The following is a 62,436-nucleotide window of genomic DNA, read 5'->3' as shown; positions in this document are numbered from 1 at the left end:
AATGAGTTCTAACAAAAAGAATGTGAAAATTATTTACTTCCATTTCAAACCAGAATCCTATATCTGAATAAAATAGTAAATGCATACAAGGCACAAAGTGGCTTTGGTTGGAAGACTAAAAACAGAAAGACATTGCAGTAAAGGCAAACATTCTTAAAAAAAATACAATTTGAACCCTTTACAGCTTAATTAAAATAATAAAGAAATGTTGTCCATCTTAAGCAATCAGGGGAAATTAAAAGATAATATTAGATGAAAAAATCTAGTATTGCCTGAAAAATATCAATACAAATATCAAAATGCCAGCAGCACACGGAATAAGGTAAAGTAGAATTTATAACTTTAAGCACAAGAACAATGTAAAAACAGCAAAGCTTTGATTTGATATAACCAAAAAGATTAGCAAATGTTAAGAAATCACTTACAGAAAGGCAAGAGAAATTATGCAGTGGAATAAATGATAATCTGTCTCCTTGCTTGATGATCGAAGACCAAAAACAGTAACAAGTACACACAATTGCCACTTTATTAGGTACAGGAGTGGAAGCCGATGTGGCTTTCTGTTGCAATAGTCCATCCACTTAGTTTTGAAGTGCTGTGTAGAGATGCTCTTCTGCACACTGCTCTTGTAACCACCAACCTCCTGTCAGCTTCAAACAATGTGGGCACTCTCCTCTGACGCATCTCATTTTCAAGGCATTTTCGCCTACAGAACTACCACTCACTGGATGTTCTGTTGTTTTTTTGCACCATTCTCTACAAATGTGAGACTTAAATCCCAGATCAGCAATTTCTGAAATACTCAAACCATTCCATCTAGCACCAACAGTCAAAGTCATTTAATTAACATTTCTTCCCCATTCTGATGTTTGGTCTGAACAACAAATGAACCTCTTGATCACGTACGTGCGCAATTGAGACAACCATGTGATTTAAGTCACACACATCAAAGTTGCTGGTGAACGCAGCAGGCCAGGCAGCATCTCTAGGAAGAGGTACGGTCGACGTTTCGGGCCGAGACACTTCGTCAGCACTAGGACCAGGTAAACTTGAGGGCAGGGTGAAAGTTGGAGGCAAAGTTAATGAAGTCAACGAGCTTTAGTCCTGACGAAGGGTCTCAGCCCGAAACGTCGACTGTACCTCTTCCTAGAGAGGCTGCCTGGCCTGCTGCGTTCACCAGCAACTTTGATGTGTGTTGCTTGAATCTCCAGCATCTGCAGATTTCCTCGTGTATGTGATTTAGTTCCCTGAGGTTGACGTGAGAGCATCCTTCAGGAGAGTGAAACAGCATCCAGCCCAGACAGGGCATCTCGCCTAATACTGAAGACGTATGCTAATCAACTGGTTGGAGTGTTCACTGATATCCTTAACCTCTTGCTTTAGCAGTCTGAGGTTCTCACCTGCTTCAAGCAGGCTTTAATCATATCAGTGCCCAAGAACATGGTAACCTGCATCAATGACTTATTGTCCATGAACACTTACATCCACTGTGATGAAGTTCTCTGAGAGGTTGGCGATAAAACATATCAACCCCTGTCTGAGGAGAGACTTTTGGATCCATGTCTACCATCACAAGTCAACAACAGATGCCATTTCATTGGTTCTTCACTCAAACCTGGACAGTGAAGATGTACAAAGCAGGATACTTTTCATTGACTACAGCTCTGCATTGAACACTATCATCTCCTCAAAACTAATCCAGAAGCTCCAAGGTCAAATCCTCTGTACCTCCTTGTGCAAGTGGATCCTCAATTTCCTTACCTTCAGACCCCAGTCAGTTTGAATTGGCAACATCTCCTCTACAATCACCATCAGTACAGGGGCATCACAAGGCAGTGTGCACAGCCCCTGCTAAACTCATTTTATGACTGAGGCCCAAGTATAGCTCTAATGCCATATTTAAGTTTGTTGTCAACACCACTGATGTGGGTCAAATCAAAGGTGAATTCACATAGAGGAGGGAGATTGAAAATCTGGCTGAATGGTTGTACAACATCAGCAAAATCAAAGAGCAACATATTGACTACAGGAGAAGGAAACCAGAAGTCTATGAGCCAGCTCTCAACCAGGGATTAAAGGCGGAAAGGGTCAGCAACTTACAACGGGTTACCTGTTACCAGCGGGTCCGGCACGTACGTGCCTCTACAAAGAAGGCACAGCAGCATATTATCTAAAACTCTGACAAACTTCTGTAGAGGGATAGTGGAGAGTATGCTGACTGGTTGTATCACAGTCTGGCATGGAAATACCAATGCCCTTGAACAGAAAAAGACTACAAAAAGTAGTGGACACCGACCAGTCCAACAAAAGTAAAGACCTCACCACCACTAAGCACATCAATATAGAGTGCTGTTGCAGGAAAGCAGCATCCAAAGACACTCACCATCCAGGCCCCACACCACCAGTTTCAGGAATAGTTATTAACCACCCCCACCCCCATCTATCAGGTTCTTGATCCAGGATGGATAACATTGACAACTTCACTCACTAAACGCTGAACTGATTTCACAACCAATGGACTCCACAACTGGTGATCTCAATATTTATTACTTGCATAGTGTGACATCCATCGTACGTGCAATTTATCATTGATTGTATTGTGTTCATTTGTATTTACTGTGAATGCCCACAAGAAAATGAGGCTCAGGCTAGTATATGGCATATGGTGACATGTATTTTGATAATAAAGTTACTTCGAACTTATAGTTGCTACCACATGATTAGCATTAACAAAGTATACAGGCGTATTTAATAAAGAGACCACTGAGTGCACATCTAAAGTGAATGCAAAGTTCAGAAATTAACTCAAGTAAAAATCTGGTATTTGGATAATTAAAAAGAAACATAAGCAATAAATCTCCAGGAACCGATGATGACCTACACCAGTGTTTTCAATGAAGTGGCTGTGGAGATAACCATTCCATGGCATGGCATCGTCCAAAATTTTATACATTTTGAAATAGATACCACAAATGGGGAGATAGCCCTACAGTTTAATAAAGGAAATAAAAGAAATTTTGGAGCACATAATATATCAGCATTTGGAGAACTAATAATTGGGTAGAGAAACAGATTTTAGGAAAGGCAAATTAAATTTTACAAACTTATTGAGCTTGTACCTAGCAGAACAGGCAATAATAACAGTTGATAATTTAGTGAGGAAAGCAGCCTCGAGGAATCCTGCTAGCACCCACACTGTCATCTTATTGTACAAAATCAGGGAGTAGGGTATTAGTGCTAATATACCAAATGAACTGACGTCTAATCAAGGCTAAAAAAAAGAGTACACGAGTCATTTACAGGTGGAGTGCTGCATTAATCAGTGCAAAAGGCTTCAGTTACCAGATAACAACCATCTATATTTGATGGTAAAGGGGAACTTGTACTTAACGGGGGTCAGTTACAAATTACGAAACAAAAAAAACTTAACAGCAGAGAAATCAAATTTAATCAAGAACAAGCATCTCTGAATCTCCGAAATAAACATATGTAACGGAGTTTATAAGGTTAGGAAATGACTCATTTTGATTAATCCACGAATTGGCAAGCACCAAAAATTTCCCTTTTACTGCAATGTCATATCACATTGGGAAGTGAGAACTAGATTTCAAGTCAGAGGATCAAATGTGAACACGTTTAAGAAACAAATTCTGTTTAAAAACAGAGCCATAAATGGGTGATGGGAAAAGCAGAATTCCTGCAAAGTTGTTTTTCCTCACTAAATCACAAAGCTACACTGGAAACATCAATGAATAGCAGGTAATAAAACAAAACTTCCTACAGCATATGATCAATAATCAAAAGGAGCCAAGGACATCAGCCATGTTCTGTGTAATTAAGGAAAATGGAACATGTTGCTCAATGAAAAAACAAGTACAATTAGCAACTAGATTGGACTTTTTCAACACTGTCACAATTTGAGAGAAGATCAGTAAAACCAGGTCAGACTTATTTAAGCAAAAAGAATAGAAAGGATTCAAATTTTGCTTGAGCCCTTGCACAGCAGAACTACTTTGCAAGTCACCTAAAGGGCCACTTCTTACTTTCCCAAACTGTTGCCTAAATTATCAGAAATAGCTATAAATGTCAGCATTCCCTGAACAGTGGCCTTTTGAACTCAAAAGTATCTAAAATAAGTACACAGTGTTCACCTTCTTTGACCTCTGGTCACTGCTCACAAATCAGCTGTCAGCCCACCCAGCTTTTGTTTTGCTGCTGTGAAAGTCACCTTGGAGATGAATTGGCCTAGACTTGTACCCATTACCCCCTGAAGGACTTAGCCCATCTGAAATATTGGAGTTGAGGCATAATAATGGTGAATCATAAACATCATTGCACTCAAACTATTAACATAATTCAGATTTCAGTAACACATTCTTGTTCAACATTCAAGCACAAGAACATGCGATCTGAAAAATTAAAAGAAATCAGAAAAATTAAAAGACTTGTGTGAACCACATGTGAAAGAATGAACTTGTGGAACCAAATGCATATTTTTAAATAGTGGCAAAATATTCATAGTTGCCATTCAATAGAATCAAATCTAAAAGGAACATTTAAGGACAAGTCTCTGGTCGCTTGACATACAAATACCCATCAGAGAATCAGGTTTATTAACACTGGCATATGTTGTGAAATTTATCAATCCAGATGAAACTGGAGTTAAGGTAGGAATATTTTACTTTCAGTACCGTGGATCTTTTATGGAACACTTACTTTCAATTCACTAATTGTATGAATACAATTATAATCTTAAACCATCTTCACTTTTAAGTTTTCAATTCTAACCACTGTGTTTCAATAGGTCAATTCCAATAACTGGCAAGATAAAAATCATACATAAAATGATCTTTATGAACTACTCTGGAAATTTACACTGTCAATTTCTACCCTATACTTGCTTTCAAATGATTCCTTCTAACTGTCCCTTCCTGCAACTTCTGTCCCAAGTTGAATAAAGACCAATGAACAAATGCCATGAAAAGGATGTCAACTAAACCCCTCTTTTATACACTATAAAGGTTTTATTCCATTATTAGTTTTTTCAGTCTTATTAGCCTCTGATCTAACAGTACTTTCAATGTCTTCCCTCCTCAACTGAAAATTATTCTCCACCAGTTAACAAGACCCAAAACAATGCTAGTTTGATTCCTTGCATTCACCAGACTCCACCCAAAAATCATTAAAAAAAAAATTCACTCATCTGCACGTATTGGCCTATTAACCTCCACCTTCAACAAAATGAATCACTGCCCACCATTTCCATCACTATTTAAGATGAAGCCAGGCACATAGTTTAAGCTGTGAGTACCTACCACTATTTATATTAGGATCCTGTATGATTCCAATTCATGGACATGAAGTTCTCAATACCACCCTAAATCATCTTTCCATGACTGCTCCAAGTGGAGAAAAGATTCCCACAAATCTGAGGGGAAATTGCATTTCTATCCCCCATTCCCCATAAAAGATAAATGCACCTTTGAATTGATCCTTCTAACTAACTCAATTTCTTCCTAGAGGAGCTTAGAATAGTGTGAGGTTTCAGGAGTCTGGTGCTGAAATCTGTACCATTTCATGCACTGTACTACCCAATATTCCACTGCAGATACAGTACTGTGCAAAGGTCTTAAGCACATATATATTTAAGTTTCCTATTGCTTTTGTACAGTACCAAAGTAAATTTTATGCATTGCACTGTACTTCAATACACTCATGACACTCAGCTGAATGAACCAATAAATTCTGTGACTACAAGAAAGAACAGATCAAAGTTTGGGTATCCTACAGGAAATAACTAACCTCCTGGAACCTCACATCAAAAAGACAAGTCAAAAGAAAGTTTGACAGAACACTCACCACTTATCAGAAATGAGTGTAACTCCAAGTCAGACAGTTCCACACCAAAAATACCTACTCAGCTGACCTCCAGCAATCACCCTTAACATTTATTCCTTCCACCACTCTGCCAGTATCTGTGAAACAAGACTTGAAAACGCATGTGAACACCACCAGATTCCATTCCAAGCCTCATTTAGCATTACACTGTTTTAGAAATACACTGTTGTCTATCATCTCCACTGGAGTGTTATTCTGAAACCCTTTCCGAAGCAACATCTAAAAGACACCTGGATTAGAAAAGAGATAAGAAAGGTCTAGAAGGGCCAAACACAGTTAAATGGATAAGAGGGGAACTTTGTGGGCATGGAAGAGTTGGGCCAAAATGCCTATTTCAGTACTATATTACTGTCTAACAGCAGAGGAGCATCCTCACCAGAAATACTGCCACACAGGGTCAAGGAGAACCCACCACTACATTCTCTCAAGTACAGTTACGGATGGGCAATAAATGAGAGGCTTGCCAGTGATTCCTTAATAATGATTATTAAGTACATAATCTATCACAGCAGAAAGCCATTTTAAAAAGTAGGCTACTTTACAGCCAGACTGGTTCATACATTAAATGGATATTGAATAATGTATATGGTCAAAGATAAATGCTTGATTTATTTTTAATCATTTAAATGAAATCTAGAAGTAGGAGAAGCTGACCTCCATTTTGTTTTTGAGATAAAATTGCACATTGGAAAACCTGAGTATAAACGATGAGATTCATACCCATTTCAAATGTAGTTTGTGCTCGGGCTATTTAGTATGGCATTCCCTCGCAAGTTTATCAAATATAAAAATCTGACAAGTTTATCAAATACAAAAATCTCAGGAGGTTAACTGAAGAAAGCTAGCGACAAGGTGGTGTGCAAATTTAGCAGCTTACTGCAATATTAAAGTTGGACATTCTTTCTTGGTTATTAATAAAATGTTCAATCATATATACTAGTCTTTCACAAGCAGATAGCTGCAGTTCACCTCACCCAGTATCAGATTTGTCAGAACTCACCTCTTCCAATAACAAAATTAGAAAAAATATAACAGTCACCCAGTAAATTGTTGTATTTATTGAGTCCAAGACCTGGCAAGAAATAACTTAAAAGCAGATTTAGCAGTTCTTAGGGTTACACAAACTTATATCAACTGGAAATTTTAAAGAATTTTAAAAACCACAGGTAGATTCTCCTGAAAACCCCTTACTCAAGTAGAATTACTTTACAGATTCCATGCTAGTTTATTATCTGTGGACTTCGACACACATGGATTACAAGTAAAGCTGCCTATGCTGAAGCTAATATTAACCTAGTTTTGATTATAAGACAGCACATTCTGTGCTAAACACTGCAGGCACAGAACTGTAATTGTGGTACATTGAAGGAGAGTCACCATGGAAAACCAAATTACATCAGCCCATTCCAGTGTCAGCAAAACACCCTGAAGAAAATGCTTTGAGAACTTCCTGTGAATCTGTTACAACACATCGACAATTCTACGCAGTTCCCTTTTGAGAAAAAGCAACACTTTATCAAGTGAAACACCCCACTGCCGTCCAGAAAGACGTTCTGGCAAAAAAAAATTCTAATGCTGATTCTGAGACCGGCTCCTAGCAAACAAGTGCTCCTACAGACTCAGATTAACTTAACAGCAGTCGCGTTAAAACCAGGCTTCCGTGTTAGGGCTTGACTGGAAACACAAAATAATTTATAAACCTCATTAAGTGACCATTGCATTACACGATTATAAGAGCAGAAGTTAGGCTCTACGCGTCAAATTGTGTTCGATAATATCCATCGGGTTGTGTTTAAGCTAGAGATAGTAAATAAAAGCAAGTTATTACAGATAACGGGGGCTGCCCTTGGTTTAGATAGAGACCCCACACTCTCACAGAAGTACCACCAAGCCCTACATCGAGGTGAACGGGTTCCGGGGACGTTTGGTGGCGCTCGACCGCCGTCCCTGGAAACAGGATCAGACCGGTCGGCCAACTACTGCCTCCGATTATTTTAGCAACAACGACGGGGGAAAAACCCCCATTGGACCGCCAACCGCCAACCCCCGACCCCCCAACCACTTTAATGAAAATCCACCTCGGTCTGAAAAAAAGAGGTAAAATGCGAGATTTTTAATTTTTCGACGGTGTTGGGGGGGGGGGGAACAAAGGCGCTCGGAGGTCCGCGCGATTCTTTGAACACGACGCCAACGGTGGAGGCATTTAGATATAACCGAGCCGGTGTTTTCGGGGGCTTCACGCCGAACGGAGACGGCTCCGGCATGTTTTACCTGTGTACGCGGTCGCGCTGTGGAAGAGCAGCAGCAGCAGGACGCCGAGAATGGTGATCGCCATTACCGCGGTGCGGCCGATCTCTCCAGGTGCGAGGGAAGGGGAGTTCACTCCGCTACCCAGGGGAAAGCTCTGTGCGTGTGTGTGGGTGTCCTCTGACCGTTGTCGGCGGTCACACAACCAGCATCCTCCGCGCGACCCCGCCGGCTACGTGTTCTGCGTGCGCGTAGCCGCCTATTGATTGACAGTCAGGGGGCGGGGTCACTGGCTGCCAGGTCTGGTCGTGCCGCTGTCGAGTGGAGCAATAAAATAAACCATCAACAAATCTCACGGGCACTCACAAATACACACACATTTTGGTCGAGCTGGGGGTGGTTTGAGATGACTGCAACAGCTTTACATCAGGCGAAGTTATGTAGCGCAACATAATGAACGGCAATCTGTTTTGCTGAGGATTAGGATTTACTTGGACTCTGTCTCGCTCCTGTCACATAGTTTCTGATACTCCCTTGATAAAGCAACGTTGCAGAGAACAACTGGAGCCCGTGGGAGTACAACGCAGCGTGAATTGCTCCAGAGAGGGTGGAGGAGGAGTGTGAAGTTAAAAAAAAATGATAAAATGCTTGAATGTCCCAAAATGGCTCAATTTGACGGAGTCTTGTCTGTTCGGTTAAGCATAATGTTTATTTTGATCCATTTCACTGGTTGATTTATAATATGTACTTTTCAGTGGTTATAAAGATCATATCGATGTTGACCGATTTGGTCATGGCTGCAGTTAAATTTTCCATTAAAGATGAGTCATTAAAGTATGACGTCTTATGCAATTAAATCGTACGTAATCGGTGTTACCATTTCTATCATCATCACCCATGACTCCGTTTTACCAGAATCTCTTAACTCCACCCTTCAGTTTTAACTTCCTTTTAACGAGAAGCTGATTAGTAATACTAATAAACTCGCTTAATCTATTATCCAGTTATTCTTTTATTTCAACATATCCGTTTAAAATATGTTCCCAGTGATCAAACATTTTGCATTTTTATTTTGCCAGAAAATTGAATTAAAGTAACTAAATGGAACATACCCTATTTTGAAATGAGACCATAAGATATAGCAACAAAATTAGCCCATTTGGCCCATCAAGTCTGCATTTCATCATGAGTTAATCTATTTTCCTCTCATTTCCAATTTCCTGCCTTCTCCCCATATTTCTTCATGCCCTGAATAACCAAGAATCTACCAACCTCTGCCTTAAATATACCCAATGACGTGGCCTCCACAGCCACCTGTGGCCATGAATTCCACAGATTCACCACTCTCTAGCTAAGGAAATTCCTCCTTATCTCCGTTCTAAATGGTCATCCCTCGATTCTGGGTCTGTGTCCTCCGGTCTTAGACTCCCCCACCATAGGAAACATCCTCTCCACATCCACTGTATGAAGGCCTTTCAATAATTGATATGTTTTAATGAGATCCCACCTCATACTTCTGAATTACAGTGAGTACAGACCCAGACCCATCTAACGCTCCTCATATCATAAACTTTTCAAACTGGAATCATTTTTGTGAACCTCCTGTGAACCCTCTCCAATGTCAGCACACCCTGCAACAGTACTCTGTGTAGGTATGCTCAATGGACTTTACCCATGATGAATTGGGTCGTATCCACTACTTTTTGTGGGATTTTCCGTTCAATGGCATTGGTGTTTCCATACTAGGCCATGATACAACCAGTCCAAATACTCTCCACCAACAATTATAAAAGTTTGTGAAGGTTTTAGATGTCATGCTGAATCTTCACTAACTTCTAAAGAAGTGGAGGCGTGGCTGTGCTTTCTTCGTAATGGCCCTTACGTGCTGGGCTCAGAACAGATCCTCTGAAAAGTATTTAAAATTGCTGACTCTTTCCACCTCAGATTCCCCGATGAAGACTGGCTCCCTCCTCCTGAAGTAAATAATCAGCTCTTTTGTCTTGCATCTTACTGACATGAAGTGAGAGGTTGTTGTTGTAGTACCACTCAGCCAGATTTTCAAGCTCCCTCCTATATGCGGAAGAATACAGACTTAATGTGAGCAAATGTGATTAGTGTAAGTGAGGGAAAAATCAACATTAGTGTGGTGGATTGAATAATTTGTTTCAGTACTCTGCAACTCTGTATCTCTAACACTGTTAGTGCGTAGAATATGAGAGAAGGATATTATGGTACAAACTATGTAAAATATATGTTAGGTCACTGCTGGAGTACTCTGTAGTGTTCTAGTCACAACCAAAAGGATATGATTGTCCAGGAAATGGTTAAAGCAGGTTCACTGGGTAAAAACTATTAAAGGTACCTTGTGTAGAATATTTCAGCTATGGAGAGATATTGGATAGAACACACAAAATGCTCGACCTGAAACATCAACTATTCATTTCCCTCCATAGATGCTGCCTGACTTGCTAAGTTCTTCCAACATTTTGTGTGTGTTTTGCTTTGTTTTAAAATAACCACTGAAGGCACCATTGATTATTACAGCTTTTTGTTGCTACATTTACCGTACATCACAACAATAAATTGGTAACTAAATGTCCTGACTTCCTGAAGGCTTGCACATTTTGAAATACTTCATAATGATGACCAAAGATTGCAAAATAACATGCAAGTTCAAGTACTGATGACTTGCACTTTTTTTTTTGCTTTGAAATGGTTCTTCTGCTTTTGTGGGCGATTAGGTAACTCCTGTGATTGTAGAAATCCAGGATACCACACATAGTCTAATAATGTAGTAGCTCTGTGTGTGTTTGTGCTGTTCACTCCAATCAAATATTAATGGGAATAACACTTAACAAAGTATACCATTATCTTATTATACTAACTTCAGTACAGAGAATCCTAATTATTATATTGTTTTGAACATTGAAAAAATATGCTAATTGCAAATAGAGTGTAAGCAATTCTGTTTGAACCAGCACATTCTACTTCCATCTGTGTATTAGATAAGACTCTTATCAATAGAATAAATATTATCAATAGAGTTTCTCACAACTTTATCAGGAATCTGAAAACTGAGTCTGCCTTGTCTCAGTATTCTTTGGATGATTGATGGGGGGGGTGGGGTGGAGGGAGAGAGGGATGGAGAGAGAGAGAGAGAGAAGCACACCTAATGCTGGAGGAATTCAACAAGTTAGGCAGCATCTATCGAGGAGAATAAACAGTCAACGTTTGAGGCTGAGACCCTTCATTAGATCTGGAAAGAAATGGGCTAGAACCAAGAACAAGAAGGTGGGGGAGTGGAAGGAGTAGAATCTGGCAGGTGATAGGTGAGGGAGGTGTGTGGATGGGGGCTGATGAAGTAAGAAGCTGGAAGAGGATAGGTAGAAGAGGTAAAGGGCTGAAGAAGAATGAATCTAATAGGAGAGGACAGTAGGCCAAGACATAGGGAGTGAAGAGGGGAACCAGAGAGAGGTGATGGACAGGTGAGGAGAAGGGAAGGGGTAAGAGGGTAACCAGAATAGAGAATGGAAAAAGAGAGAAGGAGGGAGGGATTAGAAATTACCATCAGCATTTTGTTTGTGTAGCTGGATTTCCAGCTTCTGCGGAATCTCATACTCAGAAAGAGAGGGCAATGTCAGGAGAAACTTTCAATTATACACAAGCAATAGTCTTCAGTTTATTTCCTCTATATCCATTTTGATAACAGAATGGCACATATTTTTGCCATAGCTGTTAGACACATCCCTTGTCAGCCACTTGCCCTCGGTTTCCATGCATGGACCCATCACTCTATGGGAGGGGAACATCCTCCCTGAGCTGTCGCAAATGGAATTGCACATTGTATTGTGGGGCTCTGACATGGTTTAAAATCTACCAAGTACATCCCAAAGACATTTGTGCTGTCATAATTGCCAGTTGCCCAGAAGATACTCTATGGGATAGTATGGCTTGGGTTTTGTGGGATGATTTATGGATAACGATGCATATTCCATTGATAAGGATCATTATAGCAATTTTAAAGAGGAAGAGAGACTATGGTTCAGTGATAGTTATTGAAGAGTAATAATGCCCATTATTCAGAAGAACAAATCCATCATGCATTACATGGAATGTAGATATCTGACTTAAGTGGAGTTCCTGTCTCGGGATAGGTGACCAGTCCTTCCTAAAACTGTTCAGGGAGCTTGACCTAGTTTGGACTTGGGAATAGGAATGGAAGCCACCAGCTTTGTGGTGGTGCATGGACTATGATTATAGGATGGAAGGGGGTCACAAGGCAACCACAGTAGATGTTCTCTTGGTAGAACACTGGGAATTTCCTTTGTATGCCATCAACTGGGACGTCCAGTAGGAGACTGCGAACCAGCTACTGAACATGAAAGTTGATGAGATGTGACTGCCGTGGTCTCAGTTATCACAGTTGGAGGCAGGCTGGTAACAAGGGCAGCAACTAAAATGATCACCTACCAAGACAAGTATCCTAAACCTACCCTCACCCTCTCTGCCATGTAATCTACGAGCAGCAGGACTGCTTCCAGGTTTGACAAGCAGATTGAAGCAACGCACACTGTCAGCAGGGATAACTCCCAGATGTACGTTAAAGCATTGTTAGGGTATTAATGGATCTGGGCATCCGTATTGATAACTTACTTTCTCTTGTTCACCACTGGCAAGGTGATCACAGAGTAAGTTGGGGAATAAATGCAGAGTGCAGAAAGGGACGAGTTCCAGCCCTGCCAAACAGGGAGATTGCTTCTTACAGCACATTTCTTTGTGTGCATGCATGGTATGTAGTTGGTTCCCTTTCTCTTATCTGTAAAAAAAAATGGATGTGCCACTGTTCAGAACAACTCTCTTATTTCGGAAGGAAAGATGCCAGTTTACAGTCATTGTACACTCAGTGAATCAGAATAATTTTTTTTATCACTGACTTACATATTGTTAAATTTGTTGACGTGTGACAGTGCAGTACGATTTTATTTCTTTTAAAATGCACACACACTCACCTCACCTATCCACCTAGTTTACGTCTTTTTGTTTGCTTTCCCCAACCAACTCCACATCCTCAAATCTGTATCCATCTGCCCATAATCTCCTCCACATCTTCTACTGATCCCCTACCAGCCTCTATCCCAACCCGTTCCCCCTCATGCATTGTCCTATAGTGTTCAAGGTCAAAACCTTGACATCAAGTTACATTGTAACTAGCTGTGTGACAAAAAGCATGGACAAAAGATAAGTTTCAAAGTATACCACCAGATTGCGCATTGCAATTTCAGAATCCTTGTTTTTTTTTTCCCTGCCCTACTTTTATTTAGCCTTAGTAAATTTGTCTAAAACATTTTAAATTGGAATTACATAAGGCAACAAGAACCTGAGGATGACAATTACAATTTAGCTTGGCAATATAAACACAGGCTTCCTATAACAGTTTAGAATAGCTTTCGGTGGTATATTATTACAGCTGACAGGCCATAGGAAACAATCTTCACCACTGACGCCTATGTTTCCTTAAGATCTATTTATGTATATTCAGAATCATTGAAGTGCACAGTAGGGATGATGCCAAGTGCTGTTAAAAGTATATATTTTATAAATATCTTGAGTTCAGTTGCATGTGATATTTTTGTTTGGGTGGTTTTCGTCACTGCACTGTTAGATTTTCCAACTTGACAATTCATGATAAACAAATATACACCCTTCCAACACTTTTCACGGGCTCTGGTCCTCCCAGAGTGCTTTATAGCCAATTTTTTCTTGAAGTACAGTTAATCTCACATTGCAGGGGATATGGTGGTCAGTTTTCACACAAGTTTTCATTGTGGCTTAACTATTGAGGAGAATCCTCATACTTCTTCAATGTTTTGTTCTATGTTCTTTCAAAGCCATGTTGAAGGGCAGATGCCATGCTGGTTTGACATCACAACTGAAAGAGGCCCCTCTGACAGTCCAATACCTTGCAGTGGTAGTGATCTACATTTTTATATTCAGCTGGATCTTGAGGTTTTGTTTGTGCGCCTAATCTAATGTTATCTTCTAAACAATCATAAAATGGCTTTTCAGCATTTCCTTTCCCATTCTAGTTATTTCATAAAATGAGGGACAACACTTCATATTCTACACGTGCAGTCTACAACCCAACAACATGAACAGTTAGGTTTTCCAATTTTACCTAACCTTATCCTACTGATGAACCATCAATAACTTCAAAAGACTGGAAGTAGAGTAAATACTGAAAGGCTTTTATTAGCAGTAAAATGTGACCTCCGCTATGCTGAGTATCTGCCCCTGGACTGAGAGGAGGAGCAATGGCACAATCGCCTTTATTCAGGGGTCTGTGGGAGGAGCCACAGGGGCAGTCAGCAGAGGGGCGTGTCCAGACAGGTAACCCAGTTACAACATATATATATGGTTTACCACACCTACAATGAGTTACTCCTTCCCCACTTTCCCACTAATTCTTTTCCCACTCTCTGTCTCTCCTTGGGATCCTCCTTCAGTGTCCCTAATTTTGCTCCCTTTCCTTCAATAGAAGGGCATGTGCTATCACAAGAGGCTGGATAAACTCGGGCTGTGTTCTCTGGAAGCTGAGGGGAGATCTGATAGAGATTTTCAAAATTATGAGAGGTATAGATAGCGTGGACAGTGAGGGTCTGTTCCCCAGGGTTGAAATGTCTAATACCAGAGGGCATGCATAGAAGGTGAGAGGGGTTAAGTTCAAGGGGGATGATGGGAAAGTTCTTTACTCAGAGAGTCATGGATGCCTGTAATGTGCTGCCTGGTAATGTGGTAGAGGCAAATACATTAGAGGTTTTCAAGAGACGTTTGGCCTGGTATGCGCTTCCTGATACGGTGGTACAGGCAAATACATCAGAGGCTTTTAAGAGAGGTTTGGATAAGCACATGGATATAAGGAAAATAGAGGGATATGGACATGGTGTAGGTAGGAGGAATTATTGTTAGGGTGCTTTTGATTCGCTTTTTGTTGGCACAATTTGTGTGCTGAATGGCCTGGTGCAGTGCTGTACTGTTCTATGTTGTAGTCCCCAGTCAACCATCACACATCTTTGCCCTTTCTCACCCACAGGTTTCATCCACCCACTACACACACAGTTCACCCACAGTCCATTCACTCTCAGCCTCTCTCCCACACCTATATGATTCTAGTTCCATCTGCCATTCTCCTCTCTCCTAATGGTTCCCATTATTATCTCTTGTACTTAACAGAGTGCAACAACAGTAGTGCTTTGTGTTCCTCCATACATCCCTCCAGCAGCTGCCTCTAGTCTCCACACTCCCCTACCCCTACCTTGCTCTATTTGTCTCTCATTATTTTCTTTCTCTCTCTCTTGCTGTCTGCCCTCTTCCTTCCATCTATCATTCACCTGCCATCATCTCCCAACTCCACCCCTGCACCCTCCCCAACGTGGCACAAATTGCCTCTCATCTTAACACCCCTCCTCAATCCAACAATCACCTCGATCTCCTTTCTCACCAATCCCTCTTTATACTGGCCAGCTCACCTCACTACTCCCTGACCTGGCTCAGTGGTTCAACCTGAAACGTCGTCAATTGTGTTCCTCCAATAGATGCTGTCCGACCCACTGAGTTCCAACAATAGACTTTTGTTACTGTGCAATTTCTTGTGTCTCAATTCATAAAATGAATCAGACCAGACGTTTAATGTTTGAATAAGAACTGTTCTTTCCGTATTCGTATTCAGGTCAGCAGCACAGAGAGGGAGATCTGGGATGGCATTTATTTTGCATTGACCCCTATACTATAGATGATTGATGATTGCAGAGTTAGATGAGATGATTACATCAATCCTCCTGAAATTGTTAAAATAGCAATGGTAAAATTAGTAATGTGTCACTGACAATCTGCATATAACTCAGCTCTTGTTTTTTAATTGCTCAGTTTAGGATTTGGATCGAAAGCGCAGTACACTGCAGCCATGAATGAATTTCTACACCGTAATGGTTGTGTTTGTGGGGCTTGGAAGTAGATACATAGGAATAAGTAACATGTATCATGCGTACTAATTATTTTAAAGATTTCCTTCATGCTTTTCTGGAGCCTGATCTAGCACAGTCTTCAGCCCCTTTCACTGTAGTGTTCCCTAACTGCATTACAGCACATCATGATTTTAAATCAGGTAGGTCTCAAACTTGTAATAATCAATTTGAGAATGAAAGATTTATAAGTGGTATCATTCATCATCATCATCATTATGAGCAGTATCGTATGACGTGGGCAATCATATACTATAACCATGATTGTTCTTGGCAAATTTGTTCTGCAGAAGTGGTTTGCCTTTTCCTTCTTCAGGGCAGTGTCTTTACAAGATGTGTGACCTCAGCCATTATCAATACTCTTCAGAGGGTGTCTGCCTGGCATCAGTGATTGCATAACCAGGACTTGTGATGTGCACCGGCTGCTCATCTGACCGTCCGCCACCTGCTTCCATGGCTTCACGTGACCCTGATTGGAGGGGCTAAGCAGGTGCTACACTTTGCTCAAGGGTGACCTGTAGGCCAGTGGAGGGAAGGCGCGCCTTACATCTCCTCTGGTAGAGATGTATCTCCATCCTGTCACCCATTAGTAAACTTTTAATAATCACTTTGAGAATGAAAGATTTAAAATAGCATCATTATGCATCTATAATCAATAACCAAAGTATTCAGTTTGGATTTGATACTACTTCAGCAGTAAATTAACTTACACTTTTAAGTGCTAATATTCCACACTTTGCAAAAAAGATCATAATTTTTTCAAGTGTAACCAATGTGTACTGCTGTAATACTGAGCGAAGCAAGAATCTGCTTCTATGTGAAACTTTATCTGAGATGTGAGAGAGCATTCTTACTTCTGTAAGGAGTAATACTAAGAAACTGATGGTAAATTCTTTGTATTGCTTCTGGATATCTTTATAAACCTTAGCGATTGTAATCTCATACTTGAACTTCTCAAGAATAGAGAACTAGGTTCTGTACTTGACGAAGCATTGTCAAGGTCCTGACTAAAAGGCGACAGGCAGCCAAATTTTGGCACTTTAATTCCCCAGAGTATGGTTAGTTGCCACTGCCTCTTTAAGACTCAGACTGCCTAGATGCAGGCATCCAAGTTTCGGCGCTCCAGTTCCCTGGTGTGTGGTTAGCTACTGCTGTCCCTTTAATACTCACACTGCCCTTTATTGTTTGCCACATTCCTTCACGGAAAGTCTGTGCTTAAAGTGCTCATGCTGAGCCCTTGCTGTTTAATTGCAGGAGTTCTATTTTGTCTTTGGATTTTGTTTTGTGCCATCTTGTTTATTTCAAGTCTGAATCTGAGTTAATTCTGGAGCTTACTCTGCAGTTTGGGTTCTCTGCCGTCGATAGCTCTCTCATTATAGGCAGCATTTTCAACTTAACTGAAGTTTCAGTTAGAATCCACACTTCCAACTAACTTTCCTCAAACACTCAGATGCAATTCTATATTGTATATAATTTCAACTTAAATTTTCAGATTTATTTTTATCTTTGTTCTTCAAAACTGAACTTCATTCATAATATATAATAAACAGTGAAAATCTTTTTACATTCATGGTCAATACATTCAGTACTGTCAATTGTTTTTAAAACCCTAGCACCACTGCAATTTCAACATACTTAAATTTTCAGATGATGTGGTGTTGACAGCCTTTTGTGTTGGCTCTGATATGATGCTCCAAAATCTGGCTATTTCTCGCTTATCAAAATGATTATATGATTCTCCTGGAATTATTAGCCCTTTATAGAGGTCAGCACATCGGATCAACATTAGTTCTTTTCAGTATAATACTTGAGTAGGTTCGTTTTGGGGAGTGAAACTTTGCATATGCAGTTAAATTAAAAATCGATCAGGCACTGAAGAGAGTAAAGAAAATAGTTTTGAAAATTGTTTCTATGATGCAGTTGTATACAGATTTAGAGAGGCTGGATCATTTGTTTTTGTAGAAGAGGGGATCTGATATAGAAGCGATTAAAAAGATTAACTATTTGTCACATATATATTGAAACATACAATGAAATGTGTAATTTCCACCAACGACCAACATTGGCCAAGGATGTGCTGGGGGCACCCCACAAATTACTAACCCACAACACTAACCTGTATGTTTTTGGAAACCGGAGCACCTGGAGGAAACCCAGGAGGTCACAGGTAAAATATACAAAGTCCTTACTGACACTGGTGTGAATTAAACCTGGATCGCTGGCACCATAAAGCATTGTGCTAACTGCTACACTACCGTAACGCTTTGGCAGAGTGGTTACCAGTAGGTTGTTTGCTCTGATTCGGTCAGAGGTCACAGGTTTAGAATAAAAGGGAAGAAAATTAAGAGTGAAATTAAACTGAAACTTTTTTTTTAAATAGCATGCAATTAAAACCTGAATGTTGTAGTGGTGGCTAATCCACTCTGTTCTTCAAAAAGGAACTCAGCATGATGGAAGAAAATAATTGCAAGTCTATAGGGAAAGAATCTGTGGATGGAACGAGTAATTGCTCTGGAAGAGACCCAGCATGGTTGTAAAAGGCCAAATGGAGCCCTGTACACTAACCATCTTGTAATTCTTTGAAACCATTGTTGATTACAGAGCATAGAACTTGAAATTACTTTACTACAATGGTCATTAATTGCCTCGCATCCAAATTTTCTTCTGTTCTTATCATTCAGGCATTGACTGAACTGATCCACGATCTTAACTTTTATTTCAAATTTCCAAAATCTTTATCAATGAAATATTGGTCTGTAAAAATACTAGGAGAGGGGCTGTACATAGAACATAGAACAGTGCAGCACAGTACACGCCCTTCAGCCCACAATGTTGTGCCCACCCTCAAACCCTGCCTCCCATCTAACCCCCCACCTTAAATTCCTCCATATACCTGTCTAGTAATCTCTTAAATTTCACTAGTGTATCTGCCACCACCACTGACTCAGGCAGTGCATTCCAGGCACCAACCACTCTCTGAGTAAAAAACTTCCCTCTAATATACCCCTTGAACTTCCCACCCCTTACCTTAAAGCCATGTCCTCTTGTATTGAGCAGTGGTGCCCTGGGGAAGAGGTGCTGGCTGTCCACTCTATCTATTCCTCTTAATATCTTTTATACCTCCATCATGTCTCCTCTCCTCCTCCTTCTCTCCAAAAAGCCCTAGCTCCCTTAATCTCTGATCATAAGCATACTATCTAAACCAGGCAGCATCCCGGTATATCTCCTCTGTACCATTTCCAATGCTTCCACATCCTTCCTATAGTGAGGCGACCAGAAATGGACACAGTACTCCAAGTGCGGCCTAACCAGAGTTTTATAGAGCTGCATCATTACATCGTGACTCTTAAACTCTATCCATCGACTTATGAAAGCTAACACCCCACAAGCTTTCTTAAATACCCTATCTACCTGTGAGGCAACTTTCAGGGACCTGTGGACATGTACCCCCAGATCCCTCTGCTCCTCCACACTACCAAGTATCCTGCCATTTACTTTGTACTCTGCCTTGGAGTTTGTCCTTCCAAAGTGTACCACCTCACACTTCTCTGGGTTGAACTCCATCTACCACTTCTCAGCCTACTTCTGCATCCTATCAATGTATCTCTGCAATCTTCGACAATCCTCTACACTATCCACAACACCACCAACCTTTGTGTTGTCTTCAAACTTGCCAACCCCCCCTTCTACCCCCACATCCAGGTCGTTAATAAAAATCACGAAAAGTAGAGGTCCCAGAACCGACCCTTGTGGGACACCACTCATCACAGCCCTCCAATCCGAATGTACTCCCTCCACCATAACCCTTTGCTTTCTGCAGGCAAGCCAATTCTGAATCCATCTGGCCGAACTTCCCTGGATCCCATGCCTTCTGACTTTCTGAATAAGCCTACCGTGTGGAACCTTGTCAAATGCCTTACTAAAATCCATGTAGATCAGATCCACTGCACTACCCTCATCTATATGCCTGGTCACCTCCTCAAAGAACTCTATCAGGCTTGTTAGACACTATCTGTGCTTCACAAAGCCATGCTGACTGTCCCTGATCAGACCATATTTCTCTAAATGCCCATAGATCCTATCTCTAAGAATCTTTTCCAACAGCTTTCCCACCACAGACATAAGGCTCACTGGTCTATAATTACCCGGACTATCCCTACTACATTTTTTGAACAGGGGGACAACATTCGCCTCCCTCCAGTCCTTCGGTACCATTCCCATGGACAACGAGGACATAAAGATCCTAGCCAGAGGCTCAGCAATCTCTTCCCTTGCCTCGTGGAGCAGCCTGGGGAATATTCCATCAGGCCCCGGGGACTTATCCGTCCTAATGTATTTTAACAACTCCAACACCTCCTCTCCCTTAATATCAACATGCTCCAGAACATCAACCTCACTCATATTGTCCTCACCATCATCAAGTTCCCTCTCATTGGTGAATACCGAAGAGAAGTATTCATTGAGGTCCTCGCTCACTTCCACAGCCTCCAGGTACATCTTCCCACCTTTATCTCTAATCGGTCCTACCTTCACTCCTGTCATCTTTTTGTTCTTCACATAATTGAAGAATGCCTTTGGGGTTTTCCTTTACCCTGTTCGCCAAGGCCTTCTCATGCCCCTTCTTGCTCTTCTCAGCCCCTTCTTAAGCTTGTTTCTTGCTACCCTATATTCCTCAATCGACCCATCTGATTCTTGCTTCCTAAACCTCATGTATGCTGTCTTCTTCCACCTGACTAGATTTTCTACCTCACTTGTCACCCATGGTTTCTTCACCCTACCATTCTTTATCTTCCTCACCGGGACAAATTTATCCCTAACATCCTGCAAGAGATCCCTAAACATCGACCACATGTCCATAGTACATTTCCCTGCAAAAACATCATCCCAATTCACACCCTCAAGTTCTAGCCTTATAGCCTCATAATTTGTCCTTCCCAATTAAAAATTTTCCTGTCCTCGCTGATTCTATCCTTTTCCATGATAATGCTAAAGGCTGAAGTTGATACTAAACTGAGCTCCTCCGTTGTTGCTCTGCTATGCCCTTCTGCTTGTTAATTTCTGTTTTTTGTTGCCTCCATTCCAGTGATTATTGTCAGTTCTTGCGCGCACAATGCAATTTATTATTTCATTGCAGGCGGAATGCTATATTTGGATGAGACATTAAACTGAAGTCCCCTCCTCGTCCCTTTCTCCCATGCTCCACTCTCCCCTCCTGTCAGATTCCTGTCCTACCCACCTGGCTTCATCTATCACCTTCTAGTTATTCCCCTTCCCCTTCCCCTTCCCCCACCTTTTTAATTCTGACATCTTTCCCTCTCCTTTCCAACCTTGAAGAAGAGTCTCGGCGCAAAACATCGACTGTTTATTCATTTCTATACAACGGGTGATTGGCCTAAGGTAGAAGGAGTCAATTTCAGAAAATCTAGCACATTTATTTTTCTTACATTTACACACTTAGTCCAGCAGTCGTGGAGCATCCAGATCCCTTCTTTGTAGAAGTTGGCATCTTAGACCTCCAGAAAGTGGTCCACAGCAGGGATGATTGATGGCTTGTGGCCTAAGGTAGATGGAGATGAGGAGAAGCTTCAAACTTTCTGCGTTTTCACTCAAAGAGTTGATCTGCACGTACATGTAACAAGAGCTGTATGACTCATCTTCTTCTACCTTAGGCCACAAACATCACCCCTGCTGTGAACCACCTGAAGGTCCAAGACGCTCTCATTACATGCATGTGCAGTTCAACTCTTTGAGTGATAATGCAGATAGTTTGAAGTTAATAACTCATGTCCTTCTACCTTAGGCCACAAACTTATCAATCACCCCATGCCGTGGACCAGTTCTACAATGAAGGGATCCGTATGCTCCACGACCGCTGGACTAAGTGTGTATGTGTAGGAGGGGACTATGTTGAAAAATAAATTGGCTAGGTTTTCTAAAATTGACTCCTTCTACTGTAGGCCATGAACTTATCAATCACCCCTCATAGATGCTGTCTGACCTGCTGAGTTCCGCCAACATTTTCTGTGTGTTGCTTTGGACTTCCAACATCTGCAGAATCTCTTGTGGGTTTATAAAGTCCCATTAGTCTTCTTTGTAGGAAGCAAAATATCCCCATACTGCTGTCTGAAGAAGAGCACTGGAGCTACCCCCGTGATCCAAACCAATATTTTTTCAAAAATTAACAAATCTAAAAAGCAGATTTTCTGATCATCATCTGATCAGTGTGGTTGGGATCTTGCTGGGTATAGACTGCTTCATCTCCAGCAGGTTCAATATTGAATTCATTACTTAAAGACATTGAGATTGTTAAAAATGCTATTTGAATGCAAAACCAAATGATTTTAATGTTGGACATATAATTTATTGAACCTTGTCATGAATTTCTCTGGTTAATATTTAAAATGATTATGTAACTGAATCGTTACAACTGGTTAAGAGTTAATGCAGCAGAGGAAAATTTCTGGATCTCCATATTAACAAATAAACTCTTATAAAATAGGTTCAGAAAAGCATTCGCAGCTATGAACAATGGATGAGAAATCATCAGTTACTGTATGTTACTGTCCGGTGAAGTTTGTTTTTTGATGTACTGATTGTATGACTACTGTAATACACAAATAGATTAAACTGCTTAGCGAGCAGAAGATATAGCCAACATTTAAATCTAAACATTTTTGTTGTAATAAGATAATGGGTTCTGTGCCTGTTATTATCAGGCCTGAGCTTTTAATTAACAAGCCTTATTTTAGTATCAGCTTTGAAGCTAATGAGGGGCTCTGTGAATTGGCAGGAGCTGGATATTGCCTAGAGCTCATAGTTCTCACAGTAACCTTAGCTTCAGATGTAGTTCTGACAAATTTGTTTGTGAATGGAAGGGTAAAATATAAATAATTCACAGCTACCTTTGCTTCTTGTCTCCTAGCTATAATCTTGCATCACATTTCATTGGGATACAAGAAACTACAGATGTGGGAATCCACAGTAACACATAATCTACTGGAAAAACTCAGCAGGTCGAAAAGGAAGAAAAGGAATTGTCGATGTTTTGGGTTGAAAGCTTGAGTCAGGACTAATTTGCACGTAAAAAGGAGCAAGCAGATATAAATTCAGTCCCTCTGACACTAGTCCAATAATAACTGAAGAAAGTGATATTTGCTTGCTTATGTGCTACCTGTCTCCATCCCCACACTCAGCTACCGTCGCCACCAATATGAGCTCTCACATGCAATGAGGTTTAAATTCTTATACCCTTACCTGCTGGTGACTCTGACACTGTCTAGATCTCCTACAACACAGGTAAGAGACTCTTAATTGGAAATATTATGGTTATCCATCAGCAATTCCGATGAATGGTCTTTGACCTGAAATATTAGCTCTGTTTCTCTTTCCACAGATGCTGCCTGATTTTCTGAGTGTTTCCAGCATTTTCTAATTTTACTTTAGTTTACTCTGACCTGTTGCTCCTTTTTTTTGTGTCTGATTCTCTACAACAGTGGTTCTAAATCTGGGGTCTATGGACCCCTTTTTTAATGGTAGGGGTCCATGGCTTAAGAAGGTTGGGAACCCCTGCTGTACAATAATATTTTCTTTATAATGAAATACATGCTTCTCTGTTCACACATTTCTCAAAGCCAAAACCAAATATTATGGAAATATTCAATAAGTCAGGTCATGTCTGGTCAAAGCTTTTCACCAGAACTTTAGAATCTGTAATGTTTTGTTTACACAAATTATTTGGACGCCACGGTAGCGTAGTAGTTAGCACAATGCTATTACAGCTTGGGGCATCAGACTTCTGGGTTCAATTCTGATGTCATCTTTAAGAATTCTGTACGACCTCATGTGGAATGTAAGGGTTTTCTCCAGGTGTGCAATTTTCCCTCCACAATCCAAAGACATGCCGTTAAGTAGGTTAATTGGTCATTGTAAATTATCCTGTGCTTAGGTTAGAATTAACTCAGAGGTTGCTGGGTGATGTGGCTTGAAGGGCCAGAATGGCCTATTCTGCATTGTATCTCAGTTAATATTTAAATATATAAATCTCTAGCTTTTGCTGTGACCCACTGTATGCCTTGTGTTATTAATGCAAACAATTGTTCCTGCAAGATAAAACGGAAAATGCTGAAAAGGCAACTAAGGTCAAGGGGATCATGTTTTAGCTTGCTTGGTTCTGCAATGGTTAATAGTCAGTGCTGCAGGCAAGAAGACCTTGTGGAAAATTTCCATTCATGCAAGCTGCACTGTGTAATGGTTTGCTCAGTCAAATGAATTTGCTAAATCACTGCAGTAAAAACAGAAGGAAGACAACCTTTAAAGGAGTTTCAAAACAGACCAGGCCTGTTTTTAACACGGCTGTCAGTTTCTTTGCATTAGGAACGCATACCAAATGCTGGAGGAACTCAAGCAAGCCAGGCAGCATCTATGGAAAAGAGTACAGTCGATGTTTTGGTCCGAGACCTTTCAGCAAGACTGGAGAAAAGAAGATGAGAAGTAGCTTTAAATGGTGGGGGAGGGGAGGGAGAAACACAAGGTATAGGTGGGGTGGGGGTGAGGTAAAGAGCTGTGAAGTTGATTGGTGAACGAGATACAGGTCCGGAGAGGGGAGAATCTAATAGGAGAGGACAGAAGGCCATGAAGAAAAAAAAGGAGGGGGGGTGCAGGAGCACCAAAGGAAGGCGATGGGCAGGCAAGGAGATAAGGAGAGAGAGGGAAAAGGGGATGGGGAATGGTGAGGGGGGTGCATTACCAGAAGTTTGAGAAATCAATGTTCATGCCATCAGGTTGGAGGCTACCCAGATGGAATATAAGGTGGTGTTCCTTCAAGCTGAATGTGGCTTCATCACAACAGTAGAGGAGGCCATAGATTGACATATTGGAATGGGAATGGGAAGTAGATTTAAAATAGGTTCCCGCTTTTTCTGGCATAGGTGCTCGTCGAAGCAGCCTCCCAGTCTATGTCAGGGCCATTCAGGGCCCCAAACAGTCCTTCCAGTTGAGGCAACACATCACCTGCAAATCTATTGGGGTCATATACTGTGTCCAGTGCTCCCAATGTGGCCTCCTACATAGATGACATCAATGCTGCCTGGCCTGATGAGTTCCTCCAGCATTTTGTGTGTGTGTTGCTTGGACTGCCAGCATCTGCACATTTTTTCTTGTTTGTCTTTGTGTTAGCAGCTAGCTTTGGACAGGACTTCACTTGAATTCTAAACTATTTGATGTTGGATCTTATTAGCACAATCCTATTATGTAAACAAAAGACCATTTTACTGCAAAGACTACATTTTTGTAGGGAAATGTAAATCTGAAAATAATACGTGCATACCCAGTCTCAACTTTAGTCCTGTTTAATCAGTTCATGATTGAAACAAAGAATATTGGAGGATGAGGAGCTCTGATTGGGAAAAAGGCTTATCTTGGCTCCATCCACCAAAAGCGGAACTTCCTGGTGGCCAAACATTTTTATTCCATTTCCCATTCCTGTTCTGATGTGTCAGACCATGGCTTCCTCTTGTGCAAAGATGAGGCCACCCTCAGGGTGGAGGAGCAACACCTTATATTCCTTCTGGGTAGCCTCCAACCTGATGGCATGGATTTCGATTACTACTTCCAATAAAAATATTTTTGCCCTCCCCTTCCCCTCGTCTTCTATTCCCCACTCTGGTCTTTTACCTCTTCTCACCTGTTTATCACTTCTCCCTGGGTCCCCTCCGCCCTCCCTTTCTCTTTTCTTCCTCTCCTATCAGATTCCTTCTTCTCCAGCCCTTTATCTTCCCCACCCACTTGGCTTCACCTATCACATTCTAGCCAGTCTCCTTCCCCTCCCTCCACCTTATTATTCTGGCATTTTCTCCCTTCCTTCTCAGACCTGAAGAAGGGCCTTGATCCGAAACATCAACTGTATATTCATCTCCATAGATGCTGCTTGACCTGATGAGCTCCCCCAGTATTTTGTGGGTTTTGTTTTGGATTTCCAGCATCTGCAGACTTTCTCATGTTTATAGTTTACCATAGCAGTGATCCCTCACTTCCTGTACACTTCTGAGACAGTAGATATTAGTAGAGCTACTAGGACTTGATGTTTCAATCCCTATGGTAAGTCGGCACTCTCGATGTTGGCAGTGGACTTGGAGTGGTGACAAGGAGGGAGGGTAGGTACATCATCGGGGCCATCAGGTGGGCACCCTCCTTCTTTGGCGTTTCATTGATAAGCCCACGACATCTCCAGAGGGCTCAACGGTGCTACCTGGTGTCCCAGATACCCCTCCTCAGTTCCATATGCTTGTGTCTTCATCTTGCAGCCCAGTTGTTGTCTTTCCATTTAATCCAAATGCAATTGCTGCTTTCTTCTGCTGCGTTTGACAAGGACTTGATTATTTGTTGGAGGGAGTGACCCCTCACCCCCATCTTCTTCAATAGACTGGTCATAGATGTAGCACCGAATCCCCTGCGTCCCACTTCTACAGGGAAAATCTTGGTCTTCCAGCCATTCTGGGCAGCTTCAGTTGCCAGTTCAGAGTACTTGGTCTTTTTCCTCTCATAAGCTTCTCCGACACCATCTTCCCACGGTACTGTCAATTCCACAACATATGCCAGCCTGGCTGTTGTGGACCACAGGACCATGTCTGGCCGGAGTGTTGTAGCCTCGATGTCTGGGGGAAACACAAGCTTTTTTTCCAAGTCCACGTCCATTTTCCAATCCCGAGCAACCTGCAGAATGCTTACATCTTTTGATGTTATATAGTGCTCTAGAACTATTCACAGCCACCTTCTCAAAGCACTGGAGAGGAGCCAACCATGATCCTTCTGCAATATTATCCAAACTCGATAAAAGGATAAGAAAACTAATGGCAACAAATTCAACATTAAAGCTCTAATTGCACTTAGTTGTCTCCAGTGGGCAGGCACTTCATTTGCAAGCCCAACATCAGTCTCTAAGGTTCTCACAAGAGATTAGATTGTGGAGATGAGTTCTCAAAGCTTCCGTGGAAAACCTATAGCATAGGTAAGGTGCTCCTTCCCTACACTAGCCTGCAGGTCATCTTTGGGCAAGGTGTAGCACCTGCTTCACCCCCTGAGATCAGAGTCACGTGAAGCCATGGGAGCAGGTGGTGGATGGTCATATGAGCAGCTGGTGCATATCACAAGTGCTGGTTGTGCGATTACTGACGCCAGGCAGACAATCTCTGAAGAGTATTGATAATGGCTGGGGTCACCCATCTTGTAAAGACACTGCCCTGAAGAAGGGAATGCCAAAGAACTTCTGTAGAAAAATTTGCCAAGAGCAATCACAGCCATGGATAGACCATGATGCCCATGTCATACGACACAGCCCATAATGAATGAACTGCGTTGTGGCAATTTCCTCTGTGTCTTATCCATAACTGCTCTAAATGGAGGAGCATTTTGACGACACAAAAATCTTCAGGTCCCTTCATCAGATGCAGGCAGAAACTCTGTTGAAACAGAACATGGAGGGTATCACTTCCGAAACTAACCATAACCCTTCAACCCTTTCCTGCCCCACCAGAGCTGAGGTTCCAGGTCACTGATTGGCTTCATCAGCCATGTCGAAACCCATGGAGCTGAAGTCAAAACAAACCATCCTCAAATAACTTCCTAACAAAACAACAGAGGCAAACAGGCATATTTACCCCTATCAATCTAATCTTCACCAAACAAATATCACACAAGAGGTCCATCCATGCGATTATTTAACAGTGAGATAGAAGTTCTTCGGCCTGTAGATGGCCTTCAGCCTTTTTATATCTTCTGCCCAATGTAAGTTGGGGGTGGGGAAAGAGATAGATTTAAAAAGTAGCTTTATATGCCACATGTACATCGAAACATTGAAACGTGCAGTGATATGCATCGTTTGCATCAATGAGCGCCACAGTCCAAGGATGTGCTGCGGGCAGCCCACAAGAGTCATCACACTTCCAGTACCAACATGGCTGGCTCATAGCCTACTAAGTCTAAACCTAACCTGCACATCTTTGGAATGTAGGAGGAACTGGAGTGCTAAGGAAACCCACACAGTCACGAAGAAACCATGCAAACGCTTCACAAACATCAGCAGTTATTGAATCCCGATTGGTGACCACTGGCTCTGTGGAGAACTGCACTAACTGCTACACTGCTGCACTGCTCTTAATCAAACTTAAATTATTTTTGAAGTTACTTTTTATTATGTACTCCTTATTTGAGATAAACTTAAATCAGTTACGTTTTTTTGCAATCTAACTTACAGCCAAAGTGGAGCCAAAACTTGTCTGACAAAATGCTAGACAAACAAATCAGTGATCAAGGGGAAAGGTTAATGATTAGTGATATAAACGTACCCTGCCATGAGACATTCAGGACTGATACAGTAAATACTGGTTGTGGAATTGGATTCTTCGGAAGGAGGAGAGCCCATGCATCTTTACATCTGGTGAAGGGTTTAGTTGCAGCTATCCTAATTAAGTAGCAACCAAGAAACTGATAGGTTCAAATTAGTCTGTTAATTATGTCTGTTCTCTCTTAGGATCCATGGCCAATTAACTGCATGGTACCATGCATGGGTAAGGGATACCAGAGCATTAGTAATATGTCAACAGTTGAGGAATGGTGATGCTGGAATTTTAAAATGCTCATCTCCATTCCAGACATTACATATTTTCTCCCTTGTTGTTCATTCAAAATTCTTTAGCAATGCTCTTCTGCCTTTGTAAAAATTATAATTTCTAGACAAACCTGGAGACTAAGTCCAGAAATTTGTTCTGCAGAAGATATAATATTGACAGGTAGCCATTTGGGACTTTGTTTTCACTGAGAGAGTACCCTGCATCATGTTTAATGGTATGACATTCATGTTAAATGAGAAGGATTCAGGAGAGAAAAAACAGCACAAAACTCACTTTCTATTTTAGCATCTGCAGCAGCAAATTGCATTCCCCACAAATGTAAACTTGTACCATGTTATTGCCTCATTCAAAGTGAAACTAGAAGTATCCCAGTTTCAATCATGAGTGCAGAAGAACGTGCAGAAACAACACCTTGTGCACAAAAATGAATTGTCAATCTGACGATGGAAGAATACCAGACAGCAAGCATGGTACTATAAATGACAGAAGCAGCATTCCATAGACAATCAGCAATCTTATAAATGGCTGGCCAAGTGAAGCCAGAAACAAATAATGGAGGGAAATGACACAATAAAGGAATATAACACTCCTTGAACACCATCTTCATAATGACAGAACCCCGCCATATTATTACAGAAGATAAATCATAAATCTATGCTGTCATCTTCAAAACAAATGCTGACTGGATAAATTATTAAAAAACTGGTCTTTAAACATTCATCTCACCAGACATCAAGAAGGAATAGGCAGACTGGATATAACTACAACTCACATACAGTACTGTGAAAAAGTCATAGGCACATATATATAGCTAGGACACCTAAGACTTTTGCTCAGTACTGTATTTGTCAATGTGGAGTGGACAGTGAGTTTGTAAATCTGGTGGGAGAAAAGGATGTTGGGAATGGCAAGGGTGCGGCACCAAAGGAGGGGTCTGAGTTAGGTGGCAGAGACTGGGGCGGGGGGAGGGTGGCACGGGTGTAGGCACACCCAGCTCTGAGACACCAACCAAGGTCATCTGATAGAGCTGAGGAAGAGCCAGCAGGTTTACAAGTAGATGATGTAATATGTAATATGAATATAAGGAAGGTCAAGCCAATGATTGGGTACAACTGCAGACAGAACAAAGAGTTAAGTTGTACCACGGAGGCAAAATTCATAAGGGTGAAGAATGCAGAACTGAAGGTGCCGTATTTAAATGCATGTAGCATTCGGAATAAGGTGGACGAACTCGTTGCGCAATTAGAGATTGGTCGGTGTGACATTGTGGGCATCACTGAGTTGTGGCTGAAAGAAGGCCATAATTGGGAGCTAAACAGCAAAGGACATACTCTGTATCAAAAGGACAGGCAGAAAGGCATGAGCGTTGGTGTGGCTATATTGGTAAGAGAGGAATTACATCTTTAGAAAGAAGTGACATAGTGTCAGAGAATGCCATATCTTTGTGGGTGGAGTTAAGAGACTGCAAGGATAAAAATATAGGAATCGTATATACATCTCCAAATAGAAGCCAAGATGTGGTTGAGATTGCAAAGGATGTTGGAAAGGGCATGTAATAAGTTACTGTCACAATTGTAATGGGAGACTTCAATATGCAAGGGAATTGGGAAAACCAGGTTTGTATCTGATTGCAAGAGAGTGAATTTGTTGAATGCCTACGTGACAACTTTTTAGAGCAGCTTGTGCTTGAGCCTAGTAGGGGAAAGGCTTTCTTAGATTGGGTACTGTGTAATAACCACAGTTTTATTAGTCAGCTTGACGTAAAGGAACTCTTAGGGGTCAGTGATCATAACATGATTGAATTCATACTGTAGATTGAGAGGGAGAAGCATAAGTCACATTTATCAGTATCGCAATGGAATCAAGGGAATTACAGAGGCATGAGAGAGGAGCTTGCCCAGGTGGATTGGAGGGGGATACTGGTGTGAATGATGGCAGAACAGAGGTGGCTTAAGTTTCTGGGAATAGTTCACAAGGCACAGGATGGATATGTCCCACAGAAGAAGTTGTTCTCAGATGGCAGGGCTAGACAACTGTGGCTGACATGGGAAGTTAAGGACTGCGTAAAAGCCAAGTAAAGGACATATAGAATAGCAAAAGTGAGTGGGAAGTTGGATGATTGGGAAGCTTTTAAAATCTAACAAAAGGCAACTAAAAAAAGCTATAAGAAGGGAAAAGATGAACTATGAGGGCAAACTGGCGGATAATATAAAGCAAGATACTAATTTTTTTTCAGTTATATAAAGAATAAAAGAGAGATGAAAGTTGATATTGGACCACTGGAAAATGTTGCTGGTTAAGGTAGTACGGAGGAACAAAGAAATGGCAGATAAACAATGGGTACTTTGCTTCAGTCTTTACTGTGGAAGACATTAGCTGTATGCCAGAGGTCCATAAGTGTCAGGGAGCAGGAGTGAGTGCCAATGCTATTACAAAGGAAACAGTGCTAGGAGAACTGAAAGGTCTTAAGGTGGATAGGTCACCTGGACCAGATGGACTACATCCCAGAGTCCTGAAACAGCTTGCTGAAGAGATAACGGATGCACTGATCATGATCTTTCAAGAATCACCTGATTCTGGCATGGTCCGGGAGGACTTAAAAATTGCAAGTGTCACTCCACTCGTTAAAAAGGGAGGAAGACAAATGGGAGGAAATTTTAGGCTAGTTAGCCTAACCTCAGTGGTTGGGAAAGTGTTCGAGTCCTTTATTAAGGATGAGATTTCAGGGTATTTGGAGTCTAATGATAAAATAAGTCAAAATCAGCATGGTTTATGTGAAGGGAAATCTTGCCTGACAAATCTGTTAGAGTTCTTCGAGGAAATAACAAGCAGGATGGACAAAGGAGAAGCAGTAGATGTCATTTACTTGGATTTTCAGGAGGCATTTGATAAGGTGCATCACAGGAGGCTGCTTAACAAGATGAAATCCTATGGCGTTACTGGAAACATACTGCTATGGACAGAGGAATAATTGACAGGCAGGAAGCAACAAGTGGGAATAAAGAGTGTCTTTTCTGATTGGCTGCTAGTGACTCATGGTGTTCCTCAGGGGTCAGTATTGGGACAGCTACTTTTCATATTGTCAATGATTTTCATAGTGGGATTGATGGCTTTGTGGTAAATTTTGTGGACAATATGAAGATAGGTGGTGGGCTAGGTAGTGCTGAGGAAGCAATGTGATTGCAGAGGGCTTAGACAAATTGGAAGAATGGGCAAAAAAGTGGCAGATGGAATACAGTGTTGGGAAATGTATGATGATGCATTTTGATAAAAGGAACCCATAGTGCAGACTATTATCTAATTCAGGAAAAAATTCAAACATCAGAGGTGCAGAGGTACTTAGGAGTCCTCGTGCAAGACACCCAGAAGGTTAATTCACAGATTGAGTCTGTGGTAAAGAAGGCAAATGCAATGTTGGCATTTATTTCAAGAGGAATAGAATATAAAAACAAGGAGTTAATGCTGAACCTTTATAAAGCACTAGTCAGGTTGCACTTAGAGTATTGTCAATAGTTTTCTGGCCCCTTATCTTAAAAAGGGTGTACTGTCATTGGAAAGAGACCAGAGGAGGTTCATGAGGATCCTTTCAGGAATGAAGGGGTTAACATATGAGAAGCGTTTGGCAGTTTTGGACCTGTACTCAATGGAATTTAGAAGAATACGGGGGTATCTCATTGAAACCTACTGAATGTTGAAAGAATTAGATAAGGTGGACGTGGAAAGGGAGTTTCCTCTGGTTGGGATATCAAAATTGAGGGGCGACCTTTTAGAACAGAAGTAAGGGGTAATTCTTTTAGCCAAAAAATGGTGAATCTGTGGAACACTCTGCCACTGACCGTGGTGGAGGCCAAATCTGTGAGTATATTCAAAGCAGAAGTTGATAGATTCCTGATTGGTTGGGGCATCAAGGGATATGGTGAGAGGGCGAGTGCATGGGGTTGAATAGGATTTGGGATCAGCCATGATGAAATGGCAGAGCAGACTCGATGGGCTGAATGGCCTAATTCTGCTCTTATGTCTTATGGTCCTATGGAAGTCTATTTCCTTGGTTCTACCCAAACTGGTTCCCAGACATGTCTGCATGCTCCACCTTTGGAATAGTATTGCTAAACCTGCTTTGATGTCACTGCCTTCGCAGATTTCACATGCAGCACTTGGGCACTCATTTCTATTCCCTACCATGTGCTGTTGGCACACTAAAGTGTGTTTTCCAATCCACTTTATTTTCTATTCTCTTCAAACACATAACGTATTAACTCACTTCCTGCTGTGATAACATCATCAGCATCAGAATTTTACAGAGCAAATTTCCAAGCTGTACCACTTATGTCTATCAGGTTTAGGACAGGAAGTGATGGTACCAAGTCTATACTTCATGAATCATAACAGAGCAGTGAGAAAGACAACCTCACAATGAGTCACATTGGAATCCCTGCTACTTCACATCAAAGCAGATACAGTGTGTCAGATAATACAGCAGTTAATTTATTGGACTAGCAGCAGAGCTCAGGACACATGAGTTAGAATCCTCTCATGGAAACAGGGAATTTTAATTCAAATAAATAAATAAATATTTGCAATTAAATGGTAACCTTGAAATCTGCTAATTGATTTTACAAACCTATTTAATTCACCAATGTTTATAACAGTCTGTCAATATTTGTGTCACTATTCAAACCCAACAGTAATTGACTCTTAACTCTTAGTAATGTAATTGTTCAATGCAAGAGTTATCAGATGTTGCAATTAAATGTTGGGATTGCCAATGCAGTCAACATCCTGAAAGAATTTTTTTTAAGACGAGCCCTCGGCAGCACATGACTCGTATGATGGAATTTGCTTGCAAGACTTCTTAGAGACAGGGGTAAGCATATTCAATTTTCCTATCTGTTTCTAAAGCAAGAATAATTCTATGTTCTCTTATGGGTAAAATATGCATGTAAACACTCCCATATCTGCAATGGAATGCTTTTTAGGTTTGCATCTCCCCCTACAGTTCTTTACAAATCTGACATTCACTTCTCACCATCTTTCTTATCAATCTTTCTCAATCTCCTTTTATTTACTCCATCCTTCTACTTCATGTCCTTCAAGCTGCTGCTCTTCCATTGTCACCTTTTAAGTTCATGTTCCACTTTCCATTTTCTTACCCAGCACTTGCCGAACTTGCCCCTTTTCTTCAGTACCAAATTATTGCCTCTGCTTTCTGCTATTCCACTCCCCAGCTGGGTTTTAGTTATTTTGTCTTGACCTGAATATTGATTGTCCTTGGCCTCATCTCTGTTGACATCACATGGAAGATTAACTAGTCCATAATGCTCGTCCCCGTTATGTATTTATTTCATTTATTAATTTAGCCAGGTTGTGCACTGAAATAGAAGAGTCACTGCTGATAGTTATGCCCTACAAATACACTGACTGGACTATTTATCAAAGTCCAGTTAGTGAGAGGGTTTTTTTTGTAATCTTATGTGCTAGCTGAACTGTGTGGAAGTATGTGGATCAACTCAGCATTTTCCACCAACAATTTAGAAGAATTCTACTGAAAAACTTACTAAATAAAGTTTCTTTAAATAAAAAATGACCATTGTATTATTCTCAAAAGCTCAGTTTCCAAGGATCCCCTTCGTTGTTTTCAGTTCGAAATATAAAGTTGTTTAAATTACTATTTGAGGGTTGTTGAAGGCTCTTCAAAATCTTTCAGAAGTCAGTCGTTACAAAAAGTTCTAAAATATGTGTAATCTTCCTAATAGTTATGCAGTTTATAAAATAAACTCAAAGCTTGTAAACTAATTAGGATACACTGTTGTCACATTGATTACTTTAAGTGTATCTCATGGCTCTTCTGAACACATACTGGTCAATGTTACTTCTAGTCATGGTACTGGCTGCTCCGTTCCCCTCCATCCTTGAATTCAGGACAAGTGATTCAAATGCACAAAGCTTTGGGGCAGCAAACAACTGTGTTAGTAGAGATGCTGCCTCACCACTCCAGCACATCAAGTTCAGTCCTGGCCTCCTGCCAATTGTCGCTAATGGTTTGTATCTGGAGGGAGTTGATGGAAATGTGGGGAGAATAAATAGAATTGAATTCGTATTAGTTAAATGGGCGATTGGTAGTTAACTTGGACTTAGTGAGATGAATGGCTTGTTTCTGTGTTGTGTCTCTTTATGTCTTTTCCAACATAATGGATCACAGATTTATGATAGAAAATAGATTTAGGAGTAGAGGTTATTTATATGCATGGGCTGTAAATTCAGTAGCATTTTTCAAAAGGTGCACAATTGAAAAGGGGAAATAATTGCAGGTTACAGGGAAAGGACAGAGGAGGAGCTCTAATTGGTTTCTTGTTCAAAGACCTGGCAGAAGTATAATGGCCTAAGTGTTCTCCTGTACTAAATGATTCAGTGAGTCACGTTCCCAAATATTGTGAATAGAGAGCTCTTTGGTACAGCTTAATTCAGAGCTCATGTAGCTCGGCACATATTCCTGGAAGTGCATTCCTGTCGTCATAATGTGTTTGCATAAGTTCAGCATAGCAGTGGGTCCACAAATCTCTCCCATTATTTTGTTTACAAGAGTTGATGCAATGTAAAACCTTGTGCCTGTGTTAGGCAGTAAAGGTAAGTCAAAGTAGTGATCTCTGCTACTGTTACTGATACTCTTTCTAGGTGACCGGCCAAGGTGCAATAACTTGTGCACATTTAATAAAGTAGCAGTATTTACATTTATGTTCTGTCAATTGTCCACAGTTTCAGTGCATTTTGTGCACTCCCATAACTTTACTATTACTACTACTACTACGTCGACTCAGGCCTGGGGGCCCAGCATCGGGCACAATGACGGACTCTCCACTTCTCCCTCTCCCTCATCAGTGTGTTCAGTTCATCTACATTAGCCGCGCCGCTGTCTTCTAGGAGTGTGTTGACCATAGTCTTGGGAGGGCGCCCAGGGTTCATCCTCCCTTGCTTGGGCTCCCATATGATGACTAGGCTGGCAGGTAGCTCAAGGTGGCATAGACAGTGCCCCGCTAGTTGCAGTCTTCCTGCCTCGATTTTAGTGGAGAGCATCAGTAGGTTGTTATAGAGCTCAACGTTCGTCATGTGCTGTTGCCAACTCACATCAAGAGCCATCTGGAGTATAGCTTTGGTCTCACTTTATTATTCTTGTTCTTCAGGTTATTGATCAGAGTGAAACCAGATTTTAAAAAAAGGTCACAAAACCAGAGGATAATTTCCAAATAACTACACAAACAATAGTGTGGGCTTGGGTTTTGGAATTATTTTTTCCTCAGAGGCAAATTAAAGACTGAAAGTCACAAGACTCTGCATAAACATATTCTCAATTTCAACTGATAAAATGTCATTCAAGATTTGAGTGGTGGTTGGATTCCCAGCACTGCTACCAAATGGGCTTTAACAGCCATCATCATCATTATGTGCAGTGTCATAAGACATTAGCGTTTATGGTCTATGATTGTGGTTGTTCTTGGCAACTTTCTACCGAAGTAGTTTGCCCTTACCTTCTTCTAGGCAGTACCTTTACAAGATGGGTGACCCCAGCCATTACCAATACTCTTCAGAGATTGTCTGCTGGGAGTCTGTGGTCGCATAACCAGGACTTGTGATATGCACCAGCTGCTCATACGACCATCCACCGCCTGCTCCCATGGCTTCACGTGACCTTGATCAGGGATAGGGGACTAAGCAGGTGCCACACCTTGCCCAAGGGTAACCTGCAGGCTTTGGGAGGGAAGGAGCACCTTACACCTCCTTTGGTAGAGACATATCTCCACTCTGACACTCTTTCTAAGAGTGTGTTATTTACGGTATTTGCTGGAAGCATGTGCTAGAAGTTAATGAGCCCACTTTGGTTAGCAACATTGCCGATGAATATGTTGGGGTGATAATTCAATAAGGTGAAAGATTTATAGCAAGTGGATATATAATGATGCAATATACCAAAGAAAATTGTTTCTGACTTAGGGGAATGCCCTTATGAAACCTGGGGACTCCCTGTACTGGATTTTCACATTCATTGTAAGCAATTCCATTCCTGGAATACACAATCATGACATTTCTCCTTGCCACCTGCCCCAATTTCACTTCTTGGTCTACTAGCCAATGGATATTATCAATTCAGTTCTATGCACATTCAGTTAATTTTGTGCATTTTAGACATAAAGATAGACTTTTACCTCTGGCTTACTTTTATGAATCAAGCTTATGTTCCAACCCACTCCAAAAGATATGACTAAAGACTATCTGAGGTCATGGAACTGCAGGCTGCACCCAACACTGCCACTTTAAACCATCAGAGCTAAAAATAGCTGCTGCACACATCGATAATGGTAATATGTATGTAGACGACACTGGGAATTCTTTTGTCATGCTAGAGTGGATATTACACAGAACATTATGAGCATGGATGCTATTTCTAATGGTCTCCATCCCTGTAAATCATATTAATCCCTGTAAATCAATGTCATCTTGGGTGATCTGATCTTGATTTCATCTCTACTTCCCTAAATGTTCATCATCGTTCTTAACTTTTCTTTACACCAAAAAGTCAGTGGGCTATGCCCCAGTAAGGGTGAAGTACGTAATACCACCTGAATTTAATGACAAAGCTCATTGATTCTTGATGAACAAACCATGTGTTATCTCAAGCAAACAGAAAATCCTGGAGTACTGAAGAATGAATATTTTTATTGCAAGCCAGTTCATTTATTCAGGCTCCTTGTCGTTCAGCGTGGGCAATCATGTCTCTCCATCCATCAAGGTCCCTGACCCTCCAAATTGTAGTTGTTGCCTCCCCTGTTTCTAACCATGATGTTATTCCATCTATCAGTTTCATTCTCTGTCTGCCTCTGCTTCTTTTTCCTACCAGCTTTCCAGTTGTAACTAAATGTTCTAATGTGTTGCTTCGCATGACGTGTCCGAAAAATTTTGATTGCTGTTTTCTGATTTTTTTAAAGTAACGTACGTTTTGTTTTTGTTCTCTGTAGAACTTCTTCATTGGTTATCCTGTCTGTATATGATATGCATAACGTTCTTCTGATGAACCACATCTCTGCTGTATTGATTCTTTTTTCCATTGCATTTGTGATGGTCCATGACTCGCAGCCGTACATCAATATAGGAAGAATGTAGCAGCTGAGGGTTCTAAGGCGGATGTCAGTTGCTATTTTCTTGTTCGTTAGGATGTTTTTCATTTCTGTAAATGCTGTTCTTGCCATTGCTATTCTTGCTTTTATGTTTGTTTCGCATTTGCCATCAGATGTTACCCATGATCCAAGGTATTTGAAGTTGTGAACTTGTTTCAGGATTTCATTTCCCAATACGATCCTACAGTTGGAATATCAGGTTTCTTTGATATTATCATTACTTAAGTTTTCTTTTTGTTTAAGGTTAGGCCAAGTCTTACGCTCTCTGTGTTGACGGTAGATGCTAGTTTCTGTAAACTTACTTCACTGTTTGCTATCAGTACTGTATCATCTGCATAGCAGAGGTTGTTGATATTGTATCCTCCTATACTTATTCCAGGTAGGTCTTGTATGGTTCTCATGATGTTTTCACTGTACAGGGAGAACAGGTCTGGTGATAGAACACAAACTTGTCTAACTCCTCGCTTTATTGGCTGATATTCACCAATCTTGTTGGCTATCCGTATTGCTGCACTTTGTTGCCAGTGGAGATTCCTGATTATTCTTCGATCTTTTCTGTCGATATTAATATCTTTAAGCATTTTCATGACGACTTGGTGTTTCACTTTGTCAAAGGCTTTTGTGTAGTCAATGAAACAGAAGTACAGGTCTTGTTGTACTCCTATTGACCTTTTGATACCAAGACATTTATTGAATTGAGTGATCTTTATTGTCATTATACATAGGTACAATGAAACTCAGTTTGGCTTCCTCTCTGACAATTAAATAAAGCGGTAGATAAAAACAAGACAGTAATAGAAAAGCAGTATTAAATAGATAAGTAGCAGAAAATAAGTTGCAGCAGCACCAGAGTATCACAGTAATGCACAAAGTGCCATTAGTGCAAGTATTTGAGTCCTTGTGTGTGTGTGTGTGTGTGTGTGCTCACAGTTTCAGTCATTGTTCTGTGGGAGTGGTGGGATGGAGGCCACAGCTCTGGGATAGAAGCTGTTCCTCAGTCTATTTGTTCTGGCTTTTAGTATCCTGAACCTTTTGCTGGACGGCAGCGGGTCAAACAGGGAGTGGCCGGGGTGTGTGGTGTCTCTGGTTATGCTAATTGCTTTCCTCCTGAGTCTGCTGGAGTAGATGGTGTCCAGTCCTGGGAGCTCCATCCTGACAATCCACTGGGCCGTCTTCACCACGCGATGCAGGTCTTGTCGCTCAGCGGCCGTGCAGCTGGCATACCACACTGTGGCACTGTTGGTCAGGGTGGTTTCAATTGTGCTTCTGTAGAAGTTAAGCAACAGCTTTTGTGGGAGTTTGGCCTGTTCCAGCTTTCTGAGGTAGAAGAGTCTTTGTTGTGCCTTTTTTTACAAGCAGTGAGGTGTTGGTGGTCCATGTCAGCTGTTTTGACAACATAACTCCAAGGAACTTTAGGTTTCCCACACTTTCCACTACCTCTCCATGTATATGGAGTGGGGTGTGTACTCTGTCCTTTGATCTCCTGAGGTCAATGATCATCTCCTTTGTTTTAGATGTGTTAAGGACCAGGTTGTTGTCCTTACACCACTCCGTCAGATGATCCACCTCAAGCCTGTAAGGCTGTTTCATCCTCGTCCGAGATCGGGCCAACCACTGTGGTATCGTCCGCAAATTTAGTTATGGAGTTGGAGGTGTAGATGGGGGTGCAGTCATGTGTGAAAAGTGTGCTTTGCCTTTAAACCATTACACCTGTTTGTAACCCTCTCACAGGGGCCCGTATATAAACTTAGCTAACTCTGCTAACAGCCAAGTGACTCAGCGGTGCAAAAGCTACCTTTCATAAACAATATAGATTAGATTAGATTATGAAGACACGCAGTCCTCTTTTATTGTCATTTAGTAATGCATGCATTAAGAAATGATACAATATTTCCTCTGGTGTGATATCATCTAGGATCAGTATGATTTGGGGTTCAACCAAACAGGAAAGTTAGGATGTTCAAATTAAGGAGTATAGTTGTAGTGAAGGCTTTGTAAGTACCGCCCATACACAGTTATCAGTAGCACAGAAATAACATATCATACACCAGCGTGAAATTATAAAGGAAGTATATTTACCAAATTTTCAACTTTAACAAACAGTTACAGAAAAAGCAAAGAAAATTAAAAGCACCCATTACAATTAAATGTTGAAGCTCATTTCTGGAGTAGCCGGGCCGTATTGCTTTACTCACACACTGGACCCATGGTCTGCATGAAAGTACCCGCCACATTCCAAACTTCCCTCAAAGACCATCTCGAATAAATTCACTCTGTCTGGAGTATTGGCCCTTCTGTCTTGGAGCCATTCATCCGCACAAAGCACTTCTTGCAAAAAGGACTCTTCTTCCAATGGCATCCTGCAGCATCCTCCCTTGTGCCCCGCTCTGCAGCTCCTGCCAGAAGACCCCAAACCGGACTACTGTCCTTCAGAAATCTGATCCCACCCAGCTCTCCTGAATCTTACACTGGGCAGAAAGTTACAATTGACTTACAGAACATTCCTAAGTTGGACAATATGGCTCCTTATCATTAACCAAAACCAAAACATTTTTGCCTGCAGAACACACTGCTTTTACAGAAAACTGCTAAACAAAATACTTCACAGCATAGCAATAGCAATCTTAACCAGGGCATTACATGTTAAAAAAAATTCTGCCAAGCTGATTCCTATAGGATACAAGATGTATTATATAGTAACTTTTATAGTTTTTGATAAATAATAAAGAAAGGGATTCTGTTCATCACTTACTATTTAAATCTTCCATTTTATCTCTAACAATTGAGACAGGTGCAATAGAATCATTTAAAAAGCACATGCAGGGCAGGGTTTACAGTTTAAAATCAATTTATTATCGAAGTACTGTATGTATATGTTAACATATGCTACGTTGAGATTCATTTTCTTGCAGGCATCTACAGGAAAAATGAAATACAATGGAAGTGACAAAAAACTATACATAAACATATATATGTTACAGGGTGATGGGCGAATGCAGGAAATTGGGACTAGCTGAGCGGCACTGTAATTGGTGTGGATTTGTTAGGCTGAAGGGCCTGTATCTGTGCTGTATTGCTCTATATGAGTGGGGGAGGGGTTATTGTTCTTGATGCAGTTTGCGTGATTTTCTTTGCATGGGGTGCTTGATGTTTTTCTTTGAATGGGTTCCATGGTTTTCTTTGTTTTGTGCTGTCTGTGGAGAAGATGAATCTCAGGGTTGTATACTTTGATAATAAATACACTTTGTATTCTTTGAACACAGCAAGTCAAGGGGCAGAGTGGAAAGAAACAGAGTTAATATTTTGTTCTCCTTGTATGTCATCAAAGTTGGGAAGGATCATGCTCAGGCATAGCAACTCAGTTCAGAAACTGCCTCATCTCTCAGTAACTTTGTTACTCACTCTCTAAAATCCTGGAAATGGTAGTTTAAATTGCCAGCAGAGGTTCTTTATTAATGGAAAAGAACAGCACATTTCATTATTTCATCAACTGCCTAAAATGACACCACATCTGTGTACCTCTGTTCTTTGCTCTTTGAACACATGAAAATTGTCAGTGATTTAAATTGAAATCAAAGATACTTCAGAAAACACAAGCTAACTGCTAACTGCCGTTCTTGTCCTGGATTTTCTCCATACAGGCTGTCTCTGGAATTTTATTCACCAATATTTTTGCAATGAGATCATCATTGCATATCGTAAACTTATTTGTGTTTGACTTGCACAACACACAGCTGACACATCTGCATGATGCATACACAGGTGTATGCTTACATTTTACTGTTAAGTAAAAGTGACGGAGCATTCATTTTCCCTTAGTTGCAAAGGTAGTCCATTTATAACTTTGAAAGGCATCTTCAGTAGAGTGTTGAGTTGGGCATTGGTCTTTCACTTCTGGGAATTATTCAGTGACAATTATAGCTGTGCTACTTATAGAACATAGAAAAGGACAACAGCCCAACATGTCTGATCCGACCATGATTCCATATTCTATTCCCTGCTTGTTCATGTATCTGTATATATGTATTTTAAATGCTATCTTGATGTAAGGCCATAAGATATAGGAACAGACGTAGACAATTCGGCCCATCGAGTCTGCTCTGCCATTCAAACATGGGCTGATCCAATTCTTCCAATCATCCCCACTCCCCTGCCTTCTTCCATACCCTTTGATGCCTTGGCTAATCAAGAACCTATCTATCTCTGCCTTAAATACACCCAATGACTTGGCCTCCACAGCCGCTTGTGGCAGCAAATTCCACAGATTTACCACCCTTTGACTAAAATAATTTTTCCGCATTTCAGTTCTAAATGGACGTCCTTCAATCCTGAAGTCGTGCCCACTTGTCTTAGAATCCCCTATCATGGGAAATAACTGCCATATCTAACCCGTTCAGGCCTCTTAATATTCAGAATGTTTTTATGAGATCCCCTCTCATTCTTCTGAACTCCAGGGAATACAGCCCAAGAGCTGCCAGATGTCCCTCATACCCTTTCATTCCTGGAATCATTCTCGTGAATCTTCTCTGAACCCTCTCCAATGTCAGTATATCCTTTCTAAAATAAGGAGCCCAAAACTGCACACAATACCTCCGGACTTTGTGCGTTCTTGCATTGCGTACTTCAGAATGCAGCAAGATGTTACAACACTTAATGCCAAAGGCATTCTTTACCATCAAGATTGCAACAATTAAGTAAGAGACTTAAATCCCAATCTGTGATGCATCATCTTAGTGCCAAGAGTGTTAAAGATGACATGAACTGAAGTGTCTTCAGCCTGAGATGTTAGCTCTAATATGTTGCCTGACGTGCTGTGTATTTCCAGCACTTTTTGTTTATCTGTCATAAGGATTGAAGAACTGCTTAAGATCCCATCCTACAGCATTGACCTATTCCTGCACTGTTTACAGACCAAACAATCAGTCATGTTGACTAGGTTATTTAACAAATTAGTATTTTTTTCCATTTTGGGGGATATAAGCATGAAGATCTTAAATTCTGTGATCATAAACACTGGAGTCAATTGTAATCATTCTCTCTCTAAGCACAAGTGGCCAAGTATGTAGATCATTACTGACTAAGGCCCAGCTGCTTCTTTTTATGGAATAATGCTAAAAACTCATGAATGATTGCATCCAATTATAATGATAATATCGGACATTGACTATTTGAACACAAATGGAAATTAAGAATACTACCAGCCTTGTAGTTCCAACATTCTAATGTTTGAAATAAAATTAACTAATCAGAATTCACTAATATAAAATTCTTATATTTACAGTTTTTTCAGTGATCATCAGAATTGTCATTGTTCAACTTGTTTTTAGTATAATTGTAAGATATAAATGTTATCATTTATGCCTATGTTCATACATGCTATAACTATTATATATACATCCATGTAAACCAATGCCAAGTCTAACCATTCAATAGGTGGAAAAATATGGGTACAGGACCTTCCATTCTCATGGTCCCTGTACTATGTAGAAAGTAAACAATATCAGTTGTGGAGTCAGTCATGTTGGAAATCAATTTTTAAGGCCACTGTTTTCCTGTGTGGAGTTTCTATTTTTTGGCATTTTTGAAGAGATTTCCATATGAATGAATAGGACAGACTCGGGGAATAGCTTGGAAGATGAGTGCCTTAGGGATGCGGCCTTGTCCAGCAAAAATCGTTGACTGAAGCGCTGCGGGAGCTCAAAATGTTGGGACAGCGAGTGCAGCTGTCGGAGGTCTCTGCACTCGAGCGAACACTCTCTCTCACTCCCTCAATGGTGAGAGAGAGTTTGCTGCTGTTTCTCGAGTCAGGAGAACTCGAAATAAGTGACGCTGCAGACTGTAATGTCGAAACGGCCAGTGCTGGTCTTCCCTCTTGCTGTGGCAGGAGTGATATCTCTCTCTCCCATGTTAATGAGAGAGGGCCTGTTGAGATGTTGAGGTGTTAGGTGTAGTTTTAGGTGTGGTGTCTAGATCATTGTCTCTGGGGCTTGCTATTGTCTGATGTGTGGTGGGGGGGTGCTGATGCTTTCTGCTGGAACAAGCAGGGGCAGGGGGAGTGAGAAGGTCGATGGTTTGCTGCTGCTTCTGCATGGGGGGATGGGGCTTTGGGGGTTCTTGCATTTTTTTGCCGTTCATTCTTTAGTGTTCTGTTTTCTGGATGTTTGTGAAGAGTAAGTATTTCAGGTTGTAACTGTATACATTCTCTAACATTAAATTGAATGATCAACACCACTGTTTTTAGTCTTGTGTGTTCAATGTCTATTGTAGAGTACAGTCAATCTCTTAATTCACTTCATCTAGAAACTCTGCTATATGCATGACACTAATTAACATCGGTTTCATATTAAAGGATTACCTTTATAGCTAACTGGTACAATGAGGTGAGTCAATTTACAGCAAGAGAAGGTCTGGTTGTTAAAACCTCAAGACCTTGCCCTCTATAGAAGAGCTGCTTTAGGGAAACACTTTTGACCACAAGTCCATCAGGTAGTGGTCAGCATGGAAAATTCTGAGGGTGCTATAGGAGAACACAATAGATCCCGTGGATGGTTTTCCCAAGCAGACTGTCAAGACCATTTAGTAAAATGCCTCGGCATCAGAATTCACCAACAAGCATCAAGAGTGTTGATTGGCAGGCAATGAGGGACCTGTTCCATTGGAACCTTCCTGCACAGTCTGTCTCTCAATGGACATTGCCCTTGAGATGGCTGCAATGGGATGACATAGTCAAGAACGTTGAACAGCGTAACACAAGAAAAGTCTTTTAGTCCACGATGTCTGACCAGATCATGATGCCAATTTAAACTACACATGTGTATTTGCATGGTCTCTTTTCCTCCATTCCCTTCATGTTCATGTACTTGTTTGAACACACCTTAAACATGCTATCATTTCTGCTTCCATCACCATCCCTGGCTTTCGGTTCCAGGCACCTACCGCTCCCTGTATAAACAAAACTTGTTTTGTAAACCTGCTTCAGACTCTTCACATCTCACCTTGAAGCTACGTCCTCCGGTATCAAACATTTTCTCCACTTCCTTGCGGACCATGCATTTGCAAGAACGGTCTGGGAAGGGATGCAAATGCCCGAGGTTCATCCTGACAGCTGCTTAACAGATGGCTTTCTGAGGCACAGCTGCTCCCAGGGAAGCATGCTGAGACAAACCCCGTGCTGCACAAATATTAACAACTTCAGTCTACGCAAAGCCTGTTGGCCTTCCATTACAATAAGACAGTAAGACAGGGTAAGAAATGAAGATCAAGATAACAATGTGGAAAAGACAAGATCAAAACTGGGAACTAAGGACTGGTAAATGTGAGGAAGGTGGAGGGATGTGGATATTGTGTGGGTAGGAGGGATTAGTGTTTGGGAGTTTTTGTTTTACTTTTTAGCTGGTTTGGTACAACATTACGGGCCAAAGGGCCTGGCCCTGTGCTGTGCTGCTCTATGTTAGAATATATTGAATTCCTTGATCCTTATGACAAAATTCAGGAGGCATTTTAGCATCCATGTGGAAGGAAGGAAGGCATTCTGCCAGGTCAACTACTTGGAAAGATAGCGATATGGGAATGTGGGAAAGACATAACTGTGCCAATAATTCAAGTCAGGTACCTGTTTTGCACTGTTAATATTGTAGCCTCTAATGTTTGATATTGCTTTGTAAAGTTTAGATCAACACAAATTTCCACGTAACTTGCTCCCTAAAAAAATTATAATCTTTATTATTGTAAGAACTAAATAAAAACCAGTTCAGTCTAGCTTCAGTAAGTCAGCCATAATTTCTAATTCTTTTCAAACTGTGTAGTTAAGGGTCTGGCCCATTGTACAGTCATTGGTATTAGCACAATAAAACACTCATCCAAGCATAATGGCTGGAGACTCTGGGAAGTTTCCTCTGTGAACATAATGAGATTTGTACTATTAACAAATCATCTATCTAATCATTAAATAACATGCGATGTTTCTACTGTGCCAACATTTTTACAGTTAACCCAAACCTTGCTGGTGTGGGATGCAGTGTCAGTGCATTTTGAGGACTTCATTATGGAACAGCACAGCTGATTTGCTTTCCCGTGCATTAACTATTTCCTTCACTTTTGTTTTCCAAACGTTTGTTTATTCTGTTGTGTAAATTATGCATTATTTCTGTAAATTTAAGTTTTGTAACGTCCGTTTGTCATCGTGGTAATGCACTGTGCTGCTGCTGTAAAAACTCATTTCATGACGTTTATGCCATAGGTATGTATGCCCATGACAATGAACTTGAACTTAAACTTAAACTTAACTAATAGTGAACAAGAGAAAATCTGAAGATGCTGGAAATCCAAGCAACCCACACAAAATGCTGGAGGAACTCAACAGGTCAGAAAAAGAGTACAGTCGATGTTTCAGTCCGAGACCCTTCAGCAGGATGAGAAGTAATGGACTACAATATTCTCTCTTCACAGGTGCTGCCTCCTACTGAGTGTCTCCAGCATTTTCTATTTCCATTTCAGATCATCTCCAGTCTGTTTTTTTCTCTCTCTTTTCATCTGACACTAATATTTTGGTAACCTTTGTCACACATGCTATTTCACTTGTAACATTATTGATATTGTTCAGAATCAGAATCAAAAACAGGTTTAATATCACTGGCATGTATTGTGAAATTTATTTATTTGGTAGCAGCAATACATTGCAATACATAATAATAAAAAAAAACTATAAGTTACAATAAAAAATACATTAAAAATTAAATTAAGTAAGACCATAAGATATAGGAGTTGGACAATCCACACCAGGGGTGCATGAAAAGAGCTACTTTTTAATCAGGGCAGCAGTCGAGGTTTTGAAGGCAGAGTTTTGTGGCAGATTTTCTGATTTGAGGAGCGACCAATCAGGTTAATTTGAGGGCCAATAAGAATAATACAAGTGCAAGTGGAGCAGCCATTTATTTAGAGGGTGCCAGTCTTTTAGAGTGGCTTTGGTTCATCAGGCTTGGGTGAGAAAAGTATCTTGTAAGTTACTCTCTCTGTTCTTATTTCTTCCTTCATCATCTACTAGTGCATAGTATAACAGGAATGGCTCCAGGGGCTGTATTTTGTACTGTGTGTGGGATGTGGGAAGACTGGGAGACTTCCCTGCACCAGGTGCACTGCTGCTGAGAGAATGTATTAAGGACCTGGAGCTGCAGCTGGATGACCTTCGACTCACATGGGAGAATGAGGAGGTGACAGGCAGGTTCTACAGGGAGGTAGTTACCCCTAGCTTGCAGAAGACAAGTAACTGGGTGAATGCCAGGAGAAGGAGGGGAAATGCACAGCCAGTGCAGAGTACACCTGTGGCCATTTCCCTCAATAATATGTGTATAACTTTAGGTCCTATTGAGGGGGACGACCTACTGGGGAGACCCACGGTGACCAAGTCTCTGGCACTGAGTCTGGTGCTATTGCTCAGATGAGCAGAGGCAAAGAGGACTGCAGCGTTGATAGAAGATTCCATAATCAGAGGAACATAAACAAGCTTTTGTGGGTGCAGTAAGGACACCAGGATGGTGTGTTGCCTCCCTGGTGCCAGGACCAGGGATGTCTCGGATCATGTCCATGGCATTCGAGGGAGAGACTTTAGGGAGCTAGGTAAAAAGTTGAGAAACAGGACCTCCAGGGTAGTAATCTCTAGATTAATGCATGTGCCATGTGCCATTGAGGGTAAGAATAGAATGATTTGGCAGGTGAATGTGTGGCTGAGGACTTGATGCAAGGGGCAGGGGTTCAGATTTATGGATCATTCGGATCTCTACTGGGAAAATATGACCTGTACAGAAGGGACAGGTTACACCTGAACCCGAGGGGATCCAATATCCTTGCAGGCAGGTCGGCTAGAATCATTTGGGTGTGTTTAAACTAATTTGTCAGAAGGATGGGAACCGGAGTGACGGCGCAGAAGTTGAGATAGTTGGTTTACAAACAGAGGCAATGTTTAGTGAGACTCCTAGCAAGGAGAGGCAGATGATAGGGCAAAATTGCAGTCAACAGGATGAGTTGCAATGTAAAAGGCAGACAAAATCGAAAAAGGTGAATACAGGACTAAAGATGTTATATTTTAATGTGTTGTGAATTGATTAGAGAGCTTAAGGTAAAAGAACCCTGAGGAGAAAATGGTCATAATATGATTGAATTCGCTCTGAAATGTGCGAAGGAGAAACTTAAGTTAGATGTATTAGTAGTACCGTGCAGTAAAGGAAACTATAGAGACATGAGAGAAGAGCTGGCCAAAATTGGTTGGAAAAGAACATTGGCAGGACAGCAATAGCTGGAATTTCTGGGAGCAATTCGGAAGGCACTGGATATATACATCCCAAAGAGGAAGGAGTATTCTAAAGGCATGATGACACAGCCATAGCTAACAAGGGAAGTCAAAGCCAACATAAAAGCCAAAGAGAGTGCAAATAATAGAGCAAAAATTAGTGGGAAGTTAAGGGATTGGGAAGCTTTTAAATACAAACAGAAGCCAACTGAAGAAGTAATTAAGAAAGTAAAGGTGAAATACAAAAGTAAGCCTGCCAATAATGTTAAAGAGTATACCAAAAGTTTCTTCAGATACATAAAGCGTAAATTGAATTGAATTGAATTGACTTTATTTCTTACATCCTTCACATACATGAGTAAAAATCTTTACGTTATGTCTCCATCTAAATGTGCAATGTGCAATCATAGTAATTTATAATAATTTATAATAAATAGAACAGTTAACATAATATAGAGTTCACTCAAGTCAGCGTGAGTTCAGCAGTCTGATGGCCTGGTGGAAGAAGCCTGTTGGTCCTGGCTTTTATGCTGCGGTACCACTTCCCCGATGGTAGCAGCTGGAATAGATTGTGGTTGGGATGGCTTGGGTTCCCAATGATCCTACGGGCCCTTTTTACACACCTGTCCTTTTAAATGTCCTGAATCATAGGAAGTTCACATCTACTGATGTGCTGGGCTGTCCGCACCACTCTCTGCAGAGTCCTGCGATTAAGGGATGTCTGTTCCCATACCAGGCAATGATGCAGCCAGTCAGGATGCTCTCAATTGTGCCCGTGTAATAAGTTCTTAGGATTTGGGGGCCCATACCAAACTTCCTCAACCGTCTGAGGTGAAAGAGGTGCTGTTGTGCCTTTTTCACCACACAGCTGATGCATAGAGACCAAGTGAGGTAGTTGGTGATGCAGATGCCAAGGAACTTGAAGCTGTTTACCCTCTCAGCCCCAGATCCATTAATGTCAATAGGGGTTAACCTGTCTCCAGTCCTCCTGTAATCCACAACCAGAGGCGGGAGTGGATATCGGACCACTGGAAAACGATGCTTGAGAGGTAGTAATGGGGAATAAGGAAATGGCGGACTAACTGAATAAGTATTTTGCATTAGTCTTCATTGTGGAAGACACTAGCAATATGGTTGAAGTGTCAGGTGTCAGGGGTCATGAAACGTGTGAAGTTACCATAACTAGAGAAGGTTTTTTGGAAACTGGAAGGTCTGAAGATAGATAAGTCACCTGGACCAGATGGTGTACATCTCAGTGTTCTGAAAGTGGTGCTGAAGAGATTGTGGAGGCATTAATAATGATCTTTCAAGAATCACTAGATTCTGGAATGGTTCCGGGAAACCTGAAAGTTGCAAATGTCACTTCACTCTTCAAGAAAGGAGAGATGCAGAAGAAAGGAAATTATTGGCCAGTTAGTCCAGCCTCAGTAGCTGGGAAGATGTTAGAGTCAATTGATAAGGATGTGGTCTGGGGGTATTTGGAGGCATATGATAAAATAGGCCATAGTCAACATGGTTTCCTCAAGGGAAAATCTTGCGTGACGAACCTGTTGGAATTCTTTGAAGAAATAACAAGCAGGATAGACAAAGGAGAATTGGTTGATGTTGCATACTTGGATTTTCAGAAGGCCTTTGACAAGGTGCCACACATGAGGCTGCTTAACAAGCTATGAGGCCATGGTATTACAGTGAAGATTCCAGATTGGATAAGGCAGTGGTGATTGGCAGGAGGCAAAGAGTTGGAATAAATTGAGCTTTTTCTGGTTGGCTGCCGGTGACTAGTGGTGTTCCACAGGGTTCTGTGTTGGGACCAATTCTTTTGATGTTATGTGTCAATGATTGGGATAATGGAAGTGATGTTAGCGTTCATATCAAGAGGACTAGAATATAAAAGCAAAGATATAAAATATTGGTGAGACCTCACTTGGAGTATTGTGTGCAGGTTTGGGCCCCTTTTCGTAGAAAGGATGTGCTGAAACTGGAGAGGGTTCAAAGGAAATTCTGAAAAATTATTCCAGTATTAAATGGCTTGTCCTATGAAGAGCGTTTTATGGCTCTGGGCCTCTATTCACTTGAATTTAGAAGAATGAGGGGTGACCTAATTGAAACCTATTGAATGGCGATAGGCCTTGATAGAGTAGATGTAGAGAGGATATTTCCTTTGGTGGGAGAGTCTAAGACCAGAGGACGCAGCAAAGAATAGAACAGCGTCCTTTTAGAATGGAGATGAGGAGGAATTTCTTTAGCCAGAGAGCGGTGAATCTGTGGAATTCTTTTCCACAGGCAGCTGTGGAGGCCATGTCTGTATGTATATTTAAGGCAGAGGTTGATAGATTCTTGAATGGTCAGGGCATGAAGGGATATAGGGAGGGGGGGAGGCCAGAGATTGGGGCTGAGAGAATTTGATCAGCCATGATGAAATGTTGGAACAGACCTGATGGGCCAAATGGCCTTATTCTGCTCCTACATCTTATAGTCTTAATTGAATAAGTACTGCAAAAAGAGGGGGAAAAGTAGTGTAATGTTCATGGGTTCACTGCCCATTCAGAAATCTGATAGTGGAGGAGAAGAAGCTGTTTCTAAAACATTGAGTGTGTGTTTTCAGGCTCCTGTACCACCTACTTGATGGTGACAACGAGAAGAGGGCATACCCTGGATGATAGGGTCCTTAATGATGGATGCTATCTTTATAAGGCATCACATTTCGAAGCTGTCTTGGATGCTGGGGAGGCTACTGCTCGTGGTGGAGATGGCTGTGTTTACAACTTTCTGTAACTTTTTTCTGATCCTGTGCAGTGGCCCCTCTATAGTAGATAGTGATGCAACTGGTTAGAATGGTCTCTGTGGTGCATCTGTAGAAATTTGTAAGTGTCTTTGGTCTCCTCAAAATCTTAATGAAATATAGCCACTGTCATGCCTTCTTTGTAATTGCATCAATATGTTGGGCCTAGGATAAATCTTCAGAGATATCCAAGAACTTGAAACAGCTCATCTTTTCCACTCAATGAATACTGGTGTGTGTTCCCTTGACTTCTCCTTCCTGAAGTCCCCAATCAATGCCTTAGTCTTACTAACCATAGCATAAAGATATAGGGGCAGAATTAGGCCATTCTACACATCGAATGTGCTCTGCCATTTAGAAACATAGAAACATAGAAAACATACAGCACACAACAAACAACAGGAATTCTGCAGATGCTGGAAATTCAAGCAACACACATAAAAGTTGCTGGTGAACGCAGCAGGCCAGGCAGCACCTCTTCCTAGAGAAACATACAGCACAATACAGGCCCTTCGGCCCACATAGCTTTGCCGAACATGTCTCTACCTTAGAACTACCTAGGTTTTACCCATAGCCCTCTGTTTTTCTAAGCTCCATGTACCTATCCAGGAGGCTCTTAAAAGACCCTATTGTATCTGCTTCCACCACCGTCACTGGCAACCCATTCCATGCACTCACCACTCTCTGCGTAAAAAACTTACCCCTGACATCTCCTCTGTACCTACTTCCAAACACCTTAAAACTGTACCCTCTAGTGCTAGCCATTTCAGCCCTGGGAAAAAGCCTCTGACTATTCACACGATCAATGCTTCTCATCACCTTATACACCTCTATCAGGTCACCTCTCATTCTCTGTCGCACCAAGGACAAAAGACCAAGTTCACTCAACCTATTTTTATGCCTATTTTCATAAGGCATGCTCCCCAATCCAGGCGACATCCTTGTAAGTCTCCTCTGCACCCTTTCTGTGGTTTCCACATCCTTCCTGCAATGAGGCGACCATAACTGAGCACAGTATTCCAAGTGGGGTCTGACCAGGGTCCTATATAGCTGCAATATTACCTCTCGGATTCCAAACCCAATTCGACGATTGATGAAGGCCAATGCACCATATGCCTTCTTAACTACAGAGTCAACCTGCACAGCAACTTTGAGTGTTCTATGGACTTGGACCCCCTCTGATCCTCCACACTGCCAAGAGTCTTACTATTAATGCTATATTCTGCCATCATATTTGACCTGCCAAAATGAACCACCTCACCTTATCTGCGTTTCATCATGGCTAATCCATTTCCTTCTCAGCCGCATCTACTGCCTTCTTCCCATAGCCTTTCATGCCCTGACTAATCAAGAATATATCAACCTCTGCCTTAAATACACCCAACGATTTGGCCTCCATAGCTGCCTGAGGTAATGAATTATATAGATTCACCGCTGTCTGGCTAAAGGTATTCCTCCTTATCTCTATTCTAAATGGTTGTCCTCCTTTTCTGAGTTTATGCCTTCAGGTCCTACAGTCCCACACTACAGGAAACATCCTCTGCACATTCACTTTATCTAGGGCTTTCAATATTCAATAGGTTTCAATGAGATCCATCCTCATTCCAGCGAGTACTGACCCACAGCCACCAAGTGCTCGTCATTTCTAAGATACTCCTGGATAGGTACATGGATCTTAGAAAAATAGAGGACTATGGGTAACCCTAGGCAATTTCTAAAGTAAGTACATGTTTGGCACAGCACTGTGGGCCAAAGGGCCTGTATGTGCTGTAGGTTTTCTGTTTCAATGTTTCTATGTTTCTATATGACAAGCCTTTCAGTCACAGAATCATTTTCGTGAACCTCCTTTGAACTCTCTTCCATGTCAGCACATTCTTTCTAAGATAAGGGGCACAAAACTGCTCACAATGCTCTAAGAGAGGGCTCACCAGTGCCTTATAAAAGGTTCAGCATTACATTCTTGTTTTTATTTTCTAGTCAGAGCCTTGAAATGAATGCAAAGATTGCCTTCCTCACCACTGACTCAACCTGCAAGTTAACCTTTGGGAAATTCTGCACAAGGACTCCCAGGTCCTTTTGCACCTTGGAGTTTTGATTTTTTTTTCCCCATTTAGAAAATAGTCTGCTCTTTTATTCGTTCTACCAAAGTGCATGACCGTACACCTCCTGACTCTGTATTCTTTCTGCTACTTCTTTGTGCATTCTCCTAACCAGTTTAATTCCTTCTGTAGTTTCTCTGCTTCCTTCACACTACCTGCCCCTCCAGCTATATTCGTATTGTCTGCAGACTTGGTCACAAAGCTATCAATTATGTCATCCAAATCATTGACATACAACGTAAAAAGAGTGGTCCCAACACTGACCTCTGTGGAACACCACTAGTTAATGGCAGTCAATTAGAAAAGCTTCCTATTATTCCCACGTTTTCTCCAGCCAGTCAGCCAATGCTCTATCCATGCTTGTATCTTTCCTGTAACACCATTGCTATGCAGCCCCACGTGCGGCACCTTATCAAGACCTTCCGAGAATCCAAGTACACAATATCTACCTTCTCCTTTGTTTATCCTGATTGTTATTTCCTCAAAGAGTTCCAACAGATCTGTCAGGCAGAATTTTCCCATAAGGAAACCATACTGATTTTGGCCTGTTTTGTCATGTGCCTCCAAGTACCCTGAAACCTCATCCTTATCAATTGACTCCAACATTTTCTCAACCACTGAGGTCAGGCTAACTAGCCTATAGTTTACTTTCTTCTGCTTCCCTTCCTTCTTGAAGAGTGGGGTGACACTTGGAAATTTCCAGTCCTCCAGAATTCATTGCAGAATCTAATGATTCTTTAAAGATCATTACTAATGCCTCTGCAATCTCTTCAGTTACCTCTTTCAGAACCCTGGGGTGTAATCCAACTCATCCAGGTGACTTATCTACCTTCAAATCTTTCAGCTTTCTAAACACCTTCTCCATAATATAGGAACTGCACTCACTCTTGAACTTCCAGTATACTGCCAGTGACTTCCACAGTGAAGACAATACAAAATACTTATTCATTTCTTCTGCCATTTCCTTGTTCCCAGTGTAATTTTACAGCAGCCTGATATCTACTCTCTCCTCTCTGTTACTCTTTATACATCTGAAAAATCTTTTGGTATCCTCTTTGATATTATTGCCTAGCTTACATTCATATTTCATCTTTCCTTTCCTTTTGGGTTTTTTAGTTGCCTTTTGATTTTTAAGTGTCTCAATTCTCTAACTTCCCACTAATTTTTGCTCTATTATATGCCCTCTTTTTGGCTGTTATGTTAGTTTTGACTTGCCAGCCATGGTTGCATCACCTGCCTTTAGAACACGTCTTCTTCCTTTGGATGTGTCTGTCCTACGCCTTCCAAATTGCTCCCAGAAACAACAGCCATTGCTGCTCTGTCATCATCCCTGCCAGTGTCCCCTTCCAGTTAAGTTTGGCCAGCTCCTCTCTCGTGCCTCTGTAATTCCCTTTACTCCACTAATACTGAGACATCTGATTTTAGCTTCTCCCTCTCAAACTGCAGGGTGAATTCCATCATATTATGATCACTCTCTCCTAAAAGTTCCTTTACCATAAGCTCGCTAATCAAATCTGGTTCATTGCTCAACACCCCATCTAGAATAGCCTTTCCCCTATTGGGTTCAACCACAAACTGCTCTAAAAATCTACCTCGTTATCATTCTACAAATTCTCTCTCTTGGGATACAGTACCAACCTGATTTTCTAATCTACCTGCATATTGAAATCTCCCATGACTATTGTGGCATTATCCTTTTGATATGCTTTTTCCAGCTCCCATTATAATCTGTAGCCCACATCCTGGCTGCTGTTCGGAGGCCTGTATTTAACTCCCATCAGGGTCTTTTTACACTTGCAGTTTCTTAACTCTACCCACAAAGATTCTACATCTTCTGATTCTATGTCACCTCTTTCTAAAGATTTGATTTCATTTTTTTACCAACAGAGCCATGCCAGCCCCTCGGTCTACCTGCCTATCTTTTTGATACAATGTGTATCCTTGGATGTTAAGCTCCCAACTATAATATTCTTTCAGCCACAACTCAGTGATGCCCACATCATCACACCAGCCAACCTCCATCTGCACTACAAGATCATCTACTTTTTTCCGTGCACTGTGTGTGTTCAAATATAACGCCTTCAGTCCTGTATTCATCACTTTTCAATTTGGTCCCCCTGTTACACTGCAACTCACCCCACTGACTGCAATTTTGCCTTATTGTCTGCCTGTCCTTCCTTACTCATTGCATCTGCTTGTATACCAACTGCCCAATCCTCAGCCCTATTATTCAGTTTCCTACCCCTCTGCCAAATTAGATTAAACCCTCCACAACAGTTCTAGTAAACCTTCCTACAGGGATATTGCCCCCCGCCCCCACTTGGGTTCAGGTGTAAACCATCCATTTTGTACAGTTCATACCTTCCCAAGAAGAGATCCCAATTTTCCAAAAATCTAAACCCCTGCCCACTACATCAATTCCTCAGCCATGCATTCATATGCCAAATCAACCTATTCTTACCCTCACTGGTGCAGGGCACGGGCAGCAATCTGGAGATTACTACCCTTCAGGTTCTGCTTTTCAGTTTTCTGCCTAGCTCCCTAAATTCTCTCTTCAGGACTTCCTCCTCTTTCCTAGCTATGTCATTGGTGCTAATACATACCAAGACTTCTGGCTGCTCATTCGAATGCTGTGGACCCGATCCGAGACGTCCCTGACCCTGGAACCTGGGAGGCAACATGCCATCCAAGTGTCTGTATCGCGGCCACAATCATTGCGAGCAAAGTCCACAACACCACTCAACCAGCTGATCTATCTCGCTCCTGCCTGCCTCCTCATCACCATCTGAAATTCTGTCAACAATAGTTGTGTCATGGCCAATTTATAGATGGTGTTTGATCTGTGCCTAGCCAGACAGTTGTCAGTGTTCACAGTTCACAGTTTTGACATATGAGCTGTCTTTGAAAGATATTTTATGGAGATTCAGGGAAAAACAATTATTACATCAAACAATACACAAAAAATGCTGGAGGAACTCAGCAGGCCAGGCAGCATCTATAGCAGAGTTTCGGCCTGAAACGTCGACTATACTCTTTTCCATAGATGCTGCCTGGCCCGCTGAGTTCCTCTAGCATTTTGTGTGTGTCACTTGGATTTCCAGCATCTGCAGATTTTCTTCTTGTTTGTGATTGGAAAACAATTAATTCTCCTGGATTCTACATAACAGGAGTAATTGATGACCATTCAAGTTCTCAGTGAAAATTAAAATTCAGTGTGTACTTAAATTTTTTAGGATATGCTTCCAAGAAATGTGATTCTCTGCCTGATGTGTTAGGACAGAAAGGTTATTCTTTTTGTCAAAGTAATAGAACTGGGTCAAATTAAAGCATAGTTTTAAAACTCTCAAGTTTTTTCCATTCTCCATGAATGTATTCTTCTGGCATAAGTAAACATACACAAAGTTAAGAAGATTTAGATGAATTCAGACCGTTAGTTATCCTGTAAAATTAATCTGAAATGTGTAACCCACAGCTTTCCCCATTGTTACCTGCTCCATTTTCAACAAGTTCACCCAGCTTAGACACTGTGAATGTGATTGGCTGCAACTGTAAGCTACCCATGAATGGCTGGTCTCACAGCAGATTCAGGAGCCTGACTGTCTCTCTGTGATAATAAGCTTCGTAAGTGAAACAGTCTTCTTCTTCTTCGGTTGTCCGTCGAAATCCGATGATGACTTCCACAATAAAATAGCTACTGCAACATCAAACATAAACCAATGTAAATCAAAAGCTTCAAGCAGAACCTTGAACTTTTGTACATTTAATACACATATCTCAGATTGTTTCACATTCATAATACATTCCTCCTCCTATTTCTATTTTGATGAAAGGATAACTGTAAATAAAATAAATGTATTATGAAGTTGATGAGGGAAATCTGTGGCATCCCACTTCTGTCTGTGCTAATGCTAAGTGAGATGGTGCAGATAACAATGTCATAACCTCAGTCTCCTGGTTTCTGCTCACCACTGAAATTATTGCATGGTCTAAAATAGACGGTAAGAGCCAGAAAAAAGAAAACAGAGAAGGGATGGTGGGGAACAGGATATGAAAAAGCCAACATGGCAGAGAAAGAAGAGATAATTGAAAAGAAAAAGGGCCCTGCCAAGCATAACAAAGAACGCAAAAATAAAACTGCATACTCATGCTTAGTTGCCTCAGTTCTTCAGCATTACAATGTGGAAACTCTACTTATAGTTTAACACTTTAGTGGTTTTTCCCATAAAACCTTTTAATTCTTTTGTCATCTAACCACTAGAGGGAGCTGATAACTACAGATTCACAACATCTCTGAAAGCATGAAGGGTATCTCCCTGCTTCATGTGGATGAAAACACATCTGCAGATAAAATCTGATTAAAAGAATAAGCTGCTACAACAAAACTGCAACTGACCCTTCCATATTAAAAATTAAAGCTACGTTGTCCATCAGGAATATCAGAGTTTACACTGGGACATCCGCAGTAAGTGGTGACATCTCTTGTCCTCCTTCATTACAGGTGAGAAAACTTTTGCCTGCAGCTGATACTCAGCTGGTTCCTTTGATGACTGACATACAGTACTTTATGTCATCTTGATGATGCTTCATCTCTTATCCAGATCAACCATCAACGACACTGGCCCTCTACGTCAATGAAGTGTCTTGATAACCAGATGCTTCCTGTGATATCTGACAGGATCAGAATCAGAATCGGAATCAGCTATGATACTCGCATATGTTGTGAAAAATGTTGTTATATAAAATTAAATGAAATAAGTGGTACAAAAAGAAAAATAAATTCCGAGTTTGATTATCCATTCAGAAATCTGACGGTGCTAGGAAGAAGCTGTTCCTAAAACATTGAGTGTGTGTCTTCAAAATGGCAATTCCAACATTGGCTCTTCTGTTTGCTTGTTCAGAACACACACACAAGCACCAAGCTCCGCCTTTCTCAAATTAAAATGTATTCTAATATACGTACCCGCTACTAAGTCAGCAGATGTTTGTCCCATAGTTGTATGTGGTAATTGGCAATGTAATAGGAAACTCATAACATCTGACCCAATTCCAACTCAAAGCAGCACAGTAATGTAGTGGTTAGCATAATGCTTGACAGCACCAGCGATTGGAAAATCAGGGCTTAATTCCTGCCACTGTCTGTAAGGGGTTTGTACGTTCTCCCCGTGATCACATAGTTTTCTTCTGGGTGCTCCAGTTTACTCCCACATTCCACAATGAAACATATGGATTAGGGTTAGTATCTTGTGGGCATGTTATGATTATACTTGCAGGCTGCCCCAAATGATGACACAAATGCCAATTTTCAGTGTATGTTTCAATGTACATGTGATAAATAAAGATAAATTTTAATCTTTAAACTTCTATCATCCTTTTCATCCATTGAATATTAACTGTCCTCTCCACCAAACCAATGGACGCCAGATGATTTGTGGAATTGTATGCACATATTTGACTAATTCCTTCTAGGAATTCAGAAATTCAATGCCAGTTAAATGGCTTCATTACAAGTATGCAAATTGAAAATCACTCTCAGCTTTGTAATTGGTGAAGATTCTTCAAGAACCTAATGATTGTCGGAAAGTAACTGTCCTGAACCTGGGGCATTGAGTGGGCAACTATGCCACAAGGTCGCCTTTTGTAGCAGTAGCCATATTCCATGGTTTCCTAACACAACAGGGTATTAAACAGAGATGAACTTCATTGGAGTTGGTTTTCTTGTGAATTAATTAAAACTGTCTTTGAAGCATTTGCACGCATTCTTCGAGAATGTAATAAAAAGGGGAAATGGTATATGTAATGTATTTAGATTTGCAGAAGGCATTCAAAAAGACACCACATAGAAGTTTACCAAATTAGAAAACAGTGCACAGAGTTAGGTACGATACTTTGGCATGAACAGCAATTGCACAGAGGTGCAGCGGTTAGTGATGCTGACAAACAACTCCAATGACACAGGTTCAATCCTGACCTTGGGTGAAATCTATGTAGAGTTTGCACGCTTTCCTGGTGCATGTGGGTTTCTTATTTATTTATTTATTTATTTATTTAATAAGATGCAGCATGGAATAGGCCTTTGGGCCCTTTGAGCCATGCTGACCAGCAACACCCAATTTAACCCTAGCCTAATCACAGGACAATTTACAATGAACAATTAACCTACCAAGCTGTGTATCTTAGGACCGTGGGAGGAAACCCACACACTCACAGGGAGAACATACAACCTCCTTGCAGACAGTGGTGGGAATGTGTGCACTGGTTTCTACCCACATCCCAATAACTTTTTGGCAGGTTAATTGGCTACTGCAATTACTTCTGATGTATGTGGGTGGCCAAAGAAAAAAGGAGAAGGGGCATATGGGACATCTAGGAGTGCTCTTCAAGCCTGCATAAATTCGATGGGCTGAGTGACCTCCTGTGTTAGAAGAGAATATTTGAAATATGGCTAACTAACAGAAAACAAACAGTTGGTGCCAGTAAATAGTGAGCTTCTGAAAGTATCACTTTGGGGATTTCAACTATGTTAAGGGCTTGCACATTGTGGCTGAGTGGACCAGACAAATTCACTTGTGATAATAAAGATAGGAAGGTTAGCATCAGTTATTTCAGGTCCTCATTACTAAAGACTAGTTTTCTTTTAAAGCCAACATAATCGAATGAATTTAAGCGCCATAATTGTGATGCAAATATGTGAAGTCTCACCTCTGGATCGCTAATCCAAGACGCCAGTCTAGTAGGTGAATGCTAAACCATACCTAGCACAAATAGGTGATGTGAAAAACCTTTCAACCCTGGCCCTCTTCAGTTCTGCTCAGCCTTTCTTCACTCTATTTGTAACTTAAACATATGGTACTCTTCCTCCTACAGTGATAGTATGTAAAGAGCTACATTTTTGCTCTATCATCGCTGTACTTTTGGCTGACATACCAGCCTTCATTCACCTTTGTCTCACCACATTTACAAGAGATAAGGTAGAAGATCATTGTGGTTTATGTAATCTACTCACTGCAATATATATTTGATTATCGTTAATGATAAATCCCAAAACTAGTTAGTGTCAGTGGTGTGGTGGTTCATCTTCCAATCACAGGTTTAAGTGTGCAAGTGACACTTCAAAGATCTAATCACATCCTCTAAGCGGACACATCAGTACAGATTCAAGTTAAGACTACATTATTGGAGATGCCATCCTTTACAATGAAATACATCATTTGCACCAGACATAACATAGAAACATAGAAAACCTACAGCACAGTACAGGCCACTCGGCCCACAAACCTGTACCAAACACGTCCTTACCTTAGATATGACCTAGAGTTACCCATAGCCCTCTGTTTTTCTGAGCTCCATGTACCTATCCAGGAGTCTCTTAAAAGACCCTATTGTATCTGCCTCCACCACCGTCACTGGCAACCCATTCCACACACTCACCACTCTCTGCAGAAAAAAACTTACCCCTGACATCTCCTCTGTACCTACTTCCAAGCACCTTAAAACTGTACCCTCTAGTGATAGCCATTTCAGCCCTGGGAAAAAGCCTCTGACTATTCACACGATCAATGCCTCTCATCATCTTATACACCTCTATCAGGTCACCTCTGTCGCACCAAGGACAAAAGTCCAAGTTCACTCAACCTATTTTCATAAGGCATGCTCCCCAATCCAGGCAGCATCCTTGTAAATCTCCTCTGCACCCTTTCTATGGTTTCCACATCCTTCCTGCAATGAGGCGACCATAACTGAGCACAGTACTCCAAGTGGGGTCTGACCAGGGTCCTATATAGCTGCAATATTACCTCTCGGCTTCCAAACTCAATTCGACGATTGATGAAGGCCAATGCACCGTATGCCTTCTTAACTACAGAGTAAACCTGCACAGCAGCTTTGAGTGTCCTATGGACTCGGACCCCAAGATCCCTCTGATCCTCCACTCTGTCAAGAGCCTTACCATTAATGCTATATTCTGCCATCATATTTGATCTACCAAAATGAATCACCTCACACTTATCTGGGTTGAACACCATCTGCCACCTCAGCCCAGTTTTGCATCCTATCAATGTCCCGCTGTAACCCCTGCCAGCCCTCCACACCATCCACAACACCCCCAACCTCTGCGTCATCAGCAAATTTGCTAACCCATCCTCCACTTCCTCATCCAGGTCATTTATAAAAATCACAAAGAGAAACGGTCCCAGAACAGATCCCTGAGGCACACCACTGGACACTGACCTCCATGCAGAATATGACCTGCCTACAACCACTCTCTGCCTTCTGTGAGCAAGCCAGTTCCGATTCCACAAAGCAAGGTCCCCTTGGATCTCATGCCTCCTTACCTTCTCAATAAGCCTTGCATGGGGTACCTTATCAAATGCCTTGCTGAAATCCATATACACTACATCTACTGCTCTACCTTCATCAATGTATTTAGTCACATCCTCAAAAAATTCAATCAGGCTTGTAAGGCATGACCTGCCTTTGACAAAGCCATGCCGACTATTTCTAATCATATTATGCCTCTCCAAATGTTCATAAATCCTGCCTCTCAGGATCTTTTCCATCAGCTTACCAACCAGTGAAGTAAGACTCACTGGTCTATAATTTCCTGGGCTATCTCTACTCCCTTTCTTGAATAAGGGAACCACATCTGCAACCCTCCAATCCTCCGGAACCTCTTCCGTCATCATTGATGATGCAAAGTTCATTGCCAGAGGCTCAGCAATCTCCTCCCTCACCTCCCACAGTAGCTTGGGGTACATCTCATCCGGTCCCGGAGACTTATCCAACTTGATGCTTTCCAAAAGCTCCAGCACATCCTCTTTCTTAATGTCTATATGCTCAAGCTTTTCAATCCACTGTAAGTCATCCCTAAAATCGCCAAGATCCAATTCCGTAGTGAATACTCAAGCAAAGTATTCATTAAGTATCTCTGCTATCTCCTTCAGTTCCATACACACTTTTCCACTGTCACACTTGATTGGTCCTATTCTCTCATGTCTTATCCTCTTGCTCGTCACATGTTTGTAGAATGCCTTGGGGTTTTCCTTAATCCTGTCCACCAAGGCCTTCTCATGGCCCTTTCTGGCTCTCCTAATTTCATTCTTAAGCTCCTTCCTACTTGCCTTATAATCTTCTAGATCTATATCATTACCTATTTTTTTGAACCTTTCGTAAGCTTTTCTTTTTTTCTTGAGTAGATTTACTTTGTAAGCCCTTGTTCACCATGGTTCCTGTATCCTATCATCCTTTCCCTATCTCATTGGAATGTACCTATGCAGAACTCCTCGAAAATATCCCCTGAACATTTGCCACATTTCTTC

General features: G+C 41.2%; 1 long non-coding RNA gene across 1 annotated transcript; it reads left to right on the top strand.

Moving 5' to 3' along the window:
- Positions 1-6,547: 6,547 nt before the first annotated feature.
- On the top strand, positions 6,548-58,258 carry LOC134337409 (uncharacterized). The gene is made up of 3 exons (XR_010015983.1): positions 6,548-7,995; positions 23,086-23,459; positions 57,621-58,258. It is a non-coding gene; the product is annotated as an uncharacterized LOC134337409 (long non-coding RNA).
- Positions 58,259-62,436: the final 4,178 nt, after the last annotated feature.

Source organism: Mobula hypostoma, chromosome 24 (assembly GCF_963921235.1).
Source record: "Mobula hypostoma chromosome 24, sMobHyp1.1, whole genome shotgun sequence".
NCBI lineage: Eukaryota > Metazoa > Chordata > Chondrichthyes > Myliobatiformes > Myliobatidae > Mobula > Mobula hypostoma.
The sequence above is the reverse complement of the archived record's forward strand: the minus strand, read 5'-3'. Positions and strand labels throughout refer to the sequence as shown.